General features: G+C 34.6%; 1 long non-coding RNA gene across 7 annotated transcripts; it reads right to left on the reverse strand.

The window, feature by feature from the left end:
• Positions 1 to 563: 563 nt before the first annotated feature.
• Positions 564 to 49,292, reverse strand: LOC129924976 (uncharacterized). Of its 7 annotated transcripts, none has more exons than XR_008776840.1 (9): positions 48,825 to 49,292; positions 48,548 to 48,651; positions 48,110 to 48,303; positions 47,282 to 47,405; positions 46,630 to 46,830; positions 4,950 to 5,009; positions 3,747 to 4,465; positions 2,589 to 2,746; positions 564 to 2,460 (listed from the first exon to the last, which is right to left on the reverse strand). It is a non-coding gene; the product is annotated as an uncharacterized LOC129924976 (long non-coding RNA). The 7 variants fall into 7 exon arrangements; XR_008776836.1 differs by having other exon boundaries at positions 46,630 to 46,807; positions 48,548 to 48,632; positions 48,825 to 49,290; XR_008776837.1 differs by having other exon boundaries at positions 46,630 to 46,807; positions 47,282 to 47,390; positions 48,825 to 49,290.
• Between the last annotated feature and the right edge of the window lie 2,409 nt (positions 49,293 to 51,701).

Here is a 51,701-nt window from a genome sequence, read left to right on the forward strand (position 1 = left end):
ACTTTGCGATCTGTAAGACAGATGATACAAAAAATCATCTGTTTCTGTGTCTTATGGTCAATGAGGGTATCAGGTGGCCACCACAATGACCAACCGCCTTTACTTTTCTCCATTAAATGTCAGGAACCCATTTGAGCTGGGTGGACTGAAAGGTGCCTAATTGTTTTTCTTTATATTAGGACTATTATAAAAAAAAATGGTCTTCAAACCCTAGACCTATGTTTGGCAGCCAAGCACTTTACCACTTAGCCACCACACCTCCAAGTGAATTCTATAGAAACTTTTAACTGTTTGCTCATCTTTCATTCTACAACTAAAGCAAGGTAATTATGTATTGTTAGGGACAATGCTGTCTGGAATGAGAGAATATGTTAGCCTGTCGGGGCCTAAGGTCATGTCTAGCCTGGGATAACAAGAAGTTACAGTTGCCAGATTGTAAAACTAATTGGTGGGTTGTATCTGTGCACCTCTGTGACCAAGGGGTTTGAGTCATCTAAGCAACCAGACAACTAAACTAAACTAAACTAGCGAACTAAAAGAAATCTAGAAACATAAAGAAGAAATTCAAAAATGAGACTTTAATTTCAATGACTAAGGCAGCAGTTACAATCTAGTACATAAACATTAGAAGTGGCCATCATGACAGCACTGGGCAGAGGCTTGGCCATAGTTTTAAAACAAACTTTAGAAAAAAAAACTGCTAGTTATTTTGACAGTTGTTCAAACATAAAACAGATTTACACATAGTAAAATTTTAAAAAATAAAAGAAAAATTCTGAAACTTACAGGCAGTCCCAGGTACAGAATAATTAAAACTGACACACACCATTGGTCAACAGTACAGGAAACAGCATAGGCTCTATTTTAAGTACTCCACCCTAACCCATATAATAGGTAGAAATACAAGTATACAGCTTAGCACTAGCCTACAGAAGTAAAATTTAAAATACATAAAAGTAGCTTTGGGAGCGCCAGTTCACAATTATAAAAATTTACCTGTTAATAAAGTCTAGGTCTAATGTTTGTTTTGTTGGTTTTACATGTGTTCCATCAGAAAGAGAGATAACATCTTAGCCGTAACCTCCAACAGGACACTGAGTGTTAACACCAGAGACTATGGAGATGACAAAGTGGATACCCCATGATCACCAACAGATAATACAAAGTGAATTAGTATTTGAAAATTTTAAACACACTAAGGGGATAAACTCATTGCTTTAGTGAAGACTGACAATACCAAGTAGTAAATATTATTATACTCTTTATTTATAGCAAAATATGTAGGTCCTAGCTGGGGAATACTGCATACTTCTCACTAATCTTCGGACTTGAAGATAAGCCTTATTATTATTATTTATGAAAAATTTCTCCTCTAAGAAATCAGACAAAAACTCAAAACTGTATTCATGGTAACAGCAAAACATTTATATTATAACAGCATAGAATATGTTAACAGTTTTATTTTAAATATAATAATATAACAATATTATAATAGAGCTAAATAATGTCAAGTCGCTATTTATACTGTAAAAAAGCATAGAACAAATTGTGCAGGGATGTGACACAAAAAATTATATGATAGCACACTAAAGCAGGGGAGATAACAAATTGAATTAAAAGCATAATCTAGCAAGGCTTTGGCGTTGTGACTGTACAGAGTATTGAATGTTAACGGAAGACACGTATAGTTGTTACAACATTTTCCGGTGGAAGTGACGTTCTGCTTTAGAATTCATGAATAATTAAAGATATAAAAGTTTGCTTAATACTGGTACAATAATAATAACGATAATATACCAAAGCACCTTCCTCCTTCAAAATACAAAAACATGTAACTGAAACAACAAGAAGATTGAGGGAAAAAAAAGGAATATTTAAAAAAAAATGAACAAATGACTGGACTGATTGTCAAGATATACCTAAATATAGAACAAGATTTATACAAGTCAATTATGGTGATTCCACCTAAATAGTTCTCACAAAGTACATCACTTGAGTACTTGTACCTGTTCATTGTTCTATCCATTGTATCTGTTAGGTTTTCTGACCTTGCGACCACTTCCGGTAATGTAACCATGTTGTGAGGTTGGGTTACAGGGTTCAGGATGTATAACTGTGGGTGTAGAAGTATTTGTCGCCACTTTAGTAGGTGAGCATGGTTACTCAACCTGAGGTTAGGAGCATTCTTCATTGTTTCCTACTGAGTCCCATATTGCAGCTTGGTCACTAAAATTGTCTTGAGAAGGTCTGGTTTTCAAGTAGCATTAGGGAAATGTTAATTTCTTTCAGACGCAGTAGGAATGTAAAAACATCAATGCCAATTAGCAATCAAAAGATAATGACAGGTTCCCTTAGAGCACAAGGAAGTCTCTAAATGATGGTAGAAAAGGAAAATCTCTAATAGATCCGGTGTGTCTGTGTCTTTGCCTCTAGGAATTGTTTTACTTCTCAAGATGTTCACTGTCAATACAAGAGAACAAAATTTGATAAAAACATTTTTATAGTCAGTGAAACACAAAACTTGGCAAAGCTTTACTCAGGGGTTTAGTATAAAGAAAATATAAAGAGATATACACAGCATTGCTTACCATTGTATTCCATACATCTCTTGACCCATTTTTTGGTTTACATTTCATCTTCATGTTGGTCTACATCTTCATCATGCTGGTCTACCTCTTCATATTGGTCTACATCTTCATCATGTTGGTCTACATCTTCATGTTGTCTACCTTTTCATCATGTTGGTCTAAATAAGAATAAAAAAATTAATAAGAAAAACTTTTGCCTTGATAAGAAAAAAAAAAATTCTTTTGTTGCTTTTCTTTTCATGTTAAACAAAACTATTATGATGATGCAGGTTTCACTTTATGTTTTAACTTAGTATTTTATTAATAAACTTTTAAGAAAAAAAAAATACACCCAAGACATCTAATACAGCAGCAAAGAATAACAAACAAATAAAGTTTTAAAAATTTTAAGGTTAATTAAGTCATTTAAGTCTAAGGAACTTATTGGAGATTTTCAATTATGCCAGAAAACAATAAATAACTAGCTATGTAGTGTATCTGGTGTACAGAATACAGAAAGCTTTAATATTTAGAGTGAAAATTATGCTATTAAGTTTGTGCATTTCTAGCAAAATGAAATCACAACTAAGTTCTTTTGCTTGCAGTACAAACTCATTGGTTTTGTTGAGTTGGCAACAGCAGTCTTTCCTTCAAAATCTCCAGGTTTATTCTTTTTTTTTTATATATATTTTATTTCACTTTATATTGTTTCAGCAAATCTCTTTATTGTTTGCTTTTCTTTTTCTATCCTTATCTATTGTATTTCTTTTAGAATGTACTTAAAAATCAAAAAGTAAGCTAAGAGCAAATTACTAAGTTTAAAATTCCCACCAGATAAGATCCAAACAAATGAAAATTTAGTTTGATTATGATTACCCGGAGGATTACCACTATAGCAACGACAATATAGATACAAACAGGAACAACATTCACACACAAAACATACAAAGACACAGTCATACACAACCACTGGTTAATAAACTAAACCTCTTTGTCATGTGACTAATGACCATGAAACACACTGACAGAAAATGGAGTAAAAGAGTTATAAAATCTTTCTGTTCTAGCCTTAATGAAGAGGAAGCGACCACTTTATCCAGATCTGATGTAACTGGTTTAGTGGCTGCAGATTGTCCTCAAGAATGCATAAATGAGATCAGATGTTTCAACATTACTTACATGTACATTGCACTTGATATTCTTGTCGAATGTTTGACATGTTTTGAATGTTTCTTGAGAGCTGAAGAGAATCTACTTCCTTGACCAAATGTTCAGCAGAATAAATGTCATCAGGCAAGATATGAGCATCAAGATGACCATACACAGTCCAGTGCACATATCACATGACCAGGCAGCCATACTTTCTTATGAGAAGACAAAGTCTTAGTGTAGTGACCTCTCTTGCTTAAATTTTTTCTTGTAACTTGGTGCACAAAATAATTGAGAACTGAAATGACTTCAACAAAAAATTATGAAAATCTAGGAGAGAAAAAAATTCTAAGTAGAGGAAAAGTGACAATTATAATACACATTTTGTTAATGTTTTATTTCTTTGATTTTATGCACATCTGCACAATTTAGGCCATGTCGTGCCTGCAGTCCCTTAAGGACTACTCTCTCTCTCTACATAACAGGGGCTAAATTCTATACAGTTAAATCATTAAAATCAAGGTCTATTCACAGTTAAAATAGTAAGGGTAGTAAAAATTTAATAATTTGGTAAAAATCTAATGTAAATAGTACATGAATAAGATGATAATTCCCCTCTCCCTTTTCAAGTTAGTTGTTAGTAACACCAGGTTAGTAGCAACAAAATCATGTAGAAATAGACATGGCTTTATTTAATTTAGTCTGACTGTTGTTGACTTGTAGCACCAAACTGCTGGTAGGCAACTAAACTGTTGAAGGCATAATATATCTTAGCTAATAAGAACTTGAACAACTTCCTTGTGAACAAAACTAAATATAACATTTATAATACTTGTGATCACATGAAATAAATGTAGTAGACTTAAGTAATAAAATTTCTTACAATCTAACTCACTACAATAACACAACCTTTCAGTCTTACATTCTGGAGTCGTCTCCCCTAAGACCAAGTGACGACAATGCCACTTTTGCATCATTCACATCCAATCGCTTACCTCTTACCACAGTCACCATAAAAACACACACACTCCATAACACTTCTGCTTGTCCAACATTCTTTCACTGAATCAAGCCCCAAGCATCCTACTTTTCCATATGTTAGACTTTGCAATGACCATGTTTTTAATCATACTAGTTACATTTAGCAGACACTCTGGCACATATTGGAAATAATAGTGCAAATATGACTAATCAAGCTTTAAAAAACTCTAAATTAGATTCTTATTTCTGTACCTTGATATCTGTCAACAAAAACAACTGATACATTTGAACCTAAGGAAGAACAAAAAGAATCTGAAATATAAAGTTGTGTAACAAAAACTTGAAAGAGTTCAAGGTAACAAAACTTAATACATAGATATAAATTGCAGATATAGGCGAGAACCTAAAAAATTGGAATTTTATTTTGTAGCTTGATATCTGTTAACAAAAAATTAAACTTCAGTAAAAAGAAGTGTGATTAAACATTTCAAATATATAAATTCATATGTTGCTAATGACACTGAAAAAAAAAAGTGTTTCTGGGAGTAATAAACAGGACTACACATTTGTAAAAACACTGCAGATTATGTATAATATATAATAACCATAATCATATATATTTATTTATTTATTTATAACGGTAATCAAAACTAACATAATATAATATAGTATAATATAAAGAGAGAGAGAGAGTTGAATGAATACTTGATGTGCCCCAACAGTTAATAGGACACTTGAGGTGCCACATAAGTTAAAAAGACAAGCAGTAGTTAGGACACTTGTGGTGCCCCAACAACTGATAGGACACACATGAGGTGAACAACAGTTGGTATGATGGATGAGGTGCCCAACAATTGATAGGACAGAGTGCCCCAACAATAAGACCATTGAGTTGTTAGGATGAATGAGATGCCCCATGATAGGATACTTTAGGTACCCCAACAGTTAATAGGAGACTTGTGGTGACCTAACAGTTGGTAGGAAAGAAGAGGTGCCTTACCAACTGATAGGATATTGAGGTGCCCCAACAGTTATAAGGACATTTGAGGTGCCTAAAAAGGTGCCCTACCAAACAATAGGACAAGAGGTGCCCTACAAATTGATAGGACACTAAAGGTGCTCTACCAATTGATAGTATGCTTGAGGTGCCCTACCAATTGATAGGATATTGAGGTGCCCCAACAGTTATAAGGACATTTGAGGTGCCAAAAAAGGTGCCCCAACAGCTGATTGGACAGACTTGAGGTGGACAACAGTTGGTATGATCGATGAGGTGCCTAACAATTGATAGGACATTTGGAATGCCCAAACAATTGATAGAACACTTGGAGTGCCCAAAAATAAGAATATTGAAGTGCCAAACAGTTGTTAGGATAAATGAGATGCCCCAACAAATGATAGGACATTTGAAGTGCTTCAACAATAGATACAATACCTAAGGTGCCTCTAGAGTTAAAAGGATATTTGAGGTGCCCAAACAGTCGTTAGGACACTTGTGGTGCCCCAATAACTGACAGGACACACTTGAGGTGCCCAACTGTTGGTATGAGGGATGAAGTATTCCAACAATTGATGACCATATAGGTGCCCAACAGTTGGAAGGTATTGATATTTTGTTTTTTTGGCACATCAGCACAATTAAGGCTATGTCATGCCCATAATCTATCAAGGGTTATTCCCCCTTCATAGCTCTATAGCTAAGTTTTATACGGTTGGGTCATTAAAAACAAGATTCATTCACACCTCAGATGGTGAAAATAGTAAACATTTACATAAATTAATAAAAATCTATTTTAAATATTACATATTCACAATTGCTTTACCCTATCACAAATCAAACACTGGTAGACAGTTGAAGGATGAAAAAGGTGTCGTAAAAATTGACTAGACACTTCAGTTGCACCAACAATTAATTAGTAAATAGTATATTGAAGTTGGACAGTGATTGTAAATTTTGACACAGGCAGACAATATTTTTATGCCAATGTATATTATATATCTCATCAAGTAATAGTCAGTAATTTTGTGCAGTACAAGTATATATATTGCATTGAAGTTGAACTGTAATTGTAAATTTTGACACAGGCAGACAGTACATTTGTGTATATTATATATCTCATTAGTAAATAGTATGTAAACACTTGTAGACAGTTGAAGGATGAAAAAGTGCCCCGAAAAATAAACCAGACACTTCAGGTGCACCAACAATTAATTAGTAAATAGTATATTGAAGTTGGACAGTGATTGTAAATTTTGACACAGGCAGACAATATTTTTATGCCAATGTATATTATATATCTCATCAAGTAATAGTCAGTAATTTTGTGCAGTACAAGTATATATATTGCATTGAAGTTGAACTGTAATTGTAGAATTTAACCCAGGCAGACAGTACATTTGTGTATATTATATCTCATTAGTAAATAGTATGTAAACACTCCTAGACAGTTGAAGGATGAAAAAGTGCCCCAAAAAATAAACCAGACACTTCAGGTGCACCAACAATTAATTAGTAAATAGTATATTGAAGTTGGACAGTGATTGTAAATTTTGACACAGGCAGACAATATTTTTATGCCAATGTATATTATATATCTCATCAAGTAATAGTCAGTAATTTTGTGCAGTACAAGTATATATATTGCATTGAAGTTGAACTGTAATTGTAAAATTTAACCCAGGCAGACAGTACATTTGTGTATATTATATATCTCATTAGTAAATAGTATGTAAACACTCCTAGACAGTTGAAGGATGAAAAAGTGCCCCAAAAAATAAACCAGACACTTCAGGTGCACCAACAATTAATTAGTAAATAGTATATTGAAGTTGGACAGTGATTGTAAATTTTGACACAGGCAGACAATATTTTTATGCCAATGTATATTATATATCTCATCAAGTAATAGTCAGTAATTTTGTGCAGTACAAGTATATATATTGCATTGAAGTTGAACTGTAATTGTAAAATTTAACCCAGGCAGACAGTACATTTGTGTATATTATATATCTCATTAGTAAATAGTATGTAAACACTCCTAGACAGATGAAGGATGAAAAAGTGCCCCAAAAAATAAACCAGACACTTCAGGTGCACCAACAATTAATTAGTAAATAGTATATTGAAGTTGCACACTTATTGTAAATTTTGACACAGGCAGACAATATTTTTATGCCAATGTATATTATATATCTCATCAAGTAATAGTCAGTAATTTTGTGCAGTACAAGTATATATATTGCATTGAAGTTTAACTGTAATTGTAAAATTTAACCCAGGCAGACAGTACATTTGTGTATATTATATATCTCATTAGTAAATAGTATGTAAACACTCCTAGACAGTTGAAAAATGATAAAGGTGCCCCAAAAATTGACCAGACACTTCAGTTGCACCAACAATTAATTAGTAAATAGTATATTGAAGTTGGACAGTGATTGTAAATAGTATGTAAACACTTGTAGACAGTTGAAGGATGAAAAAGTGCCCCAAAAAATCAACCAGACACTTCAGGTGCACCAACAATTAATTAGTAAATAGTATATTGAAGTTGGACAGTGATTGTAAATTTTGACACAAGCAGACAATATTTTTATGCCAATGTATATTATATATCTCATCAAGTAATAGTCAGTAATTTTGTGCAGTACAAGTATATATATTGCATTGAAGTTGAACTGTAATTGTAAAATTTAACCCAGGCAGACAGTACATTTGTGTATATTATATATCTCATTAGTAAATAGTATGTAAACACTCCTAGACAGTTGAAGGATGAAAAAGTGCCCCAAAAAATAAACCAGACACTTCAGGTGCACCAACAATTAATTAGTAAATAGTATATTGAAGTTGGACAGTGATTGTAAATTTTGACACAGGCAGACAATATTTTTATGCCAATGTATATTAAATATCTCATCAAGTAATAGTCAGTAATTATGTGCAGTACAAGTATATATATTGCATTGAAGTTGAACTGCAATTGTAAATTTTGACACAGGCAGACAGTACATTTGTGTATATTATATATCTCATAAGTAAATAGTATGTAAACACTTGTAGACAGTTGAAGGATGAAAAAGTGCCCCAAAAAATCAACCAGACACTTCAGGTGCACCAACAATTAATTAGTAAATAGTATATTGAAGTTGGACACTTATTGTAAATTTTGACACAGGCAGACAATATTTTTATGCCAATGTATATTATATATCTCATCAAGTAATAGTCAGTAATTTTGTGCAGTACAAGTATATATATTGCATTGAAGTTTAACTGTAATTGTAAAATTTAACCCAGGCAGACAGTACATTTGTGTATATTATATATCTCATTAGTAAATAGTATGTAAACACTCCTAGACAGTTGAAAAATGATAAAGGTGCCCCAAAAATTGACCAGACACTTCAGTTGCACCAACAATTAATTAGTAAATAGTATATTGAAGTTGGACAGTGATTGTAAATAGTATGTAAACACTTGTAGACAGTTGAAGGATGAAAAAGTGCCCAAAAAAATCAACCAGACACTTCAGATGCACCAACAATTAATTAGTAAATAGTATATTGAAGTTGGACACTTATTGTAAATTTTTACACAGGCAGACAATATTTTTATGCAAATGTATATTATATATCTCATCAAGTAATAGTCAGTAATTATGTGCAGTACAAGTATATATATTGCATTGAAGTTGAACTGCAATTGTAAATTTTGACACAGGCAGACAGTACATTTGTGTATATTATATATCTCATTAGTAAATAGTATGTAAACACTTGTAGACAGTTGAAGGATGAAAAAGTGCCCCAAAAAATCAACCAGACACTTCAGGTGCACCAACAATTAATTAGTAAATAGTATATTGAAGTTGGACAGTGATTGTAAATTTTGACACAGGCAGACAATATTTTTATGCCAATGTATATTAAATATCTCATCAAGTAATAGTCAGTAATTATGTGCAGTACAAGTATATATATTGCATTGAAGTTGAACTGCAATTGTAAATTTTGACACAGGCAGACAGTACATTTGTGTATATTATATATCTCATCAAATAATAGTAATTTTGTGCAGTACAAGTATATATATTGTATTGAAGTTGGACAGTAATTGTAAATTTGGACACAGGCAGTAATTTTGTGCTGATATATATTATATAACTCAAGTAACAGTATATATATTTATATATACATTCTATTGAAGTTGGACAGTGAAAAGATTAAGAAGCACTCTTCAAAGTGATGAGCTCTATCAGTGCTAGTATTCAATGACATTACAGGAAGATAATCAGTATTGAAATATATTACTGATAATTTTGATTTTCATTTTTAATTTTTATGTTCTATATTTAGAAAGCTGGTGACAGTAGTGTTCTTGTCAAAATTTGGTATCACTGATATTGTGTCCTTGTTTAATTTTGTCTTTTTTCAATGTGTAAAAAAAATATATATATGATCAGAACATAAGGTTTTAGAGGTCGCAGATTTAACACTGTAGATTTTTGTGTTTAGACTATTGTTTATTTTAATGTTTACATTGTATTAATATTGTGCACAATTTCTTGGGGTCTTTAAGTCATTTTTATTTATATTTGTAAGTATATGTAGTATTTCTTGAAAATTTTCTGTCTTTTTCCTGCTGTGCTTGTTTGTTTTTATATATAGACCAAATCATGCTTTTGGAACAGGATGTGCTTTAGGGTAAGAGAGTGAGGTCAATGTGTTGCTCGAATCCTCCTCAATTGAATCAAAGTTTTCAGTGCACTGAGTCATCATATCATCATTTATATAATTGTAACATTTTGGTATAAACTTTGTTACATTTTTTTTTTACATTATAATATTTTATTAATTTTGTTTTCTCTTTCTATATGACAAAATAATATATTGTAAAGACATAATAATTGATTATGACATTGATTATTAGATTGTTGACAATTTAGTGTGTTATGTTAATCACAATAGTATTGGCTTGATATATTGTCAGTGATTGTAAACTATAAAAGATATTAGATATCATTATTATCTATAAAAAAAAGTACAGAATGCATTGGTACATTTGATAAGTATTAATAGATACATGGATGGATATACTGAAGTAAAGAAAGTTGCTGAATCGTTTGGTCTTAAAGATGAAGAAAAGAAAGATGTTTTGACATAAATGGAAAGGAAAGAAAATCAAGTTGATATTGAAAGAGTTGGCGAGAGCACAAAGAGAAGAGAGAAATGCAACTAGATGCTGAAAGAAATTAAAAGGATGCAAAACCAGACAAAGAATCAGAAATTTAAAAAAAAACAACTGAAAAATAAAAGCTGCAATTCCAAACAAGGGAGACAAAACAGAAACTACCAAGCGTGAACATATAGAGAATATTTATAAAGCACAAAGAGAAGAGAGAAATGCAACTAGATGCTGAAAGAAATTAAAAGGAAGCAAAACCAGACAAAGAATCAGAAATTTAAAAAAAAAAAAAAAACTGAAAAGTAAAACTGCAATTCCAAACAAGGGAGACAAAACAGAAACTACCAAGCGTGAACATATAGAGAATATTTACAAAGCACAAAGAGAAGAGAGAAATGCAACTAGATGCTGAAAGAAATTTAAAGGAAGCAAAACCAGACAAAGAATTAGAAATTTAAAAAAAAAAAAAAAACTGAAAAATAAAAGCTGCAATTCCAAACAAGGGAGACAAAACAGAAACTACCAAGCGTGAACATATAGAGAATATTTACAAAGCACAAAGAGAAGAGAGAAATGCAACTAGATGCTGAAAGAAATTTAAAGGAAGCAAAACCAGACAAAGAATCAGAAATTTAAAAAAAAAAAAACTGAAAAATAAAAGCTGCAATTCCAAACAAGGGAGACAAAACAAAAACTACCAAGCGTGAACATATAGAGAATATTTATAAAGCACAAAGAGAAGAGAGAAATGCAACTAGATGCTGAAAGAAATTAGAAGGAAGCAAAACCAGACAAAGAATCAGAAATTAAAAAAAAAAACAAACTGAAAAATAAAAGCTGCAATTCCAAACAAGGGAGACAAAACAGAAACTACCAAGCGTGAACATATAGAGAATATTTATAAAGCACAAAGAGAAGAGAGAAATGCAACTAAATGCTGAAAGAAATTAGAAGGAAGCAAAACCAGACAAAGAATCAGAAATTAAAAAAAAAAACAAACTGAAAAATAAAAGCTGCAATTCCAAACAAGGGAGACAAAACAGAAACTACCAAGCATGAGCATATAGAGAATATTTATAAAGCACAAAGAGAAGAGAGAAATGCAACTAGATGCTGAAAGAAATTAAAAGGAAGCAAAACCAGACAAAGAATCAGAAATTTAAAAAAAAAAAAAAACTGAAAAATAAAAGCTGCAATTCCAAACAAGGGAGACAAAACAGAAACTACCAAGCGTGAACATATAGAGAATATTTACAAAGCATAAAGAGAAGAGAGAAATGCAACTAGATGCTGAAAGAAATTAAAAGGAAGCAAAAGCAGACAAAGAATCAGAAATTAAAAAAAAAAACAACTGAAAAATAAAAGCTGCAATTCCAAACAAGGGAGACAAAACAGAAACTACCAAGCGTGAACATAAAGAGAATATTTACAAAGCACAAAGAGAAGAGAGAAATGCAACTAGATGCTGAAAGAAATTAGAAGGAAGCAAAAGCAGACAAAGAATCAGAAATTTAAAAAAAAAAAAAAACTGAAAAATAAAAGCTGCAATTCAAAACAAGGGAGACAAAACAGAAACTACCAAGCGTGAGCATAAAGAGAATATTTATAGGCAAAAAATGAGGGACCTTAAAGAAACTGATGAAATACTGAAGTTATTTTCAGACTATCTGTAAAACTTGCAATTACAATGAAGATACTTGTTCTAATATATTCATATGTAAACTAAGAGGCAAGACTGAGTGTTATTAACTCATTAATAGAGAGAACAAAGAAAGAAATGCATCCTGTTAAAAGCAATATTATTGGAATCTAGATCACCAAAGAGAAATGTATTATCAACATTAAAGACAAGAATCTAATTCTCCAAAAATATAATGTACCAAGAAATAGATAAGGAATTGGAAATCAGAATAGGTAACAAAGCAATAATGTTAATACAAATGAAGTTCCAACCTACAGTATATAATATTGAAGTAAAACTGGAATTTTTTCCAGCATATGTTAATGGTGTACTAGTGAAATATACCACAGTCACTAATGATAAACATGTTAAAACAAGATACTATGACAGGTATAACTAAGAAAATATAACAGGTATAACTAAGATAATATGACATGTAAAACTAAGGAAATATGACAGGTAAAACTAAGAAAATATGACAGGTAAAACTAAGAAAATATGATGGGTAACAGTAAGAAAATTATGCTGGCAAAACAACAAGATATCATGTCCAATAACATTTATTGACTGCCCATGGATAACAGAAAGAATCACAGCTATGGTGATGAAAAATGTTTGTCCCCTGATTATTGGAAATATTCACTGTTACCATGTTCATCTTTCAGCTCACCAAAAAAGACTGCTTTTGGCATACGTTCATCCCCCATATGGAATACATGCCCTGCCCAGCATAACTGTCAGACCAAAAGAAGTCTCTCTATTTATAAGACACAGAAGAGAGCACATGGTTGCATGCGGCTTCAGGGTGAGAACGCTAGAGGTCACTTACAAAGGCAATGATAACTACTGAATTGATGATAGAACTACTCCTGGCTACTCTCCATTTGAATTGATAATTGGATGCAATCCAAAGAGTCCTTTAACAATATTTTTTTAAAAGTTAATTGGAGGCTATATGTTATTAAAGAATGAATTTGAATTTGTAAATAAAGTAAGAGAAAACAGTTATTTTACTTCTAAAGTAGCAAGAGCTAATTCAGATAAGCAATGAAGAAGACAAAGGAACATAAAAAGTTAACACTGCAACATGAGAAGGCTGATAGAAGATTAAGTTTTTGTGTGGTTGGATTACTGGAAAAATTAAAAGATCTGAAATGGAACTTTATAATTATAAAAAAAAAATATGAAATGGAACTTTATAATTATAAAAAAAAAAAAGTCAATTATATGATCAATATTCATGTCGATGGAAATGTGGTTCTGTCTTAGGTTTAGTACTATTTTTAATGTACATAAATAATTTACCAAATTGCATGAGTTCAGGAACAAAAGTCAGATTGTTTCCAGACAATTGAATAATATATAAAACAATAAAAACAACTCAAGATACAGAAATTTTACAAAGAAAATTAGATGAATTACAAAAAAGGGAATCACATTGGAGCATGTCTTTACATCCAGAAAAATGTCATTTATAGTAACAAAAAAACTAAAACATATTAATTTCACTTATCTCATTTATGGCAATAACTCAAGCTCAGATAGGAAAAACCTACCAAGTGTGCAGCCAAACATTAAGGACTCACCACCCACAAAGGAAAAAGTCCTAAGCTAATGACAGTAAATTTATCAATTAAATGTGTTTCTCCACAACTACTTAATTGCAAGTGCAAATGTTGATTACTGTGCGTTGCATCACGAGCGGCGATATTTCCTTTGATGGACACGTTCATATGATATTTTTATAATGCCTTTAAACATTCCAAGTTATGATGATGCTTTGTCCAAGGCATTGTAGCACGTGAAAAAAGCAAAACAAGAAAAAGGATGTGCACTGCTGGGTTGTCTACAAATGCACACAGACATAACCAACTATTTTGTCTTGGATCAACAATTCAATTGATGACTATTAATACATCTAGTCCTCAGCTAAAAATCCTCATGTTTAAAACATAATACAATATCCTTTCCTACAAGTACAAAGATGGCCACCGAGACCGATCTTCTTTGAAAAAGTCCTCAACTACATCCTTTTAACATGAAGATGGCTAAAGAGCCCAGTCTTCACTTTTAAAATTCCTACGTTAATCATTCCTATGAACACGAAGATGGCTAAGGAGTCCAGTCTTCGCTTTTAAAATTCCTCCATTAATCATTCCTATAAACACGAAGATGGCTAAGGAGTCCAGTCTTCGATTTTAAAAGTCCTCCATTAATCCTTCCTATGAACACGAAGATGGCTAAAGAGTCCAGTCTTCGCTTTTGAAAAGTCCTAAGCTAAACATAGTAAAGTCATCAATTAAATGTGTTTTCTCCGCAACTATTTAGTTGGTCTGCAAGTACAAATGTTGATTAGTGTGCGTTGCATCACGAGCGGCGATATTTCCTTTGATGGACAGGTTCTTATGTTCCTTGAGTGTGACTTAATTATTGTTACAAACCTTCCATCGGAATATAAATGAAGACGTCTAACACAGTTATACATCCTTATGAATTTCTTTTTTAAGCACTCAAAGAATGATTTCACTGGGAATCGCAAATACATTTTGATCACCACATTAAGTGCAGAGATGAAAAATCTGCGAATTATCACATATTTGTACACAAATGTTTGTAGATATCCTCATCACAATTAAATAGAGATGTTTCGAAACACCACTGGTTACATCGCTTCACAATGTCTCAGTGGATGAGAGATGAGCGTGATACAAACGACACAAATCCCAACTGTTCCTGCACAATCATATACATCTGATGGCTTCTATTTTCATCCTTTTTTTTTTAACATTTGTTTTGCAAACGTGCATCAGTTGAATAGCTGGAGCCCAATAAAAAGTTTCAGGCTTGCATTTTCGGCTGACTCCTGTTTTGAGCTTGTCGACCGACAACTTCATTTTGATGAACTGACTGTAACAATATTTGTGATGACGTCGTGTTCATGCTATTGAAGGTGGTCTACAAGCATCCGGTTTGAGGGCTGAAGCAGCCTCACAAACTTCGCACTCAACTAATGTCGAGTGAGTTGAATCAGCCTCAAAGCTTGCACTCAACTAATTATGTCCCAACTATTATTCAACTGAACTGAAATAACCGGTTATTTCACAAACTCATTCTTCTATGATATTTTTATAATGCCTTTAAACATTCCAAGTTATGATGATGCTTTGTCCAAGGCATTGTAGCACGTGAAAAAAGCAAAACAAGAAAAAGGATGTGCACTGCTGGGTTGTCTACAAATGCACACAGACATAACCAACTATTTTGTCTTGGATCAACAATTCAATTGATGACTATTAATACATCTAGTCCTCAGCTAAAAATCCTCATGTTTAAAACATAATACAATATCCTTTCCTACAAGTACAAAGATGGCCACCGAGACCGATCTTCTTTGAAAAAGTCCTCAACTACATCCTTTTAACATGAAGATGGCTAAAGAGCCCAGTCTTCACTTTTAAAATTCCTACGTTAATCATTCCTATGAACACGAAGATGGCTAAGGAGTCCAGTCTTCGCTTTTAAAATTCCTCCATTAATCATTCCTATAAACACGAAGATGGCTAAGGAGTCCAGTCTTCGATTTTAAAAGTCCTCCATTAATCCTTCCTATGAACACGAAGATGGCTAAAGAGTCCAGTCTTCGCTTTTGAAAAGTCCTAAGCTAAACATAGTAAAGTCATCAATTAAATGTGTTTTCTCCGCAACTATTTAGTTGGTCTGCAAGTACAAATGTTGATTAGTGTGCGTTGCATCACGAGCGGCGATATTTCCTTTGATGGACAGGTTCTTATGTTCCTTGAGTGTGACTTAATTATTGTTACAAACCTTCCATCGGAATATAAATGAAGACGTCTAACACAGTTATACATCCTTATGAATTTCTTTTTTAAGCACTCAAAGAATGATTTCACTGGGAATCGCAAATACATTTTGATCACCACATTAAGTGCAGAGATGAAAAATCTGCGAATTATCACATATTTGTACACAAATGTTTGTAGATATCCTCATCACAATTAAATAGAGATGTTTCGAAACACCACTGGTTACATCGCTTCACAATGTCTCAGTGGATGAGAGATGAGCGTGATACAAACGACACAAATCCCAACTGTTCCTGCACAATCATATACATCTGATGGCTTCTATTTTCATCCTTTTTTTTTTAACATTTGTTTTGCAAACGTGCATCAGTTGAATAGCTGGAGCCCAATAAAAAGTTTCAGGCTTGCATTTTCGGCTGACTCCTGTTTTGAGCTTGTCGACCGACAACTTCATTTTGATGAACTGACTGTAACAATATTTGTGATGACGTCGTGTTCATGCTATTGAAGGTGGTCTACAAGCATCCGGTTTGAGGGCTGAAGCAGCCTCACAAACTTCGCACTCAACTAATGTCGAGTGAGTTGAATCAGCCTCAAAGCTTGCACTCAACTAATTATGTCCCAACTATTATTCAACTGAACTGAAATAACCGGTTATTTCACAAACTCATTCTTCTATGATATTTTTATAATGCCTTTAAACATTCCAAGTTATGATGATGCTTTGTCCAAGGCATTGTAGCACGTGAAAAAAGCAAAACAAGAAAAAGGATGTGCACTGCTGGGTTGTCTACAAATGCACACAGACATAACCAACTATTTTGTCTTGGATCAACAATTCAATTGATGACTATTAATACATCTAGTCCTCAGCTAAAAATCCTCATGTTTAAAACATAATACAATATCCTTTCCTACAAGTACAAAGATGGCCACCGAGACCGATCTTCTTTGAAAAAGTCCTCAACTACATCCTTTTAACATGAAGATGGCTAAAGAGCCCAGTCTTCACTTTTAAAATTCCTACGTTAATCATTCCTATGAACACGAAGATGGCTAAGGAGTCCAGTCTTCGCTTTTAAAATTCCTCCATTAATCATTCCTATAAACACGAAGATGGCTAAGGAGTCCAGTCTTCGATTTTAAAAGTCCTCCATTAATCCTTCCTATGAACACGAAGATGGCTAAAGAGTCCAGTCTTCGCTTTTGAAAAGTCCTAAGCTAAACATAGTAAAGTCATCAATTAAATGTGTTTTCTCCGCAACTATTTAGTTGGTCTGCAAGTACAAATGTTGATTAGTGTGCGTTGCATCACGAGCGGCGATATTTCCTTTGATGGACAGGTTCTTATGTTCCTTGAGTGTGACTTAATTATTGTTACAAACCTTCCATCGGAATATAAATGAAGACGTCTAACACAGTTATACATCCTTATGAATTTCTTTTTTAAGCACTCAAAGAATGATTTCACTGGGAATCGCAAATACATTTTGATCACCACATTAAGTGCAGAGATGAAAAATCTGCGAATTATCACATATTTGTACACAAATGTTTGTAGATATCCTCATCACAATTAAATAGAGATGTTTCGAAACACCACTGGTTACATCGCTTCACAATGTCTCAGTGGATGAGAGATGAGCGTGATACAAACGACACAAATCCCAACTGTTCCTGCACAATCATATACATCTGATGGCTTCTATTTTCATCCTTTTTTTTTAACATTTGTTTTGCAAACGTGCATCAGTTGAATAGCTGGAGCCCAATAAAAAGTTTCAGGCTTGCATTTTCGGCTGACTCCTGTTTTGAGCTTGTCGACCGACAACTTCATTTTGATGAACTGACTGTAACAATATTTGTGATGACGTCGTGTTCATGCTATTGAAGGTGGTCTACAAGCATCCGGTTTGAGGGCTGAAGCAGCCTCACAAACTTCGCACTCAACTAATGTCGAGTGAGTTGAATCAGCCTCAAAGCTTGCACTCAACTAATTATGTCCCAACTATTATTCAACTGAACTGAAATAACCGGTTATTTCACAAACTCATTCTTCTATGATATTTTTATAATGCCTTTAAACATTCCAAGTTATGATGATGCTTTGTCCAAGGCATTGTAGCACGTGAAAAAAGCAAAACAAGAAAAAGGATGTGCACTGCTGGGTTGTCTACAAATGCACACAGACATAACCAACTATTTTGTCTTGGATCAACAATTCAATTGATGACTATTAATACATCTAGTCCTCAGCTAAAAATCCTCATGTTTAAAACATAATACAATATCCTTTCCTACAAGTACAAAGATGGCCACCGAGACCGATCTTCTTTGAAAAAGTCCTCAACTACATCCTTTTAACATGAAGATGGCTAAAGAGCCCAGTCTTCACTTTTAAAATTCCTACGTTAATCATTCCTATGAACACGAAGATGGCTAAGGAGTCCAGTCTTCGCTTTTAAAATTCCTCCATTAATCATTCCTATAAACACGAAGATGGCTAAGGAGTCCAGTCTTCGATTTTAAAAGTCCTCCATTAATCCTTCCTATGAACACGAAGATGGCTAAAGAGTCCAGTCTTCGCTTTTGAAAAGTCCTAAGCTAAACATAGTAAAGTCATCAATTAAATGTGTTTTCTCCGCAACTATTTAGTTGGTCTGCAAGTACAAATGTTGATTAGTGTGCGTTGCATCACGAGCGGCGATATTTCCTTTGATGGACAGGTTCTTATGTTCCTTGAGTGTGACTTAATTATTGTTACAAACCTTCCATCGGAATATAAATGAAGACGTCTAACACAGTTATACATCCTTATGAATTTCTTTTTTAAGCACTCAAAGAATGATTTCACTGGGAATCGCAAATACATTTTGATCACCACATTAAGTGCAGAGATGAAAAATCTGCGAATTATCACATATTTGTACACAAATGTTTGTAGATATCCTCATCACAATTAAATAGAGATGTTTCGAAACACCACTGGTTACATCGCTTCACAATGTCTCAGTGGATGAGAGATGAGCGTGATACAAACGACACAAATCCCAACTGTTCCTGCACAATCATATACATCTGATGGCTTCTATTTTCATCCTTTTTTTTAACATTTGTTTTGCAAACGTGCATCAGTTGAATAGCTGGAGCCCAATAAAAAGTTTCAGGCTTGCATTTTCGGCTGACTCCTGTTTTGAGCTTGTCGACCGACAACTTCATTTTGATGAACTGACTGTAACAATATTTGTGATGACGTCGTGTTCATGCTATTGAAGGTGGTCTACAAGCATCCGGTTTGAGGGCTGAAGCAGCCTCACAAACTTCGCACTCAACTAATGTCGAGTGAGTTGAATCAGCCTCAAAGCTTGCACTCAACTAATTATGTCCCAACTATTATTCAACTGAACTGAAATAACCGGTTATTTCACAAACTCATTCTTCTATGATATTTTTATAATGCCTTTAAACATTCCAAGTTATGATGATGCTTTGTCCAAGGCATTGTAGCACGTGAAAAAAGCAAAACAAGAAAAAGGATGTGCACTGCTGGGTTGTCTACAAATGCACACAGACATAACCAACTATTTTGTCTTGGATCAACAATTCAATTGATGACTATTAATACATCTAGTCCTCAGCTAAAAATCCTCATGTTTAAAACATAATACAATATCCTTTCCTACAAGTACAAAGATGGCCACCGAGACCGATCTTCTTTGAAAAAGTCCTCAACTACATCCTTTTAACATGAAGATGGCTAAAGAGCCCAGTCTTCACTTTTAAAATTCCTACGTTAATCATTCCTATGAACACGAAGATGGCTAAGGAGTCCAGTCTTCGCTTTTAAAATTCCTCCATTAATCATTCCTATAAACACGAAGATGGCTAAGGAGTCCAGTCTTCGATTTTAAAAGTCCTCCATTAATCCTTCCTATGAACACGAAGATGGCTAAAGAGTCCAGTCTTCGCTTTTGAAAAGTCCTAAGCTAAACATAGTAAAGTCATCAATTAAATGTGTTTTCTCCGCAACTATTTAGTTGGTCTGCAAGTACAAATGTTGATTAGTGTGCGTTGCATCACGAGCGGCGATATTTCCTTTGATGGACAGGTTCTTATGTTCCTTGAGTGTGACTTAATTATTGTTACAAACCTTCCATCGGAATATAAATGAAGACGTCTAACACAGTTATACATCCTTATGAATTTCTTTTTTAAGCACTCAAAGAATGATTTCACTGGGAATCGCAAATACATTTTGATCACCACATTAAGTGCAGAGATGAAAAATCTGCGAATTATCACATATTTGTACACAAATGTTTGTAGATATCCTCATCACAATTAAATAGAGATGTTTCGAAACACCACTGGTTACATCGCTTCACAATGTCTCAGTGGATGAGAGATGAGCGTGATACAAACGACACAAATCCCAACTGTTCCTGCACAATCATATACATCTGATGGCTTCTATTTTCATCCTTTTTTTTTTAACATTTGTTTTGCAAACGTGCATCAGTTGAATAGCTGGAGCCCAATAAAAAGTTTCAGGCTTGCATTTTCGGCTGACTCCTGTTTTGAGCTTGTCGACCGACAACTTCATTTTGATGAACTGACTGTAACAATATTTGTGATGACGTCGTGTTCATGCTATTGAAGGTGGTCTACAAGCATCCGGTTTGAGGGCTGAAGCAGCCTCACAAACTTCGCACTCAACTAATGTCGAGTGAGTTGAATCAGCCTCAAAGCTTGCACTCAACTAATTATGTCCCAACTATTATTCAACTGAACTGAAATAACCGGTTATTTCACAAACTCATTCTTCTATGATATTTTTATAATGCCTTTAAACATTCCAAGTTATGATGATGCTTTGTCCAAGGCATTGTAGCACGTGAAAAAAGCAAAACAAGAAAAAGGATGTGCACTGCTGGGTTGTCTACAAATGCACACAGACATAACCAACTATTTTGTCTTGGATCAACAATTCAATTGATGACTATTAATACATCTAGTCCTCAGCTAAAAATCCTCATGTTTAAAACATAATACAATATCCTTTCCTACAAGTACAAAGATGGCCACCGAGACCGATCTTCTTTGAAAAAGTCCTCAACTACATCCTTTTAACATGAAGATGGCTAAAGAGCCCAGTCTTCACTTTTAAAATTCCTACGTTAATCATTCCTATGAACACGAAGATGGCTAAGGAGTCCAGTCTTCGCTTTTAAAATTCCTCCATTAATCATTCCTATAAACACGAAGATGGCTAAGGAGTCCAGTCTTCGATTTTAAAAGTCCTCCATTAATCCTTCCTATGAACACGAAGATGGCTAAAGAGTCCAGTCTTCGCTTTTGAAAAGTCCTAAGCTAAACATAGTAAAGTCATCAATTAAATGTGTTTTCTCCGCAACTATTTAGTTGGTCTGCAAGTACAAATGTTGATTAGTGTGCGTTGCATCACGAGCGGCGATATTTCCTTTGATGGACAGGTTCTTATGTTCCTTGAGTGTGACTTAATTATTGTTACAAACCTTCCATCGGAATATAAATGAAGACGTCTAACACAGTTATACATCCTTATGAATTTCTTTTTTAAGCACTCAAAGAATGATTTCACTGGGAATCGCAAATACATTTTGATCACCACATTAAGTGCAGAGATGAAAAATCTGCGAATTATCACATATTTGTACACAAACGTTTGTAGATATCCTCATCACAATTAAATAGAGATGTTTCAAAACACCACTGGTTACATCGCTTCACAATGTCTCAGTGGATGAGAGATGAGCGTGATACAAACGACACAAATCCCAACTGTTCCTGCACAATCATATACATCTGATGGCTTCTATTTTCATCCTTTTTTTTTAAACATTTGTTTTGCAAACGTGCATCAGTTGAATAGCTGGAGCCCAATAAAAAGTTTCAGGCTTGCATTTTCGGCTGACTCCTGTTTTGAGCTTGTCGACCGACAACTTCATTTTGATGAACTGACTGTAACAATATTTGTGATGACGTCGTGTTCATGCTATTGAAGGTGGTCTACAAGCATCCGGTTTGAGGGCTGAAGCAGCCTCACAAACTTCGCACTCAACTAATGTCGAGTGAGTTGAATCAGCCTCAAAGCTTGCACTCAACTAATTATGTCCCAACTATTATTCAACTGAACTGAAATAACCGGTTATTTCACAAACTCATTCTTCTATGATATTTTTATAATGCCTTTAAACATTCCAAGTTATGATGATGCTTTGTCCAAGGCATTGTAGCACGTGAAAAAAGCAAAACAAGAAAAAGGATGTGCACTGCTGGGTTGTCTACAAATGCACACAGACATAACCAACTATTTTGTCTTGGATCAACAATTCAATTGATGACTATTAATACATCTAGTCCTCAGCTAAAAATCCTCATGTTTAAAACATAATACAATATCCTTTCCTATAAGTACAAAGATGGCCACCGAGACCGATCTTCTTTGAAAAAGTCCTCAACTACATCCTTTTAACATGAAGATGGCTAAAGAGCCCAGTCTTCACTTTTAAAATTCCTACGTTAATCATTCCTATGAACACGAAGATGGCTAAGGAGTCCAGCCTTCGCTTTTAAAATTCCTCCATTAATCATTCCTATAAACACGAAGATGGCTAAGGAGTCCAGTCTTCGATTTTAAAAGTCCTCCATTAATCCTTCCTATGAACACGAAGATGGCTAAAGAGTCCAGTCTTCGCTTTTGAAAAGTCCTAAGCTAAACATAGTAAAGTCATCAATTAAATGTGTTTTCTCCGCAACTATTTAGTTGGTCTGCAAGTACAAATGTTGATTAGTGTGCGTTGCATCACGAGCGGCGATATTTCCTTTGATGGACAGGTTCTTATGTTCCTTGAGTGTGACTTAATTATTGTTACAAACCTTCCATCGGAATATAAATGAAGACGTCTAACACAGTTATACATCCTTATGAATTTCTTTTTTAAGCACTCAAAGAATGATTTCACTGGGAATCGCAAATACATTTTGATCACCACATTAAGTGCAGAGATGAAAAATCTGCGAATTATCACATATTTGTACACAAACGTTTGTAGATATCCTCATCACAATTAAATAGAGATGTTTCAAAACACCACTGGTTACATCGCTTCACAATGTCTCAGTGGATGAGAGATGAGCGTGATACAAACGACACAAATCCCAACTGTTCCTGCACAATCATATACATCTGATGGCTTCTATTTTCATCCTTTTTTTTTTAACATTTGTTTTGCAAACGTGCATCAGTTGAATAGCTGGAGCCCAATAAAAAGTTTCAGGCTTGCATTTTCGGCTGACTCCTGTTTTGAGCTTGTCGACCGACAACTTCATTTTGATGAACTGACTGTAACAATATTTGTGATGACGTCGTGTTCATGCTATTGAAGGTGGTCTACAAGCATCCGGTTTGAGGGCTGAAGCAGCCTCACAAACTTCGCACTCAACTAATGTCGAGTGAGTTGAATCAGCCTCAAAGCTTGCACTCAACTAATTATGTCCCAACTATTATTCAACTGAACTGAAATAACCGGTTATTTCACAAACTCATTCTTCTATGATATTTTTATAATGCCTTTAAACATTCCAAGTTATGATGATGCTTTGTCCAAGGCATTGTAGCACGTGAAAAAAGCAAAACAAGAAAAAGGATGTGCACTGCTGGGTTGTCTACAAATGCACACAGACATAACCAACTATTTTGTCTTGGATCAACAATTCAATTGATGACTATTAATACATCTAGTCCTCAGCTAAAAATCCTCATGTTTAAAACATAATACAATATCCTTTCCTATAAGTACAAAGATGGCCACCGAGACCGATCTTCTTTGAAAAAGTCCTCAACTACATCCTTTTAACATGAAGATGGCTAAAGAGCCCAGTCTTCACTTTTAAAATTCCTACGTTAATCATTCCTATGAACACGAAGATGGCTAAGGAGTCCAGCCTTCGCTTTTAAAATTCCTCCATTAATCATTCCTATAAACACGAAGATGGCTAAGGAGTCCAGTCTTCGATTTTAAAAGTCCTCCATTAATCCTTCCTATGAACACGAAGATGGCTAAAGAGTCCAGTCTTCGCTTTTGAAAAGTCCTAAGCTAAACATAGTAAAGTCATCAATTAAATGTGTTTTCTCCGCAACTATTTAGTTGGTCTGCAAGTACAAATGTTGATTAGTGTGCGTTGCATCACGAGCGGCGATATTTCCTTTGATGGACAGGTTCTTATGTTCCTTGAGTGTGACTTAATTATTGTTACAAACCTTCCATCGGAATATAAATGAAGACGTCTAACACAGTTATACATCCTTATGAATTTCTTTTTTAAGCACTCAAAGAATGATTTCACTGGGAATCGCAAATACATTTTGATCACCACATTAAGTGCAGAGATGAAAAATCTGCGAATTATCACATATTTGTACACAAACGTTTGTAGATATCCTCATCACAATTAAATAGAGATGTTTCGAAACACCACTGGTTACATCGCTTCACAATGTCTCAGTGGATGAGAGATGAGCGTGATACAAACGACACAAATCCCAACTGTTCCTGCACAATCATATACATCTGATGGCTTCTATTTTCATCCTTTTTTTTTTAACATTTGTTTTGCAAACGTGCATCAGTTGAATAGCTGGAGCCCAATAAAAAGTTTCAGGCTTGCATTTTCGGCTGACTCCTGTTTTGAGCTTGTCGACCGACAACTTCATTTTGATGAACTGACTGTAACAATATTTGTGATGACGTCGTGTTCATGCTATTGAAGGTGGTCTACAAGCATCCGGTTTGAGGGCTGAAGCAGCCTCACAAACTTCGCACTCAACTAATGTCGAGTGAGTTGAATCAGCCTCAAAGCTTGCACTCAACTAATTATGTCCCAACTATTATTCAACTGAACTGAAATAACCGGTTATTTCACAAACTCATTCTTCTATGATATTTTTATAATGCCTTTAAACATTCCAAGTTATGATGATGCTTTGTCCAAGGCATTGTAGCACGTGAAAAAAGCAAAACAAGAAAAAGGATGTGCACTGCTGGGTTGTCTACAAATGCACACAGACATAACCAACTATTTTGTCTTGGATCAACAATTCAATTGATGACTATTAATACATCTAGTCCTCAGCTAAAAATCCTCATGTTTAAAACATAATACAATATCCTTTCCTATAAGTACAAAGATGGCCACCGAGACCGATCTTCTTTGAAAAAGTCCTCAACTACATCCTTTTAACATGAAGATGGCTAAAGAGCCCAGTCTTCACTTTTAAAATTCCTACGTTAATCATTCCTATGAACACGAAGATGGCTAAGGAGTCCAGCCTTCGCTTTTAAAATTCCTCCATTAATCATTCCTATAAACACGAAGATGGCTAAGGAGTCCAGTCTTCGATTTTAAAAGTCCTCCATTAATCCTTCCTATGAACACGAAGATGGCTAAAGAGTCCAGTCTTCGCTTTTGAAAAGTCCTAAGCTAAACATAGTAAAGTCATCAATTAAATGTGTTTTCTCCGCAACTATTTAGTTGGTCTGCAAGTACAAATGTTGATTAGTGTGCGTTGCATCACGAGCGGCGATATTTCCTTTGATGGACAGGTTCTTATGTTCCTTGAGTGTGACTTAATTATTGTTACAAACCTTCCATCGGAATATAAATGAAGACGTCTAACACAGTTATACATCCTTATGAATTTCTTTTTTAAGCACTCAAAGAATGATTTCACTGGGAATCGCAAATACATTTTGATCACCACATTAAGTGCAGAGATGAAAAATCTGCGAATTATCACATATTTGTACACAAACGTTTGTAGATATCCTCATCACAATTAAATAGAGATGTTTCGAAACACCACTGGTTACATCGCTTCACAATGTCTCAGTGGATGAGAGATGAGCGTGATACAAACGACACAAATCCCAACTGTTCCTGCACAATCATATACATCTGATGGCTTCTATTTTCATCCTTTTTTTTTTAACATTTGTTTTGCAAACGTGCATCAGTTGAATAGCTGGAGCCCAATAAAAAGTTTCAGGCTTGCATTTTCGGCTGACTCCTGTTTTGAGCTTGTCGACCGACAACTTCATTTTGATGAACTGACTGTAACAATATTTGTGATGACGTCGTGTTCATGCTATTGAAGGTGGTCTACAAGCATCCGGTTTGAGGGCTGAAGCAGCCTCACAAACTTCGCACTCAACTAATGTCGAGTGAGTTGAATCAGCCTCAAAGCTTGCACTCAACTAATTATGTCCCAACTATTATTCAACTGAACTGAAATAACCGGTTATTTCACAAACTCATTCTTCTATGATATTTTTATAATGCCTTTAAACATTCCAAGTTATGATGATGCTTTGTCCAAGGCATTGTAGCACGTGAAAAAAGCAAAACAAGAAAAAGGATGTGCACTGCTGGGTTGTCTACAAATGCACACAGACATAACCAACTATTTTGTCTTGGATCAACAATTCAATTGATGACTATTAATACATCTAGTCCTCAGCTAAAAATCCTCATGTTTAAAACATAATACAATATCCTTTCCTATAAGTACAAAGATGGCCACCGAGACCGATCTTCTTTGAAAAAGTCCTCAACTACATCCTTTTAACATGAAGATGGCTAAAGAGCCCAGTCTTCACTTTTAAAATTCCTACGTTAATCATTCCTATGAACACGAAGATGGCTAAGGAGTCCAGTCTTCGCTTTTAAAATTCCTCCATTAATCATTCCTATAAACACGAAGATGGCTAAGGAGTCCAGTCTTCGATTTTAAAAGTCCTCCATTAATCCTTCCTATGAACACGAAGATGGCTAAAGAGTCCAGTCTTCGCTTTTGAAAAGTCCTAAGCTAAACATAGTAAAGTCATCAATTAAATGTGTTTTCTCCGCAACTATTTAGTTGGTCTGCAAGTACAAATGTTGATTAGTGTGCGTTGCATCACGAGCGGCGATATTTCCTTTGATGGACAGGTTCTTATGTTCCTTGAGTGTGACTTAATTATTGTTACAAACCTTCCATCGGAATATAAATGAAGACGTCTAACACAGTTATACATCCTTATGAATTTCTTTTTTAAGCACTCAAAGAATGATTTCACTGGGAATCGCAAATACATTTTGATCACCACATTAAGTGCAGAGATGAAAAATCTGCGAATTATCACATATTTGTACACAAACGTTTGTAGATATCCTCATCACAATTAAATAGAGATGTTTCGAAACACCACTGGTTACATCGCTTCACAATGTCTCAGTGGATGAGAGATGAGCGTGATACAAACGACACAAATCCCAACTGTTCCTGCACAATCATATACATCTGATGGCTTCTATTTTCATCCTTTTTTTTTTAACATTTGTTTTGCAAACGTGCATCAGTTGAATAGCTGGAGCCCAATAAAAAGTTTCAGGCTTGCATTTTCGGCTGACTCCTGTTTTGAGCTTGTCGACCGACAACTTCATTTTGATGAACTGACTGTAACAATATTTGTGATGACGTCGTGTTCATGCTATTGAAGGTGGTCTACAAGCATCCGGTTTGAGGGCTGAAGCAGCCTCACAAACTTCGCACTCAACTAATGTCGAGTGAGTTGAATCAGCCTCAAAGCTTGCACTCAACTAATTATGTCCCAACTATTATTCAACTGAACTGAAATAACCGGTTATTTCACAAACTCATTCTTCTATGATATTTTTATAATGCCTTTAAACATTCCAAGTTATGATGATGCTTTGTCCAAGGCATTGTAGCACGTGAAAAAAGCAAAACAAGAAAAAGGATGTGCACTGCTGGGTTGTCTACAAATGCACACAGACATAACCAACTATTTTGTCTTGGATCAACAATTCAATTGATGACTATTAATACATCTAGTCCTCAGCTAAAAATCCTCATGTTTAAAACATAATACAATATCCTTTCCTATAAGTACAAAGATGGCCACCGAGACCGATCTTCTTTGAAAAAGTCCTCAACTACATCCTTTTAACATGAAGATGGCTAAAGAGCCCAGTCTTCACTTTTAAAATTCCTACGTTAATCATTCCTATGAACACGAAGATGGCTAAGGAGTCCAGCCTTCGCTTTTAAAATTCCTCCATTAATCATTCCTATAAACACGAAGATGGCTAAGGAGTCCAGTCTTCGATTTTAAAAGTCCTCCATTAATCCTTCCTATGAACACGAAGATGGCTAAAGAGTCCAGTCTTCGCTTTTGAAAAGTCCTAAGCTAAACATAGTAAAGTCATCAATTAAATGTGTTTTCTCCGCAACTATTTAGTTGGTCTGCAAGTACAAATGTTGATTAGTGTGCGTTGCATCACGAGCGGCGATATTTCCTTTGATGGACAGGTTCTTATGTTCCTTGAGTGTGACTTAATTATTGTTACAAACCTTCCATCGGAATATAAATGAAGACGTCTAACACAGTTATACATCCTTATGAATTTCTTTTTTAAGCACTCAAAGAATGATTTCACTGGGAATCGCAAATACATTTTGATCACCACATTAAGTGCAGAGATGAAAAATCTGCGAATTATCACATATTTGTACACAAACGTTTGTAGATATCCTCATCACAATTAAATAGAGATGTTTCGAAACACCACTGGTTACATCGCTTCACAATGTCTCAGTGGATGAGAGATGAGCGTGATACAAACGACACAAATCCCAACTGTTCCTGCACAATCATATACATCTGATGGCTTCTATTTTCATCCTTTTTTTTTTAACATTTGTTTTGCAAACGTGCATCAGTTGAATAGCTGGAGCCCAATAAAAAGTTTCAGGCTTGCATTTTCGGCTGACTCCTGTTTTGAGCTTGTCGACCGACAACTTCATTTTGATGAACTGACTGTAACAATATTTGTGATGACGTCGTGTTCATGCTATTGAAGGTGGTCTACAAGCATCCGGTTTGAGGGCTGAAGCAGCCTCACAAACTTCGCACTCAACTAATGTCGAGTGAGTTGAATCAGCCTCAAAGCTTGCACTCAACTAATTATGTCCCAACTATTATTCAACTGAACTGAAATAACCGGTTATTTCACAAACTCATTCTTCTATGATATTTTTATAATGCCTTTAAACATTCCAAGTTATGATGATGCTTTGTCCAAGGCATTGTAGCACGTGAAAAAAGCAAAACAAGAAAAAGGATGTGCACTGCTGGGTTGTCTACAAATGCACACAGACATAACCAACTATTTTGTCTTGGATCAACAATTCAATTGATGACTATTAATACATCTAGTCCTCAGCTAAAAATCCTCATGTTTAAAACATAATACAATATCCTTTCCTATAAGTACAAAGATGGCCACCGAGACCGATCTTCTTTGAAAAAGTCCTCAACTACATCCTTTTAACATGAAGATGGCTAAAGAGCCCAGTCTTCACTTTTAAAATTCCTACGTTAATCATTCCTATGAACACGAAGATGGCTAAGGAGTCCAGTCTTCGCTTTTAAAATTCCTCCATTAATCATTCCTATAAACACGAAGATGGCTAAGGAGTCCAGTCTTCGATTTTAAAAGTCCTCCATTAATCCTTCCTATGAACACGAAGATGGCTAAAGAGTCCAGTCTTCGCTTTTGAAAAGTCCTAAGCTAAACATAGTAAAGTCATCAATTAAATGTGTTTTCTCCGCAACTATTTAGTTGGTCTGCAAGTACAAATGTTGATTAGTGTGCGTTGCATCACGAGCGGCGATATTTCCTTTGATGGACAGGTTCTTATGTTCCTTGAGTGTGACTTAATTATTGTTACAAACCTTCCATCGGAATATAAATGAAGACGTCTAACACAGTTATACATCCTTATGAATTTCTTTTTTAAGCACTCAAAGAATGATTTCACTGGGAATCGCAAATACATTTTGATCACCACATTAAGTGCAGAGATGAAAAATCTGCGAATTATCACATATTTGTACACAAACGTTTGTAGATATCCTCATCACAATTAAATAGAGATGTTTCGAAACACCACTGGTTACATCGCTTCACAATGTCTCAGTGGATGAGAGATGAGCGTGATACAAACGACACAAATCCCAACTGTTCCTGCACAATCATATACATCTGATGGCTTCTATTTTCATCCTTTTTTTTTTAACATTTGTTTTGCAAACGTGCATCAGTTGAATAGCTGGAGCCCAATAAAAAGTTTCAGGCTTGCATTTTCGGCTGACTCCTGTTTTGAGCTTGTCGACCGACAACTTCATTTTGATGAACTGACTGTAACAATATTTGTGATGACGTCGTGTTCATGCTATTGAAGGTGGTCTACAAGCATCCGGTTTGAGGGCTGAAGCAGCCTCACAAACTTCGCACTCAACTAATGTCGAGTGAGTTGAATCAGCCTCAAAGCTTGCACTCAACTAATTATGTCCCAACTATTATTCAACTGAACTGAAATAACCGGTTATTTCACAAACTCATTCTTCTATGATATTTTTATAATGCCTTTAAACATTCCAAGTTATGATGATGCTTTGTCCAAGGCATTGTAGCACGTGAAAAAAGCAAAACAAGAAAAAGGATGTGCACTGCTGGGTTGTCTACAAATGCACACAGACATAACCAACTATTTTGTCTTGGATCAACAATTCAATTGATGACTATTAATACATCTAGTCCTCAGCTAAAAATCCTCATGTTTAAAACATAATACAATATCCTTTCCTATAAGTACAAAGATGGCCACCGAGACCGATCTTCTTTGAAAAAGTCCTCAACTACATCCTTTTAACATGAAGATGGCTAAAGAGCCCAGTCTTCACTTTTAAAATTCCTACGTTAATCATTCCTATGAACACGAAGATGGCTAAGGAGTCCAGCCTTCGCTTTTAAAATTCCTCCATTAATCATTCCTATAAACACGAAGATGGCTAAGGAGTCCAGTCTTCGATTTTAAAAGTCCTCCATTAATCCTTCCTATGAACACGAAGATGGCTAAAGAGTCCAGTCTTCGCTTTTGAAAAGTCCTAAGCTAAACATAGTAAAGTCATCAATTAAATGTGTTTTCTCCGCAACTATTTAGTTGGTCTGCAAGTACAAATGTTGATTAGTGTGCGTTGTATCACGAGCGGCGATATTTCCTTTGATGGACAGGTTCTTATGTTCCTTGAGTGTGACTTAATTATTGTTACAAACCTTCCATCGGAATATAAATGAAGACGTCTAACACAGTTATACATCCTTATGAATTTCTTTTTTAAGCACTCAAAGAATGATTTCACTGGGAATCGCAAATACATTTTGATCACCACATTAAGTGCAGAGATGAAAAATCTGCGAATTATCACATATTTGTACACAAACGTTTGTAGATATCCTCATCACAATTAAATAGAGATGTTTCGAAACACCACTGGTTACATCGCTTCACAATGTCTCAGTGGATGAGAGATGAGCGTGATACAAACGACACAAATCCCAACTGTTCCTGCACAATCATATACATCTGATGGCTTCTATTTTCATCCTTTTTTTTTTAACATTTGTTTTGCAAACGTGCATCAGTTGAATAGCTGGAGCCCAATAAAAAGTTTCAGGCTTGCATTTTCGGCTGACTCCTGTTTTGAGCTTGTCGACCGACAACTTCATTTTGATGAACTGACTGTAACAATATTTGTGATGACGTCGTGTTCATGCTATTGAAGGTGGTCTACAAGCATCCGGTTTGAGGGCTGAAGCAGCCTCACAAACTTCGCACTCAACTAATGTCGAGTGAGTTGAATCAGCCTCAAAGCTTGCACTCAACTAATTATGTCCCAACTATTATTCAACTGAACTGAAATAACCGGTTATTTCACAAACTCATTCTTCTATGATATTTTTATAATGCCTTTAAACATTCCAAGTTATGATGATGCTTTGTCCAAGGCATTGTAGCACGTGAAAAAAGCAAAACAAGAAAAAGGATGTGCACTGCTGGGTTGTCTACAAATGCACACAGACATAACCAACTATTTTGTCTTGGATCAACAATTCAATTGATGACTATTAATACATCTAGTCCTCAGCTAAAAATCCTCATGTTTAAAACATAATACAATATCCTTTCCTATAAGTACAAAGATGGCCACCGAGACCGATCTTCTTTGAAAAAGTCCTCAACTACATCCTTTTAACATGAAGATGGCTAAAGAGCCCAGTCTTCACTTTTAAAATTCCTACGTTAATCATTCCTATGAACACGAAGATGGCTAAGGAGTCCAGTCTTCGCTTTTAAAATTCCTCCATTAATCATTCCTATAAACACGAAGATGGCTAAGGAGTCCAGTCTTCGATTTTAAAAGTCCTCCATTAATCCTTCCTATGAACACGAAGATGGCTAAAGAGTCCAGTCTTCGCTTTTGAAAAGTCCTAAGCTAAACATAGTAAAGTCATCAATTAAATGTGTTTTCTCCGCAACTATTTAGTTGGTCTGCAAGTACAAATGTTGATTAGTGTGCGTTGCATCACGAGCGGCGATATTTCCTTTGATGGACAGGTTCTTATGTTCCTTGAGTGTGACTTAATTATTGTTACAAACCTTCCATCGGAATATAAATGAAGACGTCTAACACAGTTATACATCCTTATGAATTTCTTTTTTAAGCACTCAAAGAATGATTTCACTGGGAATCGCAAATACATTTTGATCACCACATTAAGTGCAGAGATGAAAAATCTGCGAATTATCACATATTTGTACACAAACGTTTGTAGATATCCTCATCACAATTAAATAGAGATGTTTCGAAACACCACTGGTTACATCGCTTCACAATGTCTCAGTGGATGAGAGATGAGCGTGATACAAACGACACAAATCCCAACTGTTCCTGCACAATCATATACATCTGATGGCTTCTATTTTCATCCTTTTTTTTTTAACATTTGTTTTGCAAACGTGCATCAGTTGAATAGCTGGAGCCCAATAAAAAGTTTCAGGCTTGCATTTTCGGCTGACTCCTGTTTTGAGCTTGTCGACCGACAACTTCATTTTGATGAACTGACTGTAACAATATTTGTGATGACGTCGTGTTCATGCTATTGAAGGTGGTCTACAAGCATCCGGTTTGAGGGCTGAAGCAGCCTCACAAACTTCGCACTCAACTAATGTCGAGTGAGTTGAATCAGCCTCAAAGCTTGCACTCAACTAATTATGTCCCAACTATTATTCAACTGAACTGAAATAACCGGTTATTTCACAAACTCATTCTTCTATGATATTTTTATAATGCCTTTAAACATTCCAAGTTATGATGCTGCTTTGTCCAAGGCATTGTAGCACGTGAAAAAAGCAAAACAAGAAAAAGGATGTGCACTGCTGGGTTGTCTACAAATGCACACAGACATAACCAACTATTTTGTCTTGGATCAACAATTCAATTGATGACTATTAATACATCTAGTCCTCAGCTAAAAATCCTCATGTTTAAAACATAATACAATATCCTTTCCTATAAGTACAAAGATGGCCACCGAGACCGATCTTCTTTGAAAAAGTCCTCAACTACATCCTTTTAACATGAAGATGGCTAAAGAGCCCAGTCTTCACTTTTAAAATTCCTACGTTAATCATTCCTATGAACACGAAGATGGCTAAGGAGTCCAGCCTTCGCTTTTAAAATTCCTCCATTAATCATTCCTATAAACACGAAGATGGCTAAGGAGTCCAGTCTTCGATTTTAAAAGTCCTCCATTAATCCTTCCTATGAACACGAAGATGGCTAAAGAGTCCAGTCTTCGCTTTTGAAAAGTCCTAAGCTAAACATAGTAAAGTCATCAATTAAATGTGTTTTCTCCGCAACTATTTAGTTGGTCTGCAAGTACAAATGTTGATTAGTGTGCGTTGCATCACGAGCGGCGATATTTCCTTTGATGGACAGGTTCTTATGTTCCTTGAGTGTGACTTAATTATTGTTACAAACCTTCCATCGGAATATAAATGAAGACGTCTAACACAGTTATACATCCTTATGAATTTCTTTTTTAAGCACTCAAAGAATGATTTCACTGGGAATCGCAAATACATTTTGATCACCACATTAAGTGCAGAGATGAAAAATCTGCGAATTATCACATATTTGTACACAAACGTTTGTAGATATCCTCATCACAATTAAATAGAGATGTTTCGAAACACCACTGGTTACATCGCTTCACAATGTCTCAGTGGATGAGAGATGAGCGTGATACAAACGACACAAATCCCAACTGTTCCTGCACAATCATATACATCTGATGGCTTCTATTTTCATCCTTTTTTTTTTAACATTTGTTTTGCAAACGTGCATCAGTTGAATAGCTGGAGCCCAATAAAAAGTTTCAGGCTTGCATTTTCGGCTGACTCCTGTTTTGAGCTTGTCGACCGACAACTTCATTTTGATGAACTGACTGTAACAATATTTGTGATGACGTCGTGTTCATGCTATTGAAGGTGGTCTACAAGCATCCGGTTTGAGGGCTGAAGCAGCCTCACAAACTTCGCACTCAACTAATGTCGAGTGAGTTGAATCAGCCTCAAAGCTTGCACTCAACTAATTATGTCCCAACTATTATTCAACTGAACTGAAATAACCGGTTATTTCACAAACTCATTCTTCTATGATATTTTTATAATGCCTTTAAACATTCCAAGTTATGATGCTGCTTTGTCCAAGGCATTGTAGCACGTGAAAAAAGCAAAACAAGAAAAAGGATGTGCACTGCTGGGTTGTCTACAAATGCACACAGACATAACCAACTATTTTGTCTTGGATCAACAATTCAATTGATGACTATTAATACATCTAGTCCTCAGCTAAAAATCCTCATGTTTAAAACATAATACAATATCCTTTCCTATAAGTACAAAGATGGCCACCGAGACCGATCTTCTTTGAAAAAGTCCTCAACTACATCCTTTTAACATGAAGATGGCTAAAGAGCCCAGTCTTCACTTTTAAAATTCCTACGTTAATCATTCCTATGAACACGAAGATGGCTAAGGAGTCCAGTCTTCGCTTTTAAAATTCCTCCATTAATCATTCCTATAAACACGAAGATGGCTAAGGAGTCCAGTCTTCGATTTTAAAAGTCCTCCATTAATCCTTCCTATGAACACGAAGATGGCTAAGGAGTCCAGTCTTCGCTTTTAAAATTCCTCCATTAATCATTCCTATAAACACGAAGATGGCTAAGGAGTCCAGTCTTCGATTTTAAAAGTCCTCCATTAATCCTTCCTATGAACACGAAGATGGCTAAAGAGTCCAGTCTTCGCTTTTGAAAAGTCCTAAGCTAAACATAGTAAAGTCATCAATTAAATGTGTTTTCTCCGCAACTATTTAGTTGGTCTGCAAGTACAAATGTTGATTAGTGTGCGTTGCATCACGAGCGGCGATATTTCCTTTGATGGACAGGTTCTTATGTTCCTTGAGTGTGACTTAATTATTGTTACAAACCTTCCATCGGAATATAAATGAAGACGTCTAACACAGTTATACATCCTTATGAATTTCTTTTTTAAGCACTCAAAGAATGATTTCACTGGGAATCGCAAATACATTTTGATCACCACATTAAGTGCAGAGATGAAAAATCTGCGAATTATCACATATTTGTACACAAACGTTTGTAGATATCCTCATCACAATTAAATAGAGATGTTTCGAAACACCACTGGTTACATCGCTTCACAATGTCTCAGTGGATGAGAGATGAGCGTGATACAAACGACATAAATCCCAACTGTTCCTGCACAATCATATACATCTGATGGCTTCTATTTTCATCATTTTTTTTTTAACATTTGTTTTGCAAACGTGCATCAGTTGAATAGCTGGAGCCCAATAAAAAGTTTCAGGCTTGCATTTTCGGCTGACTCCTGTTTTGAGCTTGTCGACCGACAACTTCATTTTGATGAACTGACTGTAACAATATTTGTGATGACGTCGTGTTCATGCTATTGAAGGTGGTCTACAAGCATCCGGTTTGAGGGCTGAAGCAGCCTCACAAACTTCGCACTCAACTAATGTCGAGTGAGTTGAATCAGCCTCAAAGCTTGCACTCAACTAATTATGTCCCAACTATTATTCAACTGAACTGAAATAACCGGTTATTTCACAAACTCATTCTTCTATGATATTTTTATAATGCCTTTAAACATTCCAAGTTATGATGATGCTTTGTCCAAGGCATTGTAGCACGTGAAAAAAGCAAAACAAGAAAAAGGATGTGCACTGCTGGGTTGTCTACAAATGCACACAGACATAACCAACTATTTTGTCTTGGATCAACAATTCAATTGATGACTATTAATACATCTAGTCCTCAGCTAAAAATCCTCATGTTTAAAACATAATACAATATCCTTTCCTATAAGTACAAAGATGGCCACCGAGACCGATCTTCTTTGAAAAAGTCCTCAACTACATCCTTTTAACATGAAGATGGCTAAAGAGCCCAGTCTTCACTTTTAAAATTCCTACGTTAATCATTCCTATGAACACGAAGATGGCTAAGGAGTCCAGTCTTCGCTTTTAAAATTCCTCCATTAATCATTCCTATAAACACGAAGATGGCTAAGGAGTCCAGTCTTCGATTTTAAAAGTCCTCCATTAATCCTTCCTATGAACACGAAGATGGCTAAAGAGTCCAGTCTTCGCTTTTGAAAAGTCCTAAGCTAAACATAGTAAAGTCATCAATTAAATGTGTTTTCTCCGCAACTATTTAGTTGGTCTGCAAGTACAAATGTTGATTAGTGTGCGTTGCATCACGAGCGGCGATATTTCCTTTGATGGACAGGTTCTTATGTTCCTTGAGTGTGACTTAATTATTGTTACAAACCTTCCATCGGAATATAAATGAAGACGTCTAACACAGTTATACATCCTTATGAATTTCTTTTTTAAGCACTCAAAGAATGATTTCACTGGGAATCGCAAATACATTTTGATCACCACATTAAGTGCAGAGATGAAAAATCTGCGAATTATCACATATTTGTACACAAACGTTTGTAGATATCCTCATCACAATTAAATAGAGATGTTTCGAAACACCACTGGTTACATCGCTTCACAATGTCTCAGTGGATGAGAGATGAGCGTGATACAAACGACACAAATCCCAACTGTTCCTGCACAATCATATACATCTGATGGCTTCTATTTTCATCCTTTTTTTTTTAACATTTGTTTTGCAAACGTGCATCAGTTGAATAGCTGGAGCCCAATAAAAAGTTTCAGGCTTGCATTTTCGGCTGACTCCTGTTTTGAGCTTGTCGACCGACAACTTCATTTTGATGAACTGACTGTAACAATATTTGTGATGACGTCGTGTTCATGCTATTGAAGGTGGTCTACAAGCATCCGGTTTGAGGGCTGAAGCAGCCTCACAAACTTCGCACTCAACTAATGTCGAGTGAGTTGAATCAGCCTCAAAGCTTGCACTCAACTAATTATGTCCCAACTATTATTCAACTGAACTGAAATAACCGGTTATTTCACAAACTCATTCTTCTATGATATTTTTATAATGCCTTTAAACATTCCAAGTTATGATGCTGCTTTGTCCAAGGCATTGTAGCACGTGAAAAAAGCAAAACAAGAAAAAGGATGTGCACTGCTGGGTTGTCTACAAATGCACACAGACATAACCAACTATTTTGTCTTGGATCAACAATTCAATTGATGACTATTAATACATCTAGTCCTCAGCTAAAAATCCTCATGTTTAAAACATAATACAATATCCTTTCCTATAAGTACAAAGATGGCCACCGAGACCGATCTTCTTTGAAAAAGTCCTCAACTACATCCTTTTAACATGAAGATGGCTAAAGAGCCCAGTCTTCACTTTTAAAATTCCTACGTTAATCATTCCTATGAACACGAAGATGGCTAAGGAGTCCAGTCTTCGCTTTTAAAATTCCTCCATTAATCATTCCTATAAACACGAAGATGGCTAAGGAGTCCAGTCTTCGATTTTAAAAGTCCTCCATTAATCCTTCCTATGAACACGAAGATGGCTAAGGAGTCCAGTCTTCGCTTTTAAAATTCCTCCATTAATCATTCCTATAAACACGAAGATGGCTAAGGAGTCCAGTCTTCGATTTTAAAAGTCCTCCATTAATCCTTCCTATGAACACGAAGATGGCTAAAGAGTCCAGTCTTCGCTTTTGAAAAGTCCTAAGCTAAACATAGTAAAGTCATCAATTAAATGTGTTTTCTCCGCAACTATTTAGTTGGTCTGCAAGTACAAATGTTGATTAGTGTGCGTTGCATCACGAGCGGCGATATTTCCTTTGATGGACAGGTTCTTATGTTCCTTGAGTGTGACTTAATTATTGTTACAAACCTTCCATCGGAATATAAATGAAGACGTCTAACACAGTTATACATCCTTATGAATTTCTTTTTTAAGCACTCAAAGAATGATTTCACTGGGAATCGCAAATACATTTTGATCACCACATTAAGTGCAGAGATGAAAAATCTGCGAATTATCACATATTTGTACACAAACGTTTGTAGATATCCTCATCACAATTAAATAGAGATGTTTCGAAACACCACTGGTTACATCGCTTCACAATGTCTCAGTGGATGAGAGATGAGCGTGATACAAACGACATAAATCCCAACTGTTCCTGCACAATCATATACATCTGATGGCTTCTATTTTCATCATTTTTTTTTTAACATTTGTTTTGCAAACGTGCATCAGTTGAATAGCTGGAGCCCAATAAAAAGTTTCAGGCTTGCATTTTCGGCTGACTCCTGTTTTGAGCTTGTCGACCGACAACTTCATTTTGATGAACTGACTGTAACAATATTTGTGATGACGTCGTGTTCATGCTATTGAAGGTGGTCTACAAGCATCCGGTTTGAGGGCTGAAGCAGCCTCACAAACTTCGCACTCAACTAATGTCGAGTGAGTTGAATCAGCCTCAAAGCTTGCACTCAACTAATTATGTCCCAACTATTATTCAACTGAACTGAAATAACCGGTTATTTCACAAACTCATTCTTCTATGATATTTTTATAATGCCTTTAAACATTCCAAGTTATGATGATGCTTTGTCCAAGGCATTGTAGCACGTGAAAAAAGCAAAACAAGAAAAAGGATGTGCACTGCTGGGTTGTCTACAAATGCACACAGACATAACCAACTATTTTGTCTTGGATCAACAATTCAATTGATGACTATTAATACATCTAGTCCTCAGCTAAAAATCCTCATGTTTAAAACATAATACAATATCCTTTCCTATAAGTACAAAGATGGCCACCGAGACCGATCTTCTTTGAAAAAGTCCTCAACTACATCCTTTTAACATGAAGATGGCTAAAGAGCCCAGTCTTCACTTTTAAAATTCCTACGTTAATCATTCCTATGAACACGAAGATGGCTAAGGAGTCCAGCCTTCGCTTTTAAAATTCCTCCATTAATCATTCCTATAAACACGAAGATGGCTAAGGAGTCCAGTCTTCGATTTTAAAAGTCCTCCATTAATCCTTCCTATGAACACGAAGATGGCTAAAGAGTCCAGTCTTCGCTTTTGAAAAGTCCTAAGCTAAACATAGTAAAGTCATCAATTAAATGTGTTTTCTCCGCAACTATTTAGTTGGTCTGCAAGTACAAATGTTGATTAGTGTGCGTTGCATCACGAGCGGCGATATTTCCTTTGATGGACAGGTTCTTATGTTCCTTGAGTGTGACTTAATTATTGTTACAAACCTTCCATCGGAATATAAATGAAGACGTCTAACACAGTTATACATCCTTATGAATTTCTTTTTTAAGCACTCAAAGAATGATTTCACTGGGAATCGCAAATACATTTTGATCACCACATTAAGTGCAGAGATGAAAAATCTGCGAATTATCACATATTTGTACACAAACGTTTGTAGATATCCTCATCACAATTAAATAGAGATGTTTCGAAACACCACTGGTTACATCGCTTCACAATGTCTCAGTGGATGAGAGATGAGCGTGATACAAACGACACAAATCCCAACTGTTCCTGCACAATCATATACATCTGATGGCTTCTATTTTCATCCTTTTTTTTTTAACATTTGTTTTGCAAACGTGCATCAGTTGAATAGCTGGAGCCCAATAAAAAGTTTCAGGCTTGCATTTTCGGCTGACTCCTGTTTTGAGCTTGTCGACCGACAACTTCATTTTGATGAACTGACTGTAACAATATTTGTGATGACGTCGTGTTCATGCTATTGAAGGTGGTCTACAAGCATCCGGTTTGAGGGCTGAAGCAGCCTCACAAACTTCGCACTCAACTAATGTCGAGTGAGTTGAATCAGCCTCAAAGCTTGCACTCAACTAATTATGTCCCAACTATTATTCAACTGAACTGAAATAACCGGTTATTTCACAAACTCATTCTTCTATGATATTTTTATAATGCCTTTAAACATTCCAAGTTATGATGATGCTTTGTCCAAGGCATTGTAGCACGTGAAAAAAGCAAAACAAGAAAAAGGATGTGCACTGCTGGGTTGTCTACAAATGCACACAGACATAACCAACTATTTTGTCTTGGATCAACAATTCAATTGATGACTATTAATACATCTAGTCCTCAGCTAAAAATCCTCATGTTTAAAACATAATACAATATCCTTTCCTATAAGTACAAAGATGGCCACCGAGACCGATCTTCTTTGAAAAAGTCCTCAACTACATCCTTTTAACATGAAGATGGCTAAAGAGCCCAGTCTTCACTTTTAAAATTCCTACGTTAATCATTCCTATGAACACGAAGATGGCTAAGGAGTCCAGTCTTCGCTTTTAAAATTCCTCCATTAATCATTCCTATAAACACGAAGATGGCTAAGGAGTCCAGTCTTCGATTTTAAAAGTCCTCCATTAATCCTTCCTATGAACACGAAGATGGCTAAAGAGTCCAGTCTTCGCTTTTGAAAAGTCCTAAGCTAAACATAGTAAAGTCATCAATTAAATGTGTTTTCTCCGCAACTATTTAGTTGGTCTGCAAGTACAAATGTTGATTAGTGTGCGTTGCATCACGAGCGGCGATATTTCCTTTGATGGACAGGTTCTTATGTTCCTTGAGTGTGACTTAATTATTGTTACAAACCTTCCATCGGAATATAAATGAAGACGTCTAACACAGTTATACATCCTTATGAATTTCTTTTTTAAGCACTCAAAGAATGATTTCACTGGGAATCGCAAATACATTTTGATCACCACATTAAGTGCAGAGATGAAAAATCTGCGAATTATCACATATTTGTACACAAACGTTTGTAGATATCCTCATCACAATTAAATAGAGATGTTTCAAAACACCACTGGTTACATCGCTTCACAATGTCTCAGTGGATGAGAGATGAGCGTGATACAAACGACATAAATCCCAACTGTTCCTGCACAATCATATACATCTGATGGCTTCTATTTTCATCATTTTTTTTTTAACATTTGTTTTGCAAACGTGCATCAGTTGAATAGCTGGAGCCCAATAAAAAGTTTCAGGCTTGCATTTTCGGCTGACTCCTGTTTTGAGCTTGTCGACCGACAACTTCATTTTGATGAACTGACTGTAACAATATTTGTGATGACGTCGTGTTCATGCTATTGAAGGTGGTCTACAAGCATCCGGTTTGAGGGCTGAAGCAGCCTCACAAACTTCGCACTCAACTAATGTCGAGTGAGTTGAATCAGCCTCAAAGCTTGCACTCAACTAATTATGTCCCAACTATTATTCAACTGAACTGAAATAACCGGTTATTTCACAAACTCATTCTTCTATGATATTTTTATAATGCCTTTAAACATTCCAAGTTATGATGATGCTTTGTCCAAGGCATTGTAGCACGTGAAAAAAGCAAAACAAGAAAAAGGATGTGCACTGCTGGGTTGTCTACAAATGCACACAGACATAACCAACTATTTTGTCTTGGATCAACAATTCAATTGATGACTATTAATACATCTAGTCCTCAGCTAAAAATCCTCATGTTTAAAACATAATACAATATCCTTTCCTACAAGTACAAAGATGGCCACCGAGACCGATCTTCTTTGAAAAAGTCCTCAACTACATCCTTTTAACATGAAGATGGCTAAAGAGCCCAGTCTTCACTTTTAAAATTCCTACGTTAATCATTCCTATGAACACGAAGATGGCTAAGGAGTCCAGTCTTCGCTTTTAAAATTCCTCCATTAATCATTCCTATAAACACGAAGATGGCTAAGGAGTCCAGTCTTCGATTTTAAAAGTCCTCCATTAATCCTTCCTATGAACACGAAGATGGCTAAAGAGTCCAGTCTTCGCTTTTGAAAAGTCCTAAGCTAAACATAGTAAAGTCATCAATTAAATGTGTTTTCTCCGCAACTATTTAGTTGGTCTGCAAGTACAAATGTTGATTAGTGTGCGTTGCATCACGAGCGGCGATATTTCCTTTGATGGACAGGTTCTTATGTTCCTTGAGCAGTGATGGGAACTGACTTTGCAAAAATTTTAGGAAATTTTGTAAGCCCCCCCCCCCCCCCCCCCGTTTTTGAACTGGCCTGTCGTGGCGACGACTTAAAAAAAGATGTTGCTGAATTTTTTTAAACTACGTAGAATCATTTAATTTAATATTTTCTTTAATTAATGTTGTATTACATAACATTTACACTGCATTGTGCATTACTGCACACAAACTGCACTTCATTTAGCATTACTGCACTCAAAATGCATTCATGGCACTATTGTTTGTATATATATTGATGGGAGGAGAAAGCTTTTTGCAGTCTGAGCATTCTATAATAGATAACTGCTTTATACAGATATTGTAACAACTTCTTTCTCAAACAACTATAAGGATTAAATGTGTTTGAAAAACATGCTTTTAAAATTAGTAATGATAAGTTTTATATTAAAATATATACATATCCCTCACTATAGATAGATCTATAATCTATAGCTACTACTACTTATATCTAATAACTTTTCTAGATTCTAGATCCAATATATTATTATTAGATATCTACATTCTGTCAGGCTTATACTCAGTAACTCACTATAGTCATGTTAAGAAGTTTAAGAAGGCCTACTTACTACTATATAAAAAAAGTATATTCTATATATAAATCCAGATGGTCGGTACACGGTAGGTCTATCACAGTATCACTCTATTAGATGAGTAGATCTAGATCTTATTATTATTATAATAGATCTAGATGTCTAAATCTAATCCCATTTGAACTCAAGGAAGTCGGCAGGCAGGGTTCAAATTAGAAAAATCTAGGGGTCATCGTAACAACAGTGAAAAAATAATAGATCTTGAATTGTAGTAATAGCGGCGATTAGTGCTACATACGTCGTAACATAGCGACCGGGCATCATTCATGATTGATACTCTTAAGTCTAAGTTAAGTTTAAGTCGAATACTTTTCAAAAGCTGGCAAGCAGCCATTGAAGTCTAGATCTAGATCAAAAGTATTCAAATTAAAGAATCTAGATATCTATCTAGACTGATTCAAACCACTCTAATCTGGACCGAGATCTAGACTTATAAGACAATACGGTAACACAAGATTTAAAAAAAAAAATAGAACTTTAACTGTGTCAAAAGACCGGATGTGCGGAGTTCAAAACAAATCAAAAATCTTATTTCGCATTCTTCCGAAAATGGAAAAATAATAAAATCGGATTTTTTTTTTTCATAAAAAAAAAATTGAAAAAAAAAAAATCGGATTTAAAAAAAAAAAAATGTCTGGAAAACTTCGGATTTTTTTGCTAGAAAATCGGACCAGAAGAAATTATCGGAATTCCGACAATTGTCGGAAAATTCCCATCACTGCTTGAGTGTGACTTAATTATTGTTACAAACCTTCCATCGGAATATAAATGAAGACGTCTAACACAGTTATACATCCTTATGAATTTCTTTTTTAAGCACTCAAAGAATGATTTCACTGGGAATCGCAAATACATTTTGATCACCACATTAAGTGCAGAGATGAAAAATCTGCGAATTATCACATATTTGTACACAAACGTTTGTAGATATCCCCATCACAATTAAATAGAGATGTTTTGAAACATCACTGGTTACATCGCTTTACAATGTCTCAGTGGATGAGAGATGAGCGTGATACAAACGACACAAATCCCAACTGTTCCTGCACAATCATATACATCTGATGGCTTCTATTTTCATCCTTTTTTTTTAACATTTGTTTTGCAAACGTGCATCAGTTGAATAGCTGGAGCCCAATAAAAAGTTTCAGGCTTGCATTTTCGGCTGACTCCTGTTTTGAGCTTGTCGACCGACAACTTCATTTTGATGAACTGACTGTAACAATATTTGTGATGACGTCGTGTTCATGCTATTGAAGGTGGTCTACAAGCATCCGGTTTGAGGGCTGAAGCAGCCTCACAAACTTCGCACTCAACTAATGTCGAGTGAGTTGAATCAGCCTCAAAGCTTGCACTCAACTAATTATGTCCCAACTATTATTCAACTGAACTGAAATAACCGGTTATTTCACAAACTCATTCTTCTATGATATTTTTATAATGCCTTTAAACATTCCAAGTTATGATGATGCTTTGTCCAAGGCATTGTAGCACGTGAAAAAAGCAAAACAAGAAAAAGGATGTGCACTGCTGGGTTGTCTACAAATGCACACAGACATAACCAACTATTTTGTCTTGGATCAACAATTCAATTGATGACTATTAATACATCTAGTCCTCAGCTAAAAATCCTCATGTTTAAAACATAATACAATATCCTTTCCTATAAGTACAAAGATGGCCACCGAGACCGATCTTCTTTGAAAAAGTCCTCAATTACATCCTTTTAACATGAAGATGGCTAAAGAGCCCAGTCTTCACTTTTAAAATTCCTCCATTAATCATTCCTATGAACACGAAGATGGCTAAAGAACCCAGTCTTCATTTTTAAAATTCCTCCATTAATCATTCCTATGAACACGAAGATGGCTAAGGAGTCCAGTCTTCACTTTTGAAAAGTCCTAAGCTAAACATAGTAATGTTATCAATTAAATGTGTTTTCTCCACAACTATTTAGTTGGTCTGCAAGTGCAAATGTTGATTAGTGTGCGTTGCATCACGAGCGGCGATATTTCCTTTGATGGACACGTTCATATGTTCCTTGAGTGTGACTTAATTATTGTTACAAACGTTCAGTCGGAATATAAATGAAGACGTCTAACACAGTTATACGTCCATCCGTATGAATTTCTTTTTTAAGCACTCAAAGAATGATTTCACTGTGAATTGCAAACACATTTTGATCACCAGATTAAGTGTAGAGTCTCAATGAATGAGAGATGAGTGTGATACAAATGACAATCCCAAATGTTCCTGCACAATTATATACATGTAATGGATTAAATCTTTTTTTTTTTACATTTGTTTTGCGAATGTGCGTCAGTTGAATATCTGGAGCCAAATAAATAGATGCATCATGAGCGGCAACATTTCCTTTGGTGGAAACGTTCATACTGATTGTTCATTGAATGTGTTAGGGTTAGGATTTTTTGCATGCAATTGTATATCATATCACATGGAATTGTAGATTTTTTTTTTCACATTAACTCCCAACAATAGTAACTTGAATCATCCCAATCTCCAGTAACTTGAATCATCCCAATCTCCAAGTGGCAAAGTGAAAGTTGATGGTGATTCACAACTTTTCATTTTTGTGTTTGAATTCCATATTTAGAATACATTACTATTGAATTAATCCAAATGACAAAGAATCCAATTCCATTATTTGTTGAAATATATTTACATTTATACAGTTGGAATTATTTCAGAGCAATTCAGTTTTTCTGAAAAATTTAATAGGAACATCCACATATTTTAACTGAAATTAAAATGGTATATCACTAAGTTTAACAAATGAAAATTCAGTTTACTTTCATAACTAGACAGTACTAAAACAAATACAATACAAATTTCTTTAACTAGACAGGTGAACTTACAAGTTGTGTGCGAAGTTGTTATGTGTTTGTGAAGTAATTACTGACATCATAATATACAAAACAAATACAGGAACCATGCATACATATACAACATACAACTAATGCAGGATATTTAAAGTAACATGCACAAACAACATACAACTAATGCAGGATCATCACTTTACAAAAAAATAAATGCTGTGAAGTATAAGAATATTTCTTACCTTATTCTGACTATGGCTCCATTTGAAGAAATGGCAGATGAACTTAAGATAAAACATGTTGATCATTTGTAGATCGGTAGAATCTTTTCACAGTGAGAGAGATGTTTAATGTTCCTCCTGCAGCCTTGAAATGTTCATCCTTTTTCCTTGACCTCATGTTTAATAGACCATTTAGTCCCTAGTTGATTTGAGAAAAACTCACTGTTTAACAGATATATATCACATCTAAATGCATTACCATATAATGCAGTATTGATAAAATAGTGCAACTAAATATTTTTTTCAAATAATTAATTTAAAAAATTTAAATCTAATGCAAACAAATAAATAAAAAACTTGAAAAACAGAGCTAGTTTAAAAATACTTCAAATATCTTTAGTATAAGTACAAGTTTTAAAAATACCTAATTTCCCAAGTTGGCCTTATAAGCTGCTATATCTGGACTTTTCTTTAAAAACATTTTCAGAAAAAAAAAACACTATACAGATCTGGCTTTTGTTTTGTGCTTTCATTCTAAACTAGCTCTGATTGTCTGAAAGTTTAAGAAACTATTGCCAGGGTCCTAAAACATACAACAGAATTAGGCGCATAGTGTAAAAACAATGTATCCTAAAGAAGTTCTTGGGTTATAGAGTAGAAAAATATTTATTACCTTGATCTGTAGATCAGTAGATAAACTTATGGCAATCAAGGCATCAGTGGAGAATCAGTGCACAATGATTGAGCCACTAACCCACAGATCAGCAACATGTAGTGTCTGTCTTTAAAAAAAAAACCTGAAATGTTGAAGCAAATTTACAAATTGAAATAAAAATGTCAATAATATATTTTAAAAAAAAAAAAAGGAAACAGAGTAATTGCCCTTGCCCATGTGTATAAATTTTTCTCCATAATTATTTTCCACATTCTGGCAGAATTGTTAATGTTTCAATTCCACCCTGTTATGATTAAACTTCAATAACATTTTTGTTTGTAATCAGAAAACGCTACATTTTGGTATAGAATTATAGGACAATGCATGCTCTTTTTATATAATACAGTATACTTTCTAAAAACAAAAATATATATTTAATAAATTGTCAACCTTATAAATCAGAGGGTAAGTTATTATGAAAATGTATGCACTATTCAAACATTCTTACAGTCAATGTGAAGCAGCTCTTGCGTGATTAAGTACACCACTTTATAAAAGTTTACATTTTGGTCCTAATTGATTCCCTTTAGAAGAAAATGTATCTTATAAACCTAAAACTAGAGCAATATCTGAAAATTTGCTGGCCAAACAACCCATGGTTAACCATTGACCATAGAAACAGTTGAGCTTAACACTATCTGACCTATGATCAGATGGTCTGAAACGAGTACTCTAAAACTCTAGACATTGTGTTTATATAATAGATTTTTTATATGTTATACATTTTTTTTTTTTTTTTTCATTTTGCTAAAAGATATTTGACTGGTACACTAGAATTCAACTCACCTATTGTTCTCAGAGAATTACCTAAGTAACCTTGGACACAAACTTGATCTCCTTGGCCTTGGGCTGACATATCCAGACTCCTGAAGTGATTGAAGTACAGTAAAGTACTACCACTGCAAGAAAGGTGTACACACTGTTTGGCAGAGTGACTTGGCAATGAAGACTTGTATATCATAGGGGTGCATTGCTGATAGCTGGTACCCAGAAAACAGTTTAGATCACATTATCTTATTTGATTGACCTAAATTTTAAACTAATAAGTGCCTTTGAACATTATATTAGTTATGATGATGCATTGTCCAAGGCTTAGTAATGCATCAAATAAACTTGATCACTATAACAAGAAGGTTGTTTAGCAAACTAAATACCTATAGCTTTTATTATTTTTTTTCAATAGTAAAATTTGTGTTGTGAATGAAAATAAAACTTTGTACTCACTGTGTAGCCATCTTCATAGTGAGAGAGATGAACTAGACACACCAAACATTTGTTAATATGTAGTACAGGATTATGCTAAACAAATCTGAAACATGACCAAAACACTGAAAAATGGTAGAGAAATATGTATAAAAAGTTCTTTATTATTTTTAACATGCAATGATAAATTATTTTAGAATTAGCAGTCAAAGAAAAAAAAAGTAAGTCTTACTTAAGCCTTGAAAACTTTAATTCATAAAAATGCCAACGAGAAAACTGTTATCTGATAGCAGATTACCAAGGAATATTTGTTGCTTGGTTGACAAATTGGTACTGTTGGCAGCAGAGAATGTGTGCTTGTTAAGCTGATGATATATGGAAACATCATATACTGAGCTAGAATATCTCTTAAATACAATATCTCATGGTATTTTAAAAAAAGTTTTTTCTATGGAAACAATAGTAAAGCCTATAAGTATTACATAGTTTGACTAATTATGTTAAATAAGATATAAAGGAAAAATACTTGCCTTATAATTGGACTTCCCATGATGTTTACCTCTAGTTTCAATTACCTGGACTGTCTATTTACAGCTTTGGCTATTTATCTCCCAAGCTAAAAGTTGAATCAATACTCAACATCTTGAACTATTTTAAAAAAAAAGTGCAAGCTAAATAAATAATTTTACAATTACAGATTAAGAGGCAATTGTTATCTGAATTCAACCAGATATCAAATAGCTAAGCATTTAAGTAAATAAATTGCATCTAAAAAAATTGCTTAAAAGTAATCACTATACACTTGTAAGGCAATATCTGTAGTTTAATAGTTTTGAAATATTTGGGCTTCTAGTAGGATGTTCTATTGAGAATAAACTTTGTCTTGACCACAGAAAAAGAGGGGGGGGGGGAAGTATTTAAAAAAATAGACAAGAAAGTAGATCAGAAAAAAAAGCAGGGTTGTGGTATCACATATGTTGCCTTGTTTCAAGTCTCCTAGTCCTGCTCTTCATATTAACTACTTGTAGATGGTTTCCATAATCTGTATTGGCACTCCATTTCTTGAATAAGATCTATTCACCATCTTAATCTGAAAAATGTGAAAATATAATTGTATTTAACTTGTTACAATAATCATGATTATATGTACCTAACTCTAAATGCTAAATGACAGAAATGAGTGTTTTTATGTAAATAATTTCAAAGCAATTACTAAAGACCAAGAGGACAAAGAATATTCAAAATGTTATCTAAGGGTACCCATGATGAAAAAGCTTAGTAAAAAGCACAAATGCTTAAAAAAAAAAAAAAAGAATTGTCAACATTGATAATGCATTCACCAATGCAAACACTAACACAAAAGATGGAATTCAAATGAAACATTTAAAAATAAGCATTACAATATTCATAATTTGCCTATCACTTCAGTATACATTATATTAAAAAAAGGTAAATCCTTAACATTTAAATGAACTACTTGCCTTTTAAGCTCAATACACAGATGAATGGAAAGTATGTCCAGAATTCTTGATGGCTAGAGAACCACAAGAATGAAATTGGCTTGACTAAAAAAACTTCTGGATAAGCTTGCTACACTGCTTTTTCCTGTTCCCTATAACTTGTAGTTCTTTTCATTACCTACATCTGAGGAGCACTAAGCTCTACTCAGCATCTTAACCTGAAAGTTGTAATAAAATGTGTACAGGCAGATAAACACAAATCTAAGTCTTAGTGAAGTGAGATTTTGACTAAACTTCATAATGAGATAATCCCCAATTGATCTAGCTCTCTAAATGTTAAAGTGAAGAAAATAAGTTTTATTGTTATGTATACATTTGAAACTAATTACCATAAGGCTAAGAGATAACAGAAAACATGTATTTTGAGATTTTGATAGGAAAATATTTAAACATTTTCAATTAGCATGCAAAAAAAGCAACAACAAAAAGAAAAAATGCAATTAAAATATACAAATACATAGAAAAAATATACTTGCTTTGATAGATCTGTAGTAAGAAACTGGTTCTTATTTAACATACATGAAAAGAAATGAATTAAAAGTAGTTAAATGTAACATTGGAAAGGACCACTTGCCTTAAGAAAAATTTGGTAAAGCTTGCTACAATTCTGATTATTTGTGCTTTATAGTTCATAGTTCTCATAATCTGTATTCATGCTCCATTTCTAAATCACTCGGTTGTAAACTGCATTTGGAACTGAAAATGTTATAAAATATGTGAATGTTGATAGAATGTTATGGCTGCAAAGATAAAGAGTTTGTTTTGAAAATACTGACTTTATTACCAAATTAGTAAGGCTAAACCTGAGTTTACCTATCTCAATAAATAATACATCAAGGTAATGAGGCTTCTCTAACATGCATATATTTAAAACTAGTTACCAAAAACTAAGATAACAGAAAAGTATACAAAGTGTTATGTTAATATTAAAAACAAGTTTAATTAGCATGCAGTACAAAGTCAAAAAAACTATACTATTACTTACTGTGCTGCTCAATATCTATATATACCAATTGCCTGCCTATTCTTTATTAAGCAAGCATCAAAAGAAACTTAAGTCTAAATTACATAAATTATAGCATTTGAAACAATGTCTTTGGAAAAAAAAAAAATTGATCATCTTATCTTCACTACTTTCCATCACAACACCCTCACCTGTTCTTTTGTTGGACTGTCGGGGCACCACACATGATCTGTTGACTGTCCTCCTTCACTTCACCCACAGGCTGTACACAATCTTGTTCTGAACATGTTTAATGTGACATGAAACTTGTGTTGAAGCATTGGCTGCTAACAACAAAAAAAGTTTTATTTCATTATTTCAAGATGCTGTTAAACTTTAAATTATAATACTCCTAAATCTATCTTGCACATCAAGCTTCAAGAAGTTCAACCATTGTTATGCAAATATTTTTAATTACAAAATGTTCTATAAAATCAGAAAAAAATTTCTTTAAATGTTATATAAACATTGAAAACATTCTCAAATTGCATGCACAAAAAAAAAATAAAAAATAAAACTGAAACATTAAAAAAAAAAATACATGCCTTGCTAGATCAGTGTTCCACAGCTTTCCTGTTCTTAATAAACATACACCAAAAGAAACTATGAAATTAAATTTAAAATTTAAATTATATTGAATAGATTACTTGCC

Source organism: Biomphalaria glabrata, chromosome 3 (assembly GCF_947242115.1).
Source record: "Biomphalaria glabrata chromosome 3, xgBioGlab47.1, whole genome shotgun sequence".
Classification (NCBI taxonomy): Eukaryota; Metazoa; Mollusca; class Gastropoda; family Planorbidae; genus Biomphalaria; species Biomphalaria glabrata.